General features: G+C 47.9%; 1 protein-coding gene across 1 annotated transcript; it reads right to left on the reverse strand.

Moving 5' to 3' along the window:
* Positions 1-26,170: 26,170 nt before the first annotated feature.
* Positions 26,171-60,441, reverse strand: MKNK2 (MAP kinase interacting serine/threonine kinase 2). Its single transcript, XM_027853092.1, has 14 exons — positions 60,357-60,441; positions 59,505-59,569; positions 51,367-51,454; positions 50,538-50,639; positions 50,215-50,312; positions 44,258-44,337; positions 43,812-43,885; positions 41,606-41,710; positions 41,249-41,304; positions 39,848-39,943; positions 34,904-35,098; positions 34,117-34,281; positions 30,193-30,236; positions 26,171-29,668 (listed from the first exon to the last, which is right to left on the reverse strand). The coding sequence occupies exons 2-14, from the start codon at positions 59,553-59,555 to the stop codon at positions 29,410-29,412; spliced, it is 1,413 nt and encodes a 470-aa protein (XP_027708893.1). The 5' UTR covers positions 59,556-59,569; positions 60,357-60,441; the 3' UTR covers positions 26,171-29,409.
* Between the last annotated feature and the right edge of the window lie 2,200 nt (positions 60,442-62,641).

Here is a 62,641-nt window from a genome sequence, read left to right on the forward strand (position 1 = left end):
CCACTGGAGACTTCTAACCACATCAACACTGAATCATTAACAACCACTCTCCATAGTTAACATTTACAACTACAGCCATCCAGCCAGTTCTGAATCCTTCTTTCTCTCTATCTTCTCCATTAGAAGAGAGTATGAGAGACTTTTTCAAACATTTGCTAAAATCTAGGTAAACTTACCTACAGCTTTCCCTTGATCTACCAGTCTAGTGATCCTGTTGAAAAAGAAAAAAAAATCAACCAAAATTAATTTGGCATAACCTGTTCTTGATGAAGCCATGCTAGCTTCTCATGATCATCACTTCTTTTTCTACATTTTCAATAACCATTCCTTTAATAAAAAGTTCTCGAATTTCTTCGGGCATCAAAGTCAAGTACACTGAGCTAGGTCAATTTTGGTAAAGTTTTTATGCATAGTTGAGAAATAGGCAGTTCCTTTCTATTCCATTAAATAATAATTAGAGATCTATCATATCTAACTTCTTAAAAATTCAATTCAGGTCCTCAACTTTTCTTTTTTTTTTTTTTAGATCTTTATGTCCTCGAAAAGGGTACATTTTTGTCCCCCACTATTACAATTTTACCGTCTATTCCTCCTTATAACTTGTTTAGCTTTTCCTTTAAGTGTTTAGATGCTACATCATTTGGTTCATGTATGTTAAGCATAGATATTAATTCATTGTCTATGGTACTTTTCCGCATAATGTAGTTTCCCTTTTTATCTTTTAATGGAATCCATTTTTACTGTTGTTTTGTATGAGATCATGACTGCTACTCCTGCCTTTTTTGATTTTGCTTCAACCCTATGTGAATCTTTTATGTTTCGAGTATGTTACTTGTAAAACAGCTGGATTTTGTTTTCTAATCTGTTCTGCTATCCTTTTCTGTTTTATGGTGAGTTTATCACATTCACAGTTATGCTTGTTAATTATGTATTTTCTTCCATCCTATTCTCTTATACTTTTTCCTCTCTTTGCTTCTCACCGTCTCTTTTTAAAGGAGTGTGCTCAGCACCAGAGCTCTATACTTGAGTTGTCTGCTTCTGCTTCTATACCCTTCTTCTCTTTCTTTTTTTTTGGGGGGGGGGGGGGGGCTAGGCAATGGGGTTAAGTGACTTGCCCAGAGTCACACAGCTAGTAAGTATCAAGTATCTGAGGTTGGATTTGAATTCAGGTCCTCCTGATTCCAAGGCCAGACCTCTATCCACTGTGCCACCTAGCTGCCCCCCTTCTTCTCTTTCTTTGTCTTTAGTCCAGAGCCCAGTCACAGGTTCTTACTTTCTCAGCCTATGTTCTTAACCCACACTCTGTGGTTAGAGTTTGTTTTGCTTATGACTGATCCCTCCCTAAGTTTACTTCCTCATTTATTCCCCTCATTCCCACCTCCTCATTCCCTATGTTTAGTGAAAATATATTTCTGTTGAATGAAATATATCTCTGCACCTAGCACGTTTTTGTGTGTGTGTGTGTGTGTGTGTGTGTGTGTGTGTGCGTTCTCCCCTCTTTTGAATGGTTCAGATGAAGGTGAGGTCTCAGTGTCCCCTTTCCACCCATACCTTCCTCCTTTTTTGGTAGTCTTCTACTTGTGTACCCCAGTTATGTGAAATAATGTCCCACATGCTACTTCTCCCTTTTTCCCTGATGTATTACTTTCCCCCACCTTTTCCTTTCTTCTTTTAAGATCTTCCAAATATAACGAAACCATTCCCAGACCTAGTCCCTCTATGACCCCTTGTTTCACCTCTCTCTATTAGATTGTAAACACTTCATCTTTGTTTACTTCCTTCTGATTACTTGCTTGTATATACCTTTTTATGTTTCTCCTGACTCCTGTGTTGGTATTTCTAAGTCTCTACTTAGCTGTGATCTTTTTTAAAATAAATTTTTATTGATTTTTTTTATATCACCATAGTTATCCCAAGTATCCTTCCCCCTCCCAGAGAACCATCCCCTGGGATGAATAGTATTTTTCTAGATAGTAAAGAAAAATTAGCAGAACTGATCGATACAATGAAAGAGTTGGAAAACACGTGTAGTGTGTACTGCCTGTGCCCTTCCTACCTCTTCGAAGGGGTAGGTTGGGGTGGGGGGTCCTCTGATATCTCTTCATTTGATCCCTACTTGATCTTTATAATTTTGCTACATTTACTTCAACATTTTTGGTGTGTTGTTGTTGTTTCCCTTTACATTGTTGTGGTTATTTCATTCTGCATCGGTTCATATAGATCTTTCTAAGCTTCTCTATATTTATCACACACATTATTTTTTTTAAATTTTTTTTATTTTTAACATGTGTTTTTAAAACTTTGGGTTACAGATTTTCTCCCTTCCTCCCTCCCCACCCACCCTCATTGAAAAGACAGGCAACTCAGTACAGGTTATAGATGTGTAGTCATGCAAAATACTTCCATAGTAGTCCTGTTGTGAAAAACTAAGTATATTTCCCTTCATCCTATCCTACCCCCTATTTATTCTATTCTCTCTTTTGACCCTGTCCCTCCTCAGAAGTGTTTGCTTTTGATTATCCCCTCCCCCAATCTGACCTCCCCTCTATCAACCCCCTGCTCTTTTGTCCCCTTCCCCCCTTATTTTCCTATAGGGTAAGATAGATTTCCATACCCCATTGTGCATGTTATTACCTCCTTAATCCAAATGCTATGAGAATAGGATTCACTCATTCCCTCTCACCTTCCCCCATTTCCCCTCCACTGTAAAAGCCTTTTCTTGTCTGTTTCATGTAAGATATTTTACCCCATTCTACTTCTCTCTTTCTCCTTCTCCCAGTATAATCCTCTCTCACCCCTTAATTTTATTTTCCAGATATCACCCCTTCATCTTCAACTCACCCTGTGCCCTCTATCTATCTATACATATATATAATTTTTTTCCCTCCCACTACCCTAATACTGACAAAGGTCTCATGAGTTATAAATATAATCTTTCCCTGCAGGAATGTAAACAGTTCAACGTTAATAAGTCTCTTATGATTTCTCTTTCCTGTTTACCTCTTCCATGTTTCACTTGAGTCTTGTATTGGAAGGTCAAATTTTATATTCAGCTCTGGTCTTTTCCACAGGAATGCATGAAAGTCCCCTATTTCATTGAATGACCATTTTTTACCCTGAAGAATTATACTTAGTTTTGCTGGGTAAGTGATTCTAGGTTGTAATCCTATTTCCTTTGCCCTCTGGAATATCATACTCCATATCCTCAGGTCCCTTAATGCAGAAGCTGCTAAATCTTGTGTTATCCTGATTGTGTTTCCACAATACTTGAATTGTTTCTTTTTGGCTGCCTGCAATATTTTCTCCTTGACCTGGGAATTCTGGAATTTGGCTACAACATTCCTAGGAGTTTTCCTTTGGGGATCTCTTTCAAGAGTTGATCGGTGGATTCTTTCAATTTCTATTTTGCCCTCTGGTTCTAAAATATCAGGGCAGTTTTCCTTGATAATTTCTTGAAAGATGATGTCTAGGCTCTTTTTTTGATCATGGCTTTCAGATAGTCCACTAATTTTTAAGTTCTCTCTCCTGGATCTATTTTCCAGGTCAGTTGTTTTTCCAATGAGATCTTTCACATTCTCTTCTATTTTTTCATTCCTTTGGATTAGTGTTACAGTGCCTTGATTTTCCAAATTGTCTGTAGTTTCCAATTTCTTCATTCTAATTTTTAAGGAAGTATTTTCTTCAGTAAGCTTTTGGATTTCTTTTTCCATTTGGCCAATTTTGCTTTTTAGGGCACTCTTCTCCTCATTGGCTTTTTGGACCTCTTTTGCCATTTGGGTTAGGCTATTTTTTAAGGTGTTATTTTCTTCAGTATTTTTTGGGGTCTCCTTTAGCATCTCTCTCAGTTTTTCCTCTACTTCTCTTACTTGCTTCTCAAAATCCTTTGTGAGCTCTTCCATGGCCTGGGACCAATTCATATTTTTCTTGGAGGCTTTGGATGTAGGAGCTTTGGCTTCGTTGTCTTCTTCTGGTTGTATGTTTTGATCTTCTTTGTAATCAAAGTAAGATAATATAGTCTGACACTTTTTGTACTGCTTGCTCATGATCTCATCCAATTACTTGAGTTATAAACTCTTTGTTAAGGTAGGAGTCTGTTTCCAGTGTGGAGAATGTACTGTCCCAAGCTTCAGGGGTTTTGTGCAGTTGTTTTCAGAGATACTTCTAGGGACCTGTAAATTTTCAGTTCTTCCAAGATGCTATGATCAAGGGTGAAGTGTTTTACTCCTTTCCTGGCCTGTGCTCTGGTCTATGAGTGATCACAAGCACTCTTTTCTGTCTTGGAACTGTGAGGAGGGTTTCCTCTCCACAGCCACTACAAGCTCCACCACACCAGTGTTCCTCCTCACCCCAGGACTGCCATCCAGAACTTGACTCAGATCCAAGCACAGGCAAAGCAAGAGAATCCTGCACCAGCAGATAGATCCCTGCAATCCCCTTCTGATCAGCCACTTGATTCTCCCTTAGTCTGTGGGCCAGAAGCTCAGGAAGCAGCCACAGCCCCAATGAATGGGCTCGGCGAGCTTCTCTCTCACCACTGTAGAAACAGACTTTTTCCACTGACCTTCTAAGTTGTCTTTGGTGTTCGTGGGTTGAGAAGTCTGGAAACCACCACAGCTGCCCGGGATTCAGTCCTCTGAGGCCTGCTCCAGGGTCGCTGCGGTCTGTGTGCCCTTGCTGCACTGCGCTCCTCTCTCAGCCCGGTGTGATATACCTTTCCGATCAACTATCCCGGCTGTCTTTGGCTGGAAATATGTTTCACTCTGTCTTTTTGTGGGTTCTACTGCTTTAGAATTTGTTTAGAGCCATTTTTTATAGGTGTTTGGGGGAGAGCTCAAGCAGGTCACTTGGCTCAGCCCCACACACATTATTTTTTATAACATAACAATATTGCATTACATTCATGTACCACAATTTGTTTAGCCATTCCCCAATTGATGAGCAACTACTTTGTTTCCATTTCTCAGCTATCATGAAAAGTTCTGCTGTAAATATTTTGGAGTATATGAAGACTTTCTTCTTATTGGTGGCTTCCTTGAGGCATAAGCTTAATAATGGAATCTCTGGTTCAAAGGGTATAGACATTTTAGTCACTTTATTTGCATAATTCCAAATTGTTTTTCAAAATGGTTGCACTATTTCACAAACAAAGTACTGGTGTGACTATCCTCCCACAATCACTCCAACTTTGACTTTTGCTATTTTTTCTCACATTTTCAGTTCTGGTCTTTTTGTAGTTTTTTGTTTTGTTTTTGCCTTTCTTTTTTTCTGGGTATGGTTTTTTGTTTTTTTTTGTTTTGGTTTTGGTTTTGGTTTTTGGCTAGGTAAGTGACTTGCCCAGGATCATACAGCTAGTGAGTGTCATGTGTCTGAGGTCACATTTGAACTCAGGTCCTCCTGACTCCAGGGCCAGTGCTCTATCCACTGTACCACCTAGCTGCCCAGTTCTGGTCTTTTTGGTCAGGACTCTCAGATACTGTAGTGATTCTTAAATTCTCTTTCCTCGATCTGTTTTCCAGGTCATTTGTTTTTGCTATGGATACCTTACATTTCTATCTGTTATTTTAGTCTCTTGATTTTGTTTTAATATTTCTCATCTCACTAAGTTATTAATTTGTTTGGTCTATTATAATTTTTAATGAATTTATTGCTTGGATTTGGAACCATGCCCACAGGGCTGTAAATCTGCGCATACCCTTTGATCCAGCAATATTATTACCAGATCTGTATTCCATACAGATTTTTTTTTTAAAGAAAGATAACAGGACCTATTTGCACAAAAATATTTGTAGCAGCTCTTTTTGTGGTGGCAAAAATTAGAAACTGAGAGGATGTTCTTCAATTGTGGCATGGCTGACCAAGTTGTGGTATGTGATTATAATGGAATACTATTGTGCTCTAAGGAATGATAAGCAGAAGGCTCTCAGAAAACCTGGACAGAGTTGCACGAACTGATGCAGAGTGAAATGAGTGAACAAGAACACTGAACATGGTAATAGCAATAATGTATGATGATCAACTGTGAATGACTCAGCTATTCTCAGCAATACAAGGATCCAAGACAATTCCAAAGGACTCATGATGAAAAATGTTATCCACCTCCAGAGAAAAAAACTGATGGAGTCTGATGCAGATTAAAGTGCACTGTTTTTCACATTTTTTGTGTGTGTGTTTTTTGATTTGCTCTGTGTTTTCTTTCACAACATGGCTTATATAGAAATATGTTTTGCATAATTGCACACATATATATGTCAAATTGCTTACCATCTGAGGGAGGGGGAAAGGGAGTGAGAGAGGGAGAGAATTTGGAACTCAAAATTGTTAAAAAAGAATGTTAAAATTGTTTTTACATTCAACTGGGAAATTTTAAAATCAATTGGGAAAAATAAAATATTATTAAAAATAAAAAATAAATCAATTTATTGCTTGGGTAAGGTTTTGTACCTCTTGAACTAAGCTATTAATTCTTCCTCCAAGTCTTACCTTCAAAAACTTTTATTTCCTTTCCAGTTACTTTGTCTAACACTCTCATTCCACATATAACATCATTTTTTAACTCCTAAAAACTTGCTTCATTTCTTTCAGAAATTTTAGTTGAACTTGTGTCAAAGTTATGTTTTTTTCTTTGAATGTTTGCTTGTAGATGTTTTAGAGTCATTCTTTTCTTTATGGTTTATGTCCAAGTCGCCATAACAGCTTTTTATGGCAAGAGGGATTTTTGTTGTTTTCTCTTTTTTTTTCTAGCCGTACTTCTAGAATTAGCAAAATATTAGAGTCAGGCTCCAGCTGACTCTAACATTTCAGGAGAGACTGTCTGGGACTTGCTCGGTCCTGTTTTTATTCTCTGAGGTCCTGCTGCCATTTTTCCCAAGTATTGAGTGCTGTATTCTTCAAGTATTTCAGGAGTGGCTCAGCCTAGGGATCCGGAAGCTTTCAGTACTCCCAAAGCGTCTGATCTAGAGTGAAATCTGATTGCTGCCCTTCTAGAATGAGTTGTTCAAATTCCTGATCCCTGTTTGAGTTAAGCCAACACGATTGTAGGCATCCCCTTGTTGGAGCTCCAGTAGACTGCTGCTGGTCCCAGCCCCTGTCAGCTAGCTGGAAGCTTTCAAGGTTCAGAGCAACAGAACTTCAGGCTCCCTCTTGGCTTGAACTCCTTGCTCTCGTTATGTAGCTGCAGGCCTTAGAACAGGCTAGGGGGCTGAATCCGATACTCGGCCAGGGTCAGAGCCACAAAGCTGCTTGCTTCTGCCCCAGCTCCTTGCCCAGTACTCAGGTCTGTGACGTGCACCTCCCCTTGATCCTCCAGGTCTCCTAAAGTTGCTTAACCTCATCCTCGTTGTCACTAGACCTGTGACACAGCTCTGGGATAAGAGTGACGGAGCTGCCGGCTGGCCCCTGTTCCTGTTCCCTGCTCAGCAACCCTGCTGGATCCAGGAATGCTTAGTACACAGCTGCAGACCACAGTCCAATCCTCAGGGTCGGAAGGCTTTGTGCATAGCACCTTCCTGGCTAGAACCAGTCCCCAGGGTTTGCAGACTCACTGTCTGTCTCCCTTTGCTGAACTGGAAAAATGACTCGCTGTGATTTTTCCTCGTATTTTCTGCCCACCATTCAGCCTATTGCTCTTTCTAGGTCTTTGTCGAAGTCATTGTCAGGGAGACCAAGGTTGTCCTACTTCTCCTCCTCCCCCATCTTTGACAGTCTCCCAAAGATCATTTTCCTTGGAAGAAAAGAACAAAAGCAAAATAAAAATAAACTCTCTCTTCTCCTTATGGTCCCATCCGGCATGAACGGTTAGAGGGCTGGCCTTGGAGAGGAAGATCTAGGTTCGAAATCTGCTTAGACACAATTAACCCGGAGGGGGAGGTCCTCAGGCAACTCCCTTAACTTCTGAGCCTTCATTCCTCAAATGTAAAATGAGAAAGATAATAACTTACCTGACAGGGCTGTTGTGAAGCTCAAATAAAATAACATATATAAGGTGCTTTGCAAACTTTAAAGTATTTTTTAAATGCTTTGTATTATTGATCAGAAATCATTCATTAAGCACAGCTATATTGATCAGCGGATAGAGTGCTGGGCCTGGAGTCAGGAAGCCCTGGTTCAAATCTGTCCTCAGACATTCACCAGCTGTGTGATCTCGGGCGAGTCATTTCACCCCTGCCTGCCTCAGTTTCCTCATCTGTAAAATTGTATAATAATAGCACTTAAATCCCAGGGTTATGGTAAGGATCATGTGTTAGGTACTTCATGAACCTTAAAGCACCATGTAAATGCTATCTATTATTACTAGGAGGCAAGTCCTACAACAAGTCCTGTCGATGATACGAAGAAGAAAAGCGAAACAATGCTTGCCCTCGAGAAGCTCACGTTCCATCAGGAAAAACGATGTGTACACAGATCAGCTGATATAAACTCCACATAAATACAAAGTGATGGGGGTAGGTAGAGGAGCGCTAGCCGCTGAGGGGACCCTGAAAACCTTCATGTAGGAAGGACACTGGGGATTCTAAGATCTAGGGGTGAGGAGGGAGGGAATCCCACAGATGGAGCATAATCGGTGCAAATGCATGGCTATGAGAGATAGGATGGAACATAACGTTTGTAAAAGGAAATAATGTATAATAAGTCTGGGAAGGTAGATTGGAAGCAGGCTGAGAAGGATCTCAGATGCCAAAGGAAGTTACGATTCTACTTCCTATTTCCTAGTAGAGCTAAAATAAATAAGAGGCAGCGTGGTGTAGTAGATAAAGGGATGGCCTCGGACCTGGGCTGATCCGGGTTCAAATCCTGCCTCCGACACACATTGACTGTGTGATCCTAGGCAAGTCACTTAATTTCTCAGTGTTCTGAGCTAGCGCTCGAAAACTGGGAGTTACTGAGAAGCTGCCAACCTGCGTCGGTAGAGTTTCCTCACTCAGGAGATCCTTCTACCAATGAAATCGCACATCTGGCCCCTGTTCCAATGTGATCCTGAGCTTTCTTGCTCATGTTACTCTGGATTTTACCTCCCCTATCACTATTTTTATGAAACCATGGCACAATTTTTTTATTCACCCCATTACTGGCCCTTGCCTCTGTCTTCCATACATGCCTGTGTAAGATCTTCATTGGTCAGTAAGTTCCCTGTGCATCCATACCTCGATACAACTCTTCATCCCCAGCAGAATTATTTTCTCTTGTGTCTTCTGAATTTCGTTCTTAAGAATTTCCCATCCTTCCTGCGCTAACCTCAATCAGTCAGACAATCAAGAAGCATTTATTAAGTTCCTATTGTGTACCAGGTAGTGTACTAAACCCTGAGGAGTAAAGAAAGCCCCCCCAAAAAAAGTCCTGCCCTCAAGAAGCTTACCTTGTAATGGGGCAGACAATTTGCAAACAACTATGTACAAACACGATATACCCAAGGTAAGTTGGAGGTCATCTTAGAAGGAAGGTACCAGCAGTGGAACAGAATGGAGGAGAGACCTCTGCGGATCTTTTATGTGATAGGATCCAACTGATCCTTCCTCCGAAGCCCCTGAAATATGCTCTCCCCAATCCAGGCTGCGTGTCAGACTAGGCCCCACTTGAACTGAGAGCCTGGGACCCTACAACCAAGTTTCCTTCTACCACTCCAGGCCCCCTCTCTTGTCATCATGGTAGAGGTGAAGGAACCATGAGCTTGGAGTCAGGAAACCTGGTTTAGGTCCAGGGATGTGCTCCTCCGTCATTAAATTTTCAATGTGAGCATTTCTACGTCAGAGATCAGCAAACACTACAAATCAAAGTTATTAGTTTATTGATTGTCTAGACTTAAGAAAGGGATGGAGAACACGTTAACAATAGAGATTAAACTTAAAAGTGTGTCCTGTGGAACTTTTTCTTGAAGAACCAGTTGTTAACCATTTAAAAGTACACCCCTGCTTAGGTCTCTGTCCTGATTCTGACACGGAACATTTTGCAGCTACAACAAACGAGTGATTTTCTGTCTCTGAGACTCAGTTTCTTTCTATTTACACTACTCATCCACATGGCTGTTGGGAGGAACGTCTTGCAAAGACTTTGCAAGTCTTCAGAAGTGGCAGATACTATTATTCTGTGATTCTGTTTTTTGGTTGTCCGTGACAGATGGCAAAGAGGCTACTGGGAATTACTGAAAGTAAAATTTAAAGAATTACCATTAGAGGGTGCTCATGTCCTACTCAGAACCTTGTCTTCCAACCACTCACAGGCTTGTGAAAAACCATAGCCTCATAGAAAACCAGAGCGACTCTTTTTCTTTTTTTGTCATTATTTTTTAAAATAGCCTCTCTTACATGGAATATCTCCCTGGGAGGGGAAGAGAGAGGGATACAGGGGGAAATTTGGGTGATGTAAAAAGGAAAGACAGCAATAAAAATTAAACAGGCCAAAAAAATCAGAGCTGGGAAAGGCTTTAGGAAATCTCCCAAAGCCATCCTTGGCTTTTTACGGATGGGGGTGCTCTGGCCCAGAGAAGGGACAGGATTTTCTGGGACTCACTCAGGGATCAGTCACAAAGCTGAGTTTGTGGGCTCTTGATTCCTAGACCAGGCCTCCTTCAACTATCCGGTGTGAATAATAGATGATATACAGAAAGACAGACAGGTAGGGAGTATATACATATGTATGTATGTGTATATGTATATGTATATGGTAGGTATTAGATATGTATATTAGATATGATATAGGTATGGATATATATTAGATATTAAGTTGACAGATAATAGGTAGGTAGATGAATAGATAGATGGGCAGATCAGATGGATAGATAGCTATATAGATAATAGGTAAATAGGTGTGTAGGCAGACAGGTAGGAAGTAGGTAGATATATATATATATATTACATAATAAATAGACATAAAGTAAATAAATGATAGATGATAGGTAGATAGATAGGTAGATAGACATACAGACAGGTTGAGAGACAGAGAGACAGGGGAAGGGGGGGAAGGGTAGGGGGAAGCAGTGTGCTAAGCACTGGGGGTATAGATATAAGAAAACAAGACACTTTCTACTCTCGGGAGCTTGCGTTCTGATAGAGGAAGACAAAACATAAGGGGGAGCTGGAAATCAGGAGGGGCAAGGGGAGAGGGTACCTGAACAAGGCAACTGGTGGGATGAGGAAGAGTCCAGAGAGTGAGCTAAGCTCAGAGTGATGTGAGCAGCATGGCGGAGGGTCCTCAAGAAATGTTGAACATGACCAGGAACATACACAGTGACTAAAACAAGGGAAATTAAAAGGTCACTAAAAGGAATCAGAATCCTGAGAAACGAAAAAACCAGCGAAGGTCTCAGAGAACACATAGGCAACCGCGGATAATGCATTGAGCTTAGAGTCAGGAAGACCAGAGTTCAAATCCTGCCTCAGACACCAACGCGCAATGTGAACCTAAATACATCACTTAGCCTCAGTTTCTTCATCTACAAAAGGGGGATAGAGTAGCATCTATGTTACAGTGTTGTTAGGAGGATAAAATGAGATGATATTTATAAAGTGCTTTCCAACACTTAAAACACTATACAAATGCTAGCTATCAGGAACATTTCTGCCATCCTCTCAGCAGAGGCATGGGAGACTTGGACGTCAGAATGTTATATACATTGTCCAAGGTAGTCGCTGTAGGGATTATTTTTACTTAAGTGTCTTCCTTTGCTATAGGGATGGGGAGAGGGGGGAAGTGAATGTTATAGGGGTGGGGGTAGGGAAATTACAGTGTTATCAAATGAGATAATATTTATAAAGTGCTTAGTACAGTGTCTGGCTCAGAGTAGGTACTATACAAATGCTTACTCCCTTCTCCTTTCTCCCCTGACATAACAACAAAAGTTATCAATAAAACTTTTATTTTCAAGGAATGTTAGTTATTCCTATTAAGATGAAAGGGCAAATTGCCAGGTGCTTCACCTGCCCGGGTGTATGAAAATAACGCCTATTTCTGCAGGATGTTAAAGTTCACAAGGGCTTCTCTCACAACACCAAAGAGTTGCTGAAGAGTACAAACCTCACTGTCCCCGTTTCAGAGGAAAATTGAGCATCAGAAGAGAAATGACTTGCTTAGGGTCACACAGCTCATATTACCAGAGGATTTAGAGCTGGGAGGGATCTAAGAGACAATCTAGAAAAGGGATCCTTAACCTTTTCTGTGCTGTGGATCCATTTTAGTCAGTCTAGCGAAGCCTGTGGACCTCTGCTCAGAGTCATGTTGTTAAATGTATAAAATAAAATACATAGGATTACAAAGGAAATCAGTTCCAGTGAAACACAGTTACTAAAATATGTTTCTTGTTTGTTTTTTGGTGAGGCAGTCGGGGTTAAGTGACTTCCTCAGGGTCACATGGCTTAGTAAGTGTCAAGTGTCTGAACAGTTTCCTGAAGTCAGTCAATAAGTGTTTATTCAGTACCTCCTATGTGCCAGGCACTATGCTAAGCACTGGGGATACAAAAAGAGGCAAAAGACAATTCCTGCCCTCAAGGAGCTCACGATCTAATGGGGGAGACAAGCAAGTAAATGTGTCCAAACAGGCTATTATGCAGAATAAATAGGAAATAAGAAGAGAAGGAAGGCACGAGCCTTCAGAGGGCTTGGGAAGGTCTTCCTGCAGAAAATGTGATTTTCATTGGGATTTAAAGGAAGTCAGGGAAGCCGGGAGGCAGAGATGATGAGGAAGAGCATTTCAGGGATGGGGACAGTGGGGAGAATGCCTGGAGCCAAGAAATGGAGTGCCTTGTTCAAGGAAGAGCTGGGAGGCGGGTTACCGGATGGAAGAGTAGGTGTTGGGGAGGAAGGTGTAAGAAGACTGGAAAAGTAGGAGGCCTTGGTTAGGAAGACCTTTGAATGCCAAACGGAGGTTTTGTATTTAATCCTGGAGGTAATAGGGAGCCACTAGCTTATTGAGTGAGGGAAGGGTTAGGGTAGGGGGTGGTAACATGGTCAGCTTTAGGAAAACCACTTTGGAGGCTGAATGGAGGATAGACTGGAGTGGGGAGAGACTTGGGGCAGGCAGATCCATCAGCAGACTATGAACGGTGAGTGCCAAGGGCTCCAGAGAGGGGAAGAAGAAAGAGGACTGAGAAGAGGCCATTGGATTTGACAATGAGGAGACCACTGGTAACGTTAGAGAGTGTAGTTTAGCGAGATGATGAGGTCAGGAGTCAGTCTGTGAGGTGTGAGGAGAGTGAGAGCAGAGAAGCTAGAGGTACCTGTGATAGACCGCCTTCTCAAGTTCAGCCACAAAGGGCAGAAGAGATATCAGACAACAGTTAGCAAGGATGGTAGAGTCAAGTGAGGACCTTTGAGGCTTTTTTGGGAGGAGACATGAGCATATTTGTAAGCAGTAGGGAAGGAACCAGGAAACCTGGAGAAGTTAAAGAGAAGTGACAGAGTGAGGATGACGGAGGGGTTAATCTGTTGGAGAAGACCGGATGGAATGGATTGCTTGGGCAGGTAGAGACCGCCTTGGTAAGGAGTAAGGCCACCTCATCATGTGAGACCAGAGTGAAGGGGGAAAGAGGGGCAGAAGCTACCTGGGTGACGGAAGATGAGAAGAGAGGAGAAGAGGGCGTTCACGGCGAAGGGCCCCATTTTCTTCTGTAAAGTAGGAGGTGAGGTTCTCAGCTGAGAGGGTAGGGGGAAGGGGAGCCGTGGGAGGTTTGAGGAGGGATGACAAGGTTTGGAAGAGCTTCTGTGGAGAGAGAATAGTGAGTTGATAAAGGAGACACAGAAGGATTTGCCCGGCAGGAGCAACGAGGGCCCAGTTAAGGTTGGGTAACAGAAATCTGAGGCGGACCCAGTCAGAACAGTTGTATGATTGTGTGATTTTCTCCACCTTCATTCAGAGGCTCATATGTAGGAGCAAAGCTGGCTGATGGTGGGAGTGATCCAAGGCTGAAGCTTAGCAGGGCATAACTGACAGTATGATAAGAGGGTCAAAGACTAGGGCAGGGGTAGGGAACCTGCGGCCTCGAGGTCACATGTGGCCTTCTAGGTCCTTGGGTGCTGCCTTTTGACTGAGTCCAAGTTTTACAGAACAAGTCCTTTCTTTAAGGGGATCTGTTTTGTGAAGTTTGGATTCAGTCAAAAGACCATACTTGAGGACCTAGAGGGCCACATGTGGCCTCGAGGCCGCAGGTTCTCCCCCCCCCCCACTAGAGAGAGGTAGAAAGCCTATAGATTATGGTCCTATAAAGGGATTTCAGAATTCTTGAACATAGTGGCAGCTAGGTGGTGCAGTAGATAGAGCACTGGCCCTGAAATCAGGAGGACCTGAGTTCAAATCTGCCCTCAAACCAAACACTTGACACACTGGCTGTGTGACCCTGGGCAAGTCACTTAACCCCAATTGCCTAAAAATAAAAATAATAAAAAAAATTCTTGAACATAAAGGTGATGCATTTTTAGGTGACGGCAACATCGAGGGTATGACCATTTTTGTATGTGTCTGGGGTGGAGTGGAGGGACAGGTCATGGGAAGAGAGTAGATTGAGGAACTGGGAGGTTAGGGTGTTTTTAAAAAACAACATATTCGTGTAGCCTGTGTTAAGAACCTCTGATCTAGAGCAATCCCTTCTGAGCGGGAGAGGGAGAGACTTGCCCAAGTTTGCACCGGGGTGCCAATTCAAAAAGGCTGACATTTATGTAGCATGTTACATCCATTATCTCACTAGGACCCACAATGTCCCTCTACAGCAGGGAGATCACCCTCCTTTAAAGATGGGGTAGGTTGAATGACTTGTTTGATCGAGGGTCACTCACTCAATAAGGGACAAAGCGGCGAATTGGACCGGGTCTTCTGATGTCAGGCCCAGCACTCTCTCCACTAGGCCGCAGCTCCCTTTGGAGGCGATGGGAAGAGAACAGGCAACATCAGAGCTGGGCTCCGATTCTATTCCTTTCTGCTCCCTACCTCAGTTTCGTGGAGTGTTTCTTTTCAGTCTCTGTTCTAACCGGCCTAAGGTCCATCAAACCCTTTACTCGCCACGTTCCAGGGAGGAAGGCAGGCGGTGAGCTCCCTTCAATTCACTAGTGGGGAAACTAAGGACTGGAGAAGGCAATTAGATGCAGCATGAAACTCAGAGGCCCCCATCCCTTGTCTGCCTTTGGTATTCCTCCCCCCCTTCCCCAGCTATAGCTGGGTTTAATCACAGAGCCCCAAATCTGGTGTTTCAGCTTCCTAGGCCTGTGTGGCTTCTCTGGCCTCCAGCGTCCCCATCTATAATATTGGAAGGTTGGTCTAGATAATCTCCAAGGTCTTCTCTGGTGTATCCCAAGACTATGGGTAGCCCCTTAAGCTTCTGGAGAGGCTTGGGTCTGTCTAGAAGTGCAGAGAGGAGAAATACACAGTCAGAGCAGCCAGGCCTGCCCCAAACTTACTTAGCCACCTCTAAGACTCATCCCTTTAACTGCTTCTGTACCTATGCCGAGTTCCCACCAATGAGCTCAGGGGATAATTACCCTCTCCTGACTCCCTGGGCTGGGGCCTGGGCTTAATTAATGTTTGTAAGGTGCTTTGAGTTCCTCAGATGAAAGGAATAAAATGTCATTATGTGAATGGTGAGATAATTACTATTATTATCCACTGAGGGAGATTCCTTCACTCCCATGGAACTTCCTGCTCTGGCCAGGCCCACAGGCTCACAGACACACCTGGTGGCTCTTTTGGCCTATAGGAAGCCTTAGCAAATAAGATGGCCCCTGGGAGGCAAACAATAGTCTCTATATCCATGACGCACCACCTTGGGTGAGTGTTATCTCTACTGTTCAGATGGGGAAACTGAGGCAGGAAGCAATGAGGTGGTTTGCCTCCAGTCATGCAACTGTGGCAAATGTCAGAGCTGGAATTTGAACTCTCAACTATTGACAAGAAGTCAGTTCAAGGAAGGAGCCGGTCAAGTCTGTGGCCTCAAATAAGGTAGACAGGTGGCAGAACCCTGGAGCAGATTGGGCCTGTGTTCAAATCCTACCTCAGCTGGGTGATGAGAGGCAAATCACTTTCCCTCTCTGGGCCTCAGTTTCTTCATCTGTAAAATGAGGATAATCATAACCCCAACCTTACAGGGTTTTTGTGAGGACCAAATGAGACCAATGAGACCAAATATGTAAAGTGCTTCATAAAAGCAAGCTATTCTTATTACATCGGTGCACAGAATACAGATAATAAGCAAGGTCAACTAGAGATCCTAATGGAAGGAAGTGAATTTGACATACTAGATATCACTGGCCTGGGATCCAGAACTGGAAGATGTCTCTAGAAGGGGTTACTCCAGGGGTGGACTAGAGCCACCTCTAACCTCTTGTGAGAGTCCATCATTAAATTTTTACTATGAGACTGTCGAATGCTTTATACCTCAGAAATTGGCAATCCCTACAAATCAGAGCTTGATTTACTGGTTTGTTGGTTGTCTAGGCTTAAGAAAGTATTAATAATGCAGATTAAGCTTAAAAGTATGTGCATGCATTTTTTCTCCCAGAGCCCAATTGTTAAACGTTTACTATATTTATATATATTTCATTAAATATTTCCCAGTTACATTTAAAAAATGTTGAACATTCATTTTTAAAAATTTTGAGTTCCAAATTCTCTCCCCTCCTTCCTATCCCCTCTCCCACCCCTTGAGAAGGCAAGCAATATGATATCAATTATACATGTGAAATTATGCAAAATATATTTCTATATTTGCCATGTTGCAAAAGAAAACACACACAAAAACCCCCAAGAAAAATAAAGTTTCAAAAGTATGCTTTAATCTACACTCAATTCATCAGCTCTCTCCCTGGAGGTCAATGGCATTTTTCATCATAGTTCCTTTGGAATAGTCTTGGATCATTGTCTTGATCAAAGCAGCTAAGTCTTTCACAGTTGGTTATCCTTACAATGTTGCTGTTACCTTGTACAATGTTCTCCTGGTTCTGCTCACTTCACTTTGCATCAGTTCATATAAGTCTTCCCAGGTTTATCTGAAACCATCCTGCTTGTCATTTCTTATAGCATTCCATCACAATCATGTACCACAGCTCGTTCAGCCGTTCCCCACTTGATAAGAATCCTCTCAATTTCCATGGCCACCACAAAAAGAGCTGCTATAAATATTTTTTGTACACCTAGGTCCTTTTGCCTTTTCTTTGATCTCTTTGGGATACAGACCTAGTAGTGGTATTGCTGGGTCACACTTTATAGCCCTTTGGGTATAATTCCAAATTATTCTCCAGAATGGTTGGACCAGTTTACAACTCTACCAACAGTGAATTCATTTCCCTATTTTTTCACATTCTATCTAGCACTTGTAATTTCTGTCATGTTAGCCAATTTGATGGGTATGAGGTTTCTCAGAGTTGTTTTAATTTGCATTTCTCTAATCAATAGTGATTTAGAGCATTTTTTCATGTGACTATTGATAGCTTTCTTCTAGAAAGCTTCCTTCTAGGTCAATTTCTTCTTCTTCTTCTTCTTCTTTTTTTTTGCTTAGGCAGTTGGGGTTAAGTGACTTGCCCAGGGTCACATAGCTAGTAAGTGTCAAGTGTTTGGTCTAAGGCTGGATTTGAACTCAGGTCCTCCTGACTTCAGGGCTGGTGCTCTATCCTCTGCACCACCTAGCTGCCCCTAGATGAATTTCTTCTAAAAACTGCCTGTTGATATCCTTTGCCCAATTATCAACGGGGAAATGGCTCTTCTTTTTTATAAATTTGGCTCGGTTCCCTATATGTTTGAGAAATGAGGCCTTTATGAAAGAAACTTGCTATAAACCTCCCCCCCCAGTTTCCTGCTTTCCTTATAGTTTTGCCTACATTAGTTTTGTTTGTGCAAAAGCTTTTTAATTTCAAGTAATTAATATTATCCATTTTATTTCCTATGATCCTCTCTAGCTTTTGTTTGGTCATAAACAATTTCCTTTTTCATAGATCTGACAGGTAAATTTTTCCATGTTCCCCTAATTTACTTATATCACCCTTTATGTCTAAATCATTTATTCACTTTGACTTTAGTTTGGTATAGTTTGGACAGCTGGGTGGTGCAGTAGAGAGAGCACTAAGCGTGATGTCAGGAAGATCTGAATTCTAATCTGGCCTCAGACATTTACTAGCTGTGTGACATCGGGCACGTCGCTTAATCCTGTTTGCCTCAGCTTCCTCAGATGTCCAATGAACTGGAAAAGGGAATGGCAAACCACTCCGGAATCTTTACCAAGAAAACCCCAAATGGGGCCATGAAGAGTTGAACATGACTGAAGGACAGAATTAGCATACAGGTGAGATGTTGGTCCATACCGAGTTTCCACCAAACTTCATCCCAGCTTTCCTAGGAATTTTTATCTGTTAAATGTTTACCAGCACACCCCTGTGTTGCTTTATAAACGTTGCTTGAGCACGGCAGGAATGTGGTAGAAGGCTCAGAGAGTAACAACAACAACGACAGGTATTTATGTAGGTACTTTCACGTTTGCAAAGTGCTTGCATCTGTCTTCTCGCTGGAGTCCCACAACACCCCTGGTCTACTCAAATACCCAATGGTTCTATGATCCCACGGATGTGGTCATTCTGGCCAATGAAGTGCCCATCCAGGCCGGTCCACTGTAAGAGGCTTGTGTCCATTTTTTTTCTTTTTGGTGAGGCAATTGGGGTGCAGTGACTTGCCCAAGGTCACACAGCTAGTAACTGTCAAGTGTCTGAAGCTGGATTTGAACTCAGGTTCAACTGACTCCAAGGCTGGAGCTCTATGCACTGTGCCACCTAGCTGCCCCTGTATCACAGCCAGTTCACCCAATGTGGAAAGGTTTTAACCTCCTGAGACTACCAAGAGATCACCTAAGCTAGTTATTTCTTGCTCTGGCCACATGACCAGCTCATCTTTTTTGCTCATACATTTCTTTGATAGCATCTTTTACCCCTCCCTCATAAAGTAATGTATCACATCCTGCTGATGTCTACCATGCACCTCTCCGTTGTCCTTCCGCCAATTTTCAATTTCACCTCTTGAGCATTCTGTGGCTTAGTCATACCACAAGGCTAGGAGGGTATTGGTGTTTAGATAGATAGATAAATAGATAATATGTGTATGTATGTATAAATATATATATGTATATACACACACACACACACACACATATATATATGCACATACACATACACATACACATACATATATGCCTTTGCTTTGGAGAGAGGTAATTAGAATAACTTTGCAATTTTCTGAAGACTATCCAGCCTGCTATCTTCCTGTTCAGTTCTGGGTTCAACTCATTGTACATTGGGAGTGTTTGTCCAGATAGAGTGCTTGGTACATAGTAAGTACCTAATAAATGCTCATTGACCCTTTTTTGGTTCCTGGCTTCCAAGATGACCAAGAAGAGGAAAAACAATGGATGCGCCAAGGAGGGCCACGGCCACGAGCAGCTCATCCACAGCACCAACTGTGCTTGCTGCACATGCCCAAGGACAAGGGCATCAAGACGTTCGTCATCCACAACATCATGGATGCCGCAGCCTTCAGGGACCTCTCCGAGGCCAGAGTCTTCGACTCCTATGTGCTGCCCAAACTGGACATGAAATGACAATACTGTGTGAGCTGCGTGATCCACAGCAGGGTAGTGAAGAATCGGACACCCTCGACCACTTCAGCCCTGCAGATGCTGCCCCCAGACCCCCTCCAAAGCCCATGTAAAGAGCTATCTGCCCATCAACATTCCTGAACGGATCAGAGGAAAATAAAATGGTTGGTCTACCAAAAAACAAAAACACAAAAAACCCAATAAATGCGTGTTGACTGATCGACTGATGGCGGAGCTCTATAACCCATCCATTCAGCTGTGCACCCCAGTCTGTACAACAGGCATTCCTTATTCACTTGGTTTGTCCTAAGTGGATGGTTAGACCAAACTCCTCTTTTATTTATTTGTTTGTTTATTTATTCATTTATCTATCTACCTATTTATTTATTTATTATGGATCTCATCTAAGAATCTCTGCCTTCGTTTCTAAGGGTATTCTTTACTTAAAAGAAACAGGATAGACAAAGGAATGTGTAGTGTGGGCCCAGAGTTGCTCTGTACTAAGAAGATATAATCATGTGAGGAAATTCAAGATGCCGGGGTGGAAAACTTCATGAAGAACATTTGAGTGAAGATAAACAAAAGCATAAATAGAAGGGATATTGTCATATTGTCATAACACAGACCACTTGCAAAGAAAGAGGAAATATATGAGGCGATGCGGGGGGAGGTCACAAGTCTGGCACAGAAACATGATGTATTAATAACGGGGGACTTCAATTATTCAAATATTGACTGGAGATCCCCCTCTGCCAAAAGAAGGGCATCTAATGAGTGTTTGACTTATCTTTGTGATAATGTCATCATTCAAACAATGGCTCCCCTAATGAAGGGAGTTTTTATTCTAGAGTTGATTCTTACAAACTAGGAGAAACTGGTTGATGGAGTGGAAATGGGGGAAATTTTGAGAAGTAGACAGTTCCATGTTAGAATTTACAATAGAGAATGAGAGGGAAGCATTGTGCAGCATTCACTTTTGATTTGGGGAGAGCAGATTTCAGAGGATTCCAGAAAAGAAAAGGTGGGACCCCATAAGCTAAAATTCTCCAGGGGAAGTCAGCCCAAGAAAGATAAGAAGCTGTCAAGAATGAAATTCCAATGACACAAAGAACAATTCCAATGAGAAGAAAAAGAGAGTTGTCTAAATAGGTCGATTAGATTTTAAAGATGCAGAGAGAAGCTAGGGGTAATGGCAGGTAACAGTGTGCCAATACAAAGCAACAAATGATATTCACATAAGGTTTTTAAGGTTTGCAAAGCACTTCACACACACTACCTAACCTGTATCTCCTCAAAACCCTGGAAGATAAATGCTGCTATTCTCCCAAACATGTGGAATGGTCCAATAACTTCTGGATCAGAAGTATTAAAACTCAGAATCAGTTGAGGCAGACAAGTAAAGACACTGGTGACAAAAAGCAGTGGTTTAAAAAAAGATGTTGGGGGGCAGCTAGGTGGAGAAGTGGAAAGAGCTCTGGCCTTAGAGTTAGAAGGATATCAAAATCTGATCTCAGATTCAAATCTGGCCTCAGACACTTCACACTTCCTAGCTGGGTGACCTTGGGTAAGTCACTTAACCCCGATTACCTCACCAAAAAAAAAAAATGCTGTTGGGAGAAGGAAGAGGATCAAGGAAGGGATAAAATGACTGCTAGAGGTGGGTGTGATCATAGTCATGGACAAGAGAGAGCAGAAGAAGCATTCCACTTGTCCATCTTGCATTCGTCTTTGAGTCAGGGAGAACACAACAGAAACGGCTAATAGGGAGGGTATACCCAACGTGAGTAGGGGGACTGTAGGAGAGCACCCCGCTGCCCTGGCTGAAGCCAGCCCACCAGGCCAGCTGAACTGCATCCCAGGGTGCTGAACTCATTGGCAGATGCATGGTCAGTGACTTCTAAAAGATGTGGAGAATGAAGTGCTGAAAGAATAATGAGGGAACGATCTTTTTTTTTTTTTTTTTTTTTTTTAGGAAGAGATGAGGCTGTAAATTAGAAGCCAATGAGCTTGACTTCAACTCCTGGGAGAATCCAGACTGTATTATTAAAAGGATGATTAGTGAACCTGTAGAAAAGGCTATAATAATCACAGAGTCAACACGGTTCCAACAAGGACAAGTCATACCAGATGAACCTCATTTCCTTTTGTTTTTTGATGGAGTTACTAGACTGGTAGGTCAGGAGAATGTTATAGGTGTAACTTACCTAGGTTTTAGGAAAGCAGTTTACAAAGGTTCTTATGCTTTGCTTGTGTAAAAGAATGAGAGATGTGAGCTATAAGACTGCACGATTAGGGAATCTCAAAATCATTTGTCGACAGTTGGATGGAATAAGTGATCAATGAATGGTTTGATGTTAACTTGGAACGAGATCTCTAATGGAATGCCCCCAGGATCATTAGGCTAGAGCAGGAAGGGACCCTAAAGATTCCTTCTCCAACCTCCTCCTTGTGCACACCAGAAAACTCAGAACCAAGGAAAGGGAAATGACTTGCCTGAGGTCACATAGGTGCGAAATATCAGAGCAGGGATTTGAACACAGGTCCCCTGACTCGAAATCCAGCATTCTTTCTGTTCTACATATGAATATATATATCCACACACTTATAAAATACATATAATATATACATACACATGTGTATACATAGAATACATATATAGAGAGAATACATATGTTTAGACCAGGGGTGGGGAGCCTGCAGCCTCAAAGCCACATGTGGTCTTCTAGGTCCTTGGGTGTGGCCTTTTGACTACTCCAAGTTTCATAGAACAAATCCTTCCCCCCCCCTTTTTTTATTAATTTATTTAGATTTATTAACAATCACTTCCATATGCTTTTGAGTTTAAAATTTTTCTCCCCCTCCCCCTCCCAAGACAGTGCACAATCTGATATAGGCTATACATATATATTCCTATTAAACATTTTCACATTAGTGATGTTGTAAGAATTAGAACCAATAGGAGGAACCACCAGAAAGAAGAAACAAAACTCAACAGAAGAAAAAAAAATAGCAAATAGTATGCTTTGATTGGCATTCAAATTCCATGGTTCTTTCTTGGGATGTGGATAGCATTTTCCATCACGAGGCCTTTGGAGATGTCTTAGATTCTTGTATTCCTGAGAAGGGCTAAGTTTATCAATATTAGTCATAGCACAATGTGACTGTTACTGTGTATAACACTCTCCTGGTTTTGCTCACTTCACTCAGCATCAGACCATACAAGTTTTTCCAGGTTTTTCTGAAGTCAGCCTGTTCATCATTTCTTATAGCACAACAGTATTCCATTACATTCATATACCACAACTTGTTCAGTCATTCCCCAATTGATGGGCGTCCCCTTACTTGCCAGTTCTTGGCCACCACAAAAAGAGGTGCTATAAATATTTTTGTACTTGTGGGTCCTTTTCCCATTTGTATAATCTCTTTGGGATATAGCCCTAGAAGTGCTATTGCTGGGTCAAAGGGTATGCACAATAGTTCTAAATTGCTCTCCAAAATGGTTGGAACAGTTCACAACTCCACCAACAATGCGTTAGTGTTCCAATTTTCCCACATCTTCTCCAACATTTATCATTTTCTTGTTTTGTCATCTTGGCCAATCTGATAGGTGTGATGTGGTACCTCAGAGTTGTTTTGATTTGCATTTCTTTAATCAATAGTGAATAAATCCTTTTATTAAGGGGATTTGTTTTGTGAAGTTTAGATTCAGTCAAAGGGCCGCACTTGAGGACCTAGAGGGCCACATGTGGTCTTGAGGTTGCAAGCTCCCCAATCCTGGTTTAGACGGTATGTAGGTATGTATATATGTATGTCAAGATATCACCCTAGGATGTCATTGGTCCTCTTCAAAAACAAAGGACAAACAACAACACATATATACCTATAGATCACTTTATCTATCTATATCTATCTATCTATCTATCTATCTATCTATCTATCTATCTATCTATCTCAGGAGCTCTGCCTAGCCATGGACTTTAACATTTCTACCAATGACTTTGAGAAAATATAGTCATATATTTATCAAATTTCCAGAAGAGAAAAACATCTGGAGAGATAGCTCATATACCAGGTGAAAGTTTGGATCCACAAAAATCTTGGCGAGGTAGAAGGCCGGGCAGAAGCTAAAAGGATACATTTTTAAAGGGACAAATGTAGTCTTATACTTGAGTTTAAATAAAATGGCCTCCCAAGTGCAATATGCAGGTGGTTTGCCCAGGCAGCAGTTTTTCTGAAAATTATCGGGGGGGGGGTGGGTTAATGGGCATAACAGACTAATATGAACCAACAATGTCACATGACAGCCAAAAAACTGATCCAATATTAGGTTACATTCAAAGGGGCAGGAGAGGCAGTGTTGCCTAATGAGTAGAGACCCAGAATCAGAGTCTGGATAACTTGGGTTTAAATCCCAATACGTTGGGCGATGTGACCCTGGGTCAGTCACTTAACATCTTAATTTCCCAGGCAACTCTCTAAGACGACATTGTAGAGTAGCTGTTGGCCTGTACTGATAGAGCAGGGTATCCACCAGTGAAATCATACGTCCAAAGCAGGAGAGGCATGATATCCAGGACTAGGAAGGTGATAGTCCCATGCCCATGTCTCCTCCATCCTCAGAAAACCCCCACTGGACTGGCCCGTTCCCACTAGCTGTCACCCACACCTCTCCTCCCTTTTGTGGCTAAACTCCTTGAGGAATCTGTCTGCAATAGATGCTTCCACTTTCTTGCCTCTCCCCCTCTTCTTGACGCCTTGTTTTCTGACCTCGACATTCATCTGAGACTGCCCTTTCCAGAGAACAGACCAGGCAAATATGAAGGGCTGCTAGACCATAGGAACTCAGCGAAGAGACATTACCACTGTGGGCTGAGGTGGTCAACAAAAGATGTCTGCAGGAGCAGAGATTTGAAGTGAAAGAATAATATGAAAGGAAGGGTCCCTTAAAACATCAGCTTAGGCTCCCCAGCCCAGAGGTAAAATGGTAGGAGCTACGGGAGGGGCAAGATTGAGAAGGTCTGTGTTATAATCCACAGGAGTGAGGGAAGGGGAAAAGAGAGGAATGAGGGACGAAAGAGCAGGAAGAGAGAATAAGGGAAGAGAGAGTGAAGGAAGAGCCAGAAAGGGAGCCATGGTGGAAAGGAGGAGGAATATTAAAAAGAGGCGGAGAGAAGTAGGGAAGAGAAAGAGGGAGTGAAGAGAAATAGGGAAGGACTGAAAGAAGAGTGGGAAGAAGGAGAGGAAAAGAGAAAAAGGAAGGGGAAAACGATGGTTTGATTTTTGTCTTTGTATTCCCAGAGCTTAGAATAGTGCCTGGCACAGATGTCTTCCACGGTTCCCTAGGACCACTCATTTTTATGTTTAGTCTTAACAGAGCAAAATGGGATGGGGGTAAACTCAAACCCTTGGGTTTGCTCAATTTACCCCATAATAGAGACTAGCTCTAAAACAGTCACTCAAGTCAGGAGAAATGTTAAGGCACAATTTTTTTGGGAGGGGGGTTTCCTCAAGATTTGTGAACGTCTCCATTTAGTTTTACCTACTGGATTTGGTGCATCGCTCTGTCTCCGCTAGATCATATTGGGTCCTGTGTCCTCCGATCTTAGCTCTCTCTCCTAGCTTTCTCCCCTACCCTTATGCACCGTGACCCTAAGCTTGTCACTTCTGTTCCCTATATAATGCAGATTGTGCACGCACCATCTGCCTCCTAGGGTAAGCCTTGAAGCCCTTTAAGGCTGAGGATCTCTTTCCCCATTTGTAAAATAATCTTGGATTTCATCTTCCTTCTAAGATCATTCTTCCCCTCCCCCCCTTACTAGCAAATACCTACTAAGTGTGAGGCACTGAGATATAAAAATAAAATATAACACTCCCTACTCCTACCAGAGCCTCTTCTACTGGCCGGGGTATGACAGCCAAGGAATACAACACGTAGACGGATGTGTCTATACAAGGCAGGGTGATTCAGATAGTATTGAAAAAGACTGAGGAGGAAGAGAATGATCTTGTGTTCAGCTTTGGGGATAACAGTCCACACGTATTTGTCAAATGCCTGCTTTGGGCCAAGCACTATTCTAAGTGCCCTCTCCAGGCACTTAGCTACTCTGCCTTGTATCACTAATGTCACCCCTTATGTACCTGCTCCCCTGGCCTGCCCCACCCCCAGCTCCATGAGGGCAAAAGCCAATGTGATACTCATCTGTCTTCCAACTAACACCCAAGGAGTGGGGTCCCAACCAACAACCCAGGTCCAGCACCCCGTGACGAAGACCACACGATCTTCTACAATCGATAGGTTGCAATGCTTTTATTAAATTCTTACAAAACAGAATACAAAATTCTGGCATTTGATAGTTGTTATAAAGGAAAACTCTTGAGCTGTATCAGTTTACCTGGTACCCCATAGTTAAAGTGCTTTTTTTTTTTCCCTCCTTTTCTTTCTACTGGGTTGGTGTATATTTTGTTTTTGTTGTTGTTGTTTTTTAGCAGTTTCTAAGCTGACATCCCCCTTCTCATGGGGGCCAGTCTTGGATACCAGCAGTGCAGTGTGTGACATCGTCTCGGCCACTTTCATGAATGGCCTACCCCGGGCGGGGGGGGGGGGGGGGGGGGGGGGGGTGGGCATCTCTTTATGAGCCTTGAAAAAGTCAGGTTCACAGTAACATTTCTAACCAGTTCCAAGTTGAATTAATTGGCTGAAAGGGGAGGAGGGGAAGAGTTGGGCAGGAAGGGGAAAGTGAACCTAAATTTAAAAATCAAAAATAAAAGTCAGTCATCAGTATCAGCTAAGTTCTGAGTAGGGGGGAAAATAGCAATTTGAGTCTCCAAGGCTTTTTTGGGGGGGAAAGGGGGGAGTTAAAAGAAAAAAAATCCCATAAAACTCCCAGCTGGAAAGAACCACTGATTTTCCATTTACACTCCCATCCTACTCAAGAAACTTCAGATACTGCAGACAGAGTCTTTGGAAGTGAGTCAGAAGTCTGACCCGTGAAGGGGGCCGGAGTGAGGGGCAGGAGATTGGAAGGCGGCCTCTCCATCTTCCTCCTCTGTCATGCCCCACCCCACAACACTCAGTAGGTCACTAGCAGAGGAAACTTCAATCCTCCAGGCCCTGCCCTGGCCTGCCAGGTATGTCCAAAGAAGATTTGGGGAGGATTGGAGGTCAAGGCATATGGAGGGGGGGAAACATCAGGAGAAGAGAGTTGCTTCTTTAAAAAAAATAAAACAAAAAACCTCTGCCCCCTCCTCCAGGTGTGACCAGGATTCCAGGTGTAGTGTGGGGATAGCCTGACCCCGACTTACACCATTCAAGTATTCTTAATATAAGACAAATACCCGTTGGGTGGGGGTGGGGGGCAGGATGAAATTGACAAGTCAGAGTAAAAACAAATTGCTCCAAAAATCCCTATAAAAACACAACGTACAATCCAAAGACCTTGGACTCTGAAGAAGCAAGCCTATCACTTCCTCAGAATCCCCAGCTCCCACCTGCGGTTGTCTGAGTGGTTTCGCGGCGTCCCCGGTGGGCATGGGACGAAACTCACGCGGCGTGACCCAGACTAGTCAAGGGAGTTCTGGCCGACGGCTGGAAGGGGTAGCAAGGGGACAAGAAAAATGCTATTGGAGGCTTAGGGGGGCTGACTATAAAGCAAACCTGAGCATTTCTCTCCAAACCTGTCCCACCATCTTCACCTCCCTGACTGGGAAAGAAAAAATTATATATATACACACACACACACACATATATATACATATATATATATATATGCATACATAAGACGGAGCTGGTATTGCATAGTTTATCCCTGCCCAGAATCCAAAGGTGGAGTGGGAAGTAAACACCCACCCAAGGAGGTGCCCTCTCCTGGCTTCGGGGAGGGTCTCTCAACGCGGGACGGCACTGGAGAGAAGATGGACCTGGAGGAGACACGAAGTCTCTCTACAGGATTTCCTGGTTGGAGCATTCCATCGGATGTCTAACTAGAGCCCCCATCCCCTCGGATCTGCTGAGCCCCAGGATCCAAGACCCCCAAAGTCCAAGCAGGAAACTAGAAGCTTTTGTTCCTGAAGGTTGGCAAATGAAATTACTCCCCTTGGAGGCTGGAGTTTGTTTAAGCTTCAGGCTTCAGTGTGGGGAAGGGAAAGACGAAGGACTTCTCCCCATTCTATCCCCACTCAATGAAATTGCCCATTCTGGGCTTAACTCCAAACTTAGGGGAAGGCAGTGGGCATGTCATTGCCCCACTCGTCCTGAGCCCTGAAAATGGGCACAGTAGGCCCAGGGGCCCATGCTCTAGGCACCTGAGCAGCCTGGTCCAGCTAACACAGGTGAATAAGCTTCCCCCTTGTTCCTGACCACCCCCCCCCACCCCCCACCCCCGTTCTCTGCTGTCCTACCAAAGGTTGGCACAAGTTTGACCAGGGTGTGGGGGATAGGGGTGGGGCTGCCCCACCCAGGTACCATAGTAGCACACACCCCCACCTCAGGAGCTGCCAACAAGAACCCCAGGGAACATGGGGAAGCCAGCTCTCCTCCTTCCTCCCTGCCTGGGACATGGGAATCACCCGTATTTTTATGGCCAGACCAAAGCCCAGGATCCCAGCACCTGCCAGCAGGGTCTCATCCCCATCACCAGCAGTCAGGTACACTTGCTTCCCCCAGGGAGACCAATATGTAACAGGGTCCCAGGGAAAAAAAAAATAAAAGGGAATTTGCAGAGGACCCAGATTGTCTGCCCCAGGAGATGGGGGAAGAGGAGGGAGAGGAGTTTTGCCTGTTGGGGATGAAAAAGGGAGAAAGCCAGCCACTACCCTGCTCTTAGACTACATTCTGGCCAGTCAGTGATGGGGTGGGATGGAGAAGGGAGGAGGGAGGGAGGGAGGGAGCCGGGGGAAAGGAAAGCCCCATAGGAGCGGCCCAGCTTGGGCATGCAGGACGTCATTCTCCCGGATCCTACTGCTCCAAGGCCAATGTGTCCAGATGGGCTAAACTCATCCTCCAAGCAGGACCCCAAAAGGAGAGCTTGGGGCTGGGGGAGGGAAGGACACGAGAGGGGAGGAAGGCTATTCTATCTGGAGTGGGTCAACATTTCACCTGGAGCTTAGGCATGGACACACTCCTTTCTCAACAGTGTACCCAGGCCAGGTGGGGAAAACTTCCTTAGAATACTGAGAATTTCCCATGGGGCTGGATAAATGCAAAATAAATTTTTATATATCATATATACATATGTATAAAATGCATATGTATACACATATATAGAAAAAATGCATATATGCAGTGGCAGGGGGTGGTGGGGAAGGGAGAACATTCCTCCCTTCTCCCCCCACCACCAGGGGCCCATCACCTGCTCTGGAAGGCTTAGAGGCTTCTGGCGTTGGGAAAACAGGCCTTCCAACTCCTGAGCTGATTCTTTATACTCCATCTGGAAGGCGGGCAAGGGAAAGGTAAGGGTGGGGGACGGGGCAGGGGATGGAGAACCACGCACCTCTTCACACAACTGACTGACCGTCTTTCACAGTATGGGGTGAGCTGAGCTTACAGCGCATCCTTTGGCGTAGGAAGGGAGGGGACCCCCAACAACAAAAAAGGACCCACAAACGTCAGTGTGCTACACGCCCTTTAAGCGTGCCTGGGGTGTGTGCCGCATTCTTGCTTTGTTGGTAAATACCATTAGATCATTTAAAAAATGTTTATAAAAAAAAAAAAAACTACTCCCAAGGTCAGCTGAACTCCCTGGAAACCAGCCAGAGGAGGGAGTGATCGCCGGCTGGCAACAGCTTAAAAAACCAAACCCAACCCCAGCGAACCCCGACAGGATGAACGCACAGCAGGGGCTGGAGGGGGACCTGGCTGGGGCCGTTACATGTGGTCGCTGACCAGGACCAAGGGGCTGACCAGGTGCTGGGGGGCTGGCGGGGCCTTGGACAGGCTGGCCTTCTGCCGCCGCTGGGCCAGCTTTGACTTGGATGGTGGCGACAGCTGCATGGAACATGAGGTAGCTTTGATGACGATTGGTCGATTCTCTTCCTCCTCCTCGTCTTCTTCACGCTGGGCCAGCTGGCGGTTCACGGCGATCGCCTCTGCCGCGAAGGAGGTGAGTTCTTTGGCACTGCTGTTTCTTGGGGATGAAAGGAAGGGAGAAAAGAGTCAAGGTCAACTCAACAACCCCTGCTGCCTCCCATTACCAGCCCTCTACTACTAGAATTGTGGGGTTTTACTGGGGGGAGGGAAGGATGCAATTCTAGGAGGAATGATGGCAGGGAGTAATTCCCGCCTACATTTCCTCAAAACCCAGATGACATATCAAAAAAGGAGCTGGGACAGGGGTCCAGATATGAGGCCAGAAAACAAAGTGAAAGTCACAATCCCACGCACTCAAGACCGTTGCTTCAGGGCGATAACCACCGGGCTAAGCTGGCCGACAGGAATATTGAACTGCTGCCTCACCAATTTAGGTCTCAATTCTAACCAGGACAAAGCCTTTTTAAGATCTGCATCGGACGAGCCAGCATCTTCTGTCCCCAAACCTCTGGGGTTAGTCCAACTAAGGATGGCCTCGTTCCCTTGCCAGGCCTAGAACCATAAGCTCCTCTCTAGAGGAAGACTGAAAGCTGGGGGTGGGGTGGAGGGGGGATGCCTCACCTCTGCAGGATTATCGGAGTGGGAAAGGTGTTATCCGGAGCACACTGCAATGAGAACACAGCACCTTCATTAGTCACGGGCCAGGCTGGTGGCGAGCTGAGGGCCTCGGTCACTCCTGTTACGGTTACAGGGTGGTTCTGCATCCTCAGCCACGAGAAGGCGGCTGGGACCCTATGCCCAACTTGGATGTGTAGTCCCAAGACCCAGAGGTCCTTCACTGCTGAGCTAGGGAAGGGGTATTTTCCTTAGGAAGGAACGGAGGGCCCCTAGGAGCTTCAGTGAGAAGAACGTAACCCAATTTATGCCTGAGAAAATTCTAATCCTGACCCTGCCATTTAGTAGTTCTGTCACCTTGGACAGACAGATTCCTTCCCTTTGCTCTCTCGTTTTCCTCATCTGTAGAGTTGGGCTAAGAGAAGCAGATAGCTACAAAGCACTCTGTGAATCACAAAGGAGTGTGCGTATAAAGGTTATGATGATGACCTTTGCCGCCAACACTCCTGTGGCCTTGGGCCAGGCCCTCCGCTTCTCTGGGTGTCAGTCCCTTCTCACCTGGGAAGCGAAGACCCTGGACATCACCACCCACCTCTCTTACAAGGGCAATGGAAATCCAATGAGAAAATGCATTGGAGAGCAATTTAGAAAGAAGCCGAGTTAACGTGCACGCGTAAAGGATGAACGCCATCATCATTAGCGTAGGGAAACAAAGGCATTTTCCCTGATGGCAGCACTTCCTAACATTTCTGAAGCCAGGAATGCTTTAGATTCATAGAATGCTAGACCCAGGAGGGATCCTAAGAGATCATCTAGTTCAATCTTCTCATTAAAGAAAAGAACAAACAGATGAGGAAACTGAGGCAACCTGTACAAAGTCACCAGGAATAAATTACATCTGTTCCTAGACTTAAATTAATACATATTAAATGTAAATAATATATGCAATAAATGTAAACAATGTATTATAAATATTGTAAATGTAAAGAATAAATTTACATGACAGATGTCGACACTGAGGCACAAAGCGGTCATGCCACTTGTTCTAGGTCAGACAAGGAAGTCAGACTCCACCAGCTTGCAATGGACAAAGAGATGGACGGAGTGGGGACTGGAAGTAAGCTTCCCAAGGTATAACGAGGTCCCAAAAACCAACTAAAATCACCATGAGGATGTATAATGGGGTGAAGAATAACTTCATTTCCAGGACATCTCAATGTTGTTTGGACCTGCTCCCAAATTTGGGTGGGGGTTATGTGTAATAGATTTTTCCACATATACATTCATTTTTCTTCTTTTTTTAAGGTCTCCTATTAGGAAGGCAGCCTCCATTTTGACCAATAATTATAAAACTTATTCTATACCTCTGTGACTTTAGGCAAATCAGCTGAGCCTCTGTTTCCTTCTTTGAACTCCTAAGGTACTTTCTAGCTTGATGTAGGGCGGATACACTTGAATTCAGGAAGATCTAAATTTGAATACTACCTCAGACACTCAGTTGTCTGACCCAGGGGACATCATTTAACCACTCTGGACCTCAGCTTCCTCACATGTAAAATGAAGGAGGTGGATTTGATGACCACTGAGGAAATTTCCAGCTCTGAATCTCTGATGTATGGATCGTTCTCATTCAAACCTTTTGACAGCTTTGGGGCCTTCTCTATTCCCACCTCACCTATCCAATCTCTCCTTCAACAAGTAGTTTTTAAAGAGACATGCAAGCTTTGTGCACCACCACCATTCTAGACCAGCCTGGCACTTGGTCGTCATGGAAAGCCACAAAATCTGAGGGAGATCGCTAGCTTCTCCCTTTCTCCTTTCCACGCTGTGCTCAGACCCCAAGGACAGCCCGAGTCCAACAGACCGTCCCGGATCACCTCGGCCAACCCTCACCACTCCCCAGTTTCCCAACCCCATGAATTTCTCTAGAGCTATCTATGCACCCCACTCATTCAGCCCTGAGCAAATATGACCGAGGATTATTAGTTCTTTTCCTATGTTTATTTGCCTTATCTCCTCCAAACAGACGTTTATCTGCAGGGACTGAGCCTTCTCCTTCTTCATGGCCCCTGGCACAGGAATGGAGGAGCCTCTTGTTCACAGGCAGCCTAGGACAGTGGGCCTCTCTGGCCTGTGGAAGCCAGGAGACCTTCCTTATGTTCTCTCTCTCCCTCCTTCTGGACAGGTCTCTCTACTTCAGAGACGTTACTGTTAACTGTTTCTCTCCTCTGATGTCTCTTAACTACTCAGCATGGTGAAGTAGGCCGAATATCGGTCTAGGCTTGGACCCAAATCCTAACTCTGACACTTAATTATCTGTGCGATCCCGGGCAAGTCATTTGACCGAAGTCTCTGTTTCTTCCTCTGTAACATGGCGGGACTGGACTAGCGCTATGTCAAGATCTAAAGAGGCCGTACAGGCAAGGAGTCAAACACACCTGAATGGAAAAACAAATGATAATCTTTGTGTCAATATAATTGGGTTCCTTCATAATCCTTTGTATTTCATTTTACGTATTGAAAAGGGGTCCGCAGGCTTTTCCAGACTGCTAAAAGAGTCCAGGACAAACACAAGGTTAAGAACCCCAGGATTCCAAGGGTGCCCGGTAGTTGATACCAGGTCTGACGGTCTGACTGTCTGTCACGTCCCTGTGCAGTTGGGGAATGCACTAGCTTTTGGGGCTGCCTTTCTTCCAGCGTCCAGAGGACAGTGAGGAGGAGGAGGGGGTAGAAAACGCCAAGAGGCAGATCTAAGCTTAACTGCAGCTACCCCAAAGTGGGAGGGAGTCCTTGGGCAGTCTCCTCTCATGAGAGGTCATCAAGCAAGGTCTGGAGGATTACTCATTACAGGGGAAATTCTTGACCAGGTATGAGCTAGACTAGATATCCTGAGGTTCCTTCCCTCTCAGATGCTCACTTACATCTGTGAAAAACCTTCCAAGAAATCTTCCTCACACCCCGCCCACACCCCAGGCTCCAGCAGCTGGTGGTGACCTCCACCCCATCTTTCTCTGCGGCACTTCGTGTGCGTCTCAGTCTTAAAGATCTAACTTCCAACACACAATAATCTGCTTCACGGCACCATTGTCTCTCCGCCTCCTGTAGCCCCAACAGAGGTCAAATTCATGTCCACTAGCTAGCATCTATTAAGAGCATCCTCTGTGCCAAGCACCGTGCTAAGCACCCGGCAAAACAAGCTTCCCTGCTCCCAAGGAGCTCACCATCTAATGGAAGAGACTCTGGTAGAACCTCCCCTCCCCCCACCAAGCCAATCACTGTCTGTTGAATTAAACTGAGCGATGGCCATCTATCTACTCCCTGAAAGGCTCCAGCCAGGTGGCTTCAATGGACCTCAGTTTCCTAATCTGTAAAGTAAGAGGGATATGAGATGACCTTTCTAAGGTCCCTTCCTCCTGTAAAGTTTAAGAGTTGGCACAGAATTGTGGGAAGAGCACCGGGTTTGGAGGCAGGCGACACGTGTGGAAGTCTCATCCTGACTTCTCGATAGCTTTAGGACCACAGAATGTGAGTCACAATTTTCCTCATCTGTAAAATGGGGACACTCATACTACCTACTTCACAGGGCTACTGTAAACCTGAGAATACTGTAGAAACACGAGGACTTATTATTACCCATTACTACGTCAGACCAGCTCACGGTGTCCCATTATTCTGATTTTCCCAGTTTTATCATCAGTCACGAGCTCTCAGGGGCTCAGTTCCCTTCATCTGAAAAGGTGTCTTCCTGGTCTCACATTCTGTAATTTTTTGACGCCTCGAGTAAAACCCAGGGTTGAGAAACCCCCACCTTTGTCCCCTTAAGGACTCAGAGGGTAGTGACCCTTCCCCCTCCTTCTTCAAGTTCAAACACATCACCACGGAGACCCCAAGGAGCAGACTTGGATACTCCCCAGCCCCAGTGACACTTACCCCCTGCACCCAGGGGTGCTGCAGGACCTGGGCCGCACTTAGCCGCTTCTTGGCATCCCGGACGAGCAGCTTGGAGATGAGGTCTTTGGCTCCAAAGGAGATATGGGCCCAATCCTTGTCGGGGAATTCGTACTTGCCTGCCTGGATGCTCTCAAAAAGCATGTTCTGGGGGGAGGGCCAGACCAGGTTAGTTGAGGAATGATTGACTTTAAGAACCCTAGTCCCCGACCCGCACCCCTGCTGCGGACGCCACGAGAGGTCTGGACACCGTACGTGTCACTGGGGATAGTTGAGGGAGCTGGGGAAGAAGTAGGGGACGTGATCCCTCTCTCTCTCGCCCCGAGTGTGCATGTATGTAAGTGTGTGTCTCTGTCTCTGTCTCTGATCCCCGCAGTGGTGGGAGGCATCCTGTGGGTGAAGGAGGCTGGGATTTCAATCCCAGCTCGGGAGCCGTGTGTGAATGGCCAGCTCTCTTGGTCCCAGGGTCCTTCTGTGTCACATGAAAGGTGGGATGAGAATAGCTGCACAGGACCGTTCTAGTACGGGCATTCTGTGAAATAGCATTTACAGGGCCAAGAGAACAGATCTCTGCTCGGTCCCAGAGGACGAAACTTGGAAAATGTGAGAGGGATGAGAAAAGTCATAGAGGGTCAATTCTGGCTCCCCCGAACTTCTTAACCATCGAAATCCATGATGATCAGAGGGAGAAGCAGGGGGTAAGCAGTTCAGAAACCCAGCGAGCACCAAAGAGATGCCAGGGCGGGCCGGGCCGCCCCAGGACCCCTACCTGGCAGGTGTGGCAAGCTTCACCCCGGTCCCAGCCGCAGTCGCTGCCGCAGTGGCCCACGAATGGCGGGTAGCCACTGAGCAGGATGTAGAGGATGACCCCAAGGCTCCAGAGGTCACACCGTTTGTCATAGATGGTGGCCTCCTCGTTGAAAGCTTCCACCACCTCGGGGGCCATGTACTCTGCAGAGCCACACTAGGAGGGAGCAGGGAGGGGGCAGGGTTAGAACCGGCCGCTGGGAGAGCAGCAAACACGGGACGAAGACCCGTGGAGTGCGCGGCACAGGGGACGTGGAGGGTGCTCAGAATTTGGTGCCGGGCGGGCTGTGGCGGCAATCAGATTCAGCCCCTTCATTTTCAGAGGACGGGCTAACACCGACGGCAGGCAGCCAACGTGGGGTTTGAGCTCTCCTGAATGTGCTCACTTTGGGTTCCCTAGACTACCCTGCAGGGACAAGCCCCAGACAGCTCGTCCTACACAGGTCCAGAGAAAGGACGCACAGAGAAAGAGGGGACCCACGATCTCAGGCCGGGGGTGCCAAGGGCCCAGGGCCTGGCACAGCCTGTGCTTCAGGAGGGCATCAGGAGCTATGGGGTAGTCAGGGAGGACTTCTCAGAGGGGACAGCAATTAAAAATAATTAAGATAAACAGAGAGAAAAAGGGAGGAGGAGCAGGTCGAGAATAGGCAGCCCATGTACCCAGAAGACAATCCACTGGAAGGTTGATCAGCTACATTGGACAGTCAAGTCCAGACTGGTCAAAGCCTCAAATGCCGGGCCAAGGAGCTGTGGGGTGAGAAGGCCCAAGGGTCCCACGGAGAGAGTGCTGGTGTGGAAGCAAGAGGACCTGGGTCTGAATTCTCCTGGGTGGCTGTTGGGCATATCATGTTTCCTCTCTGGACCTCAGTTTCCTCATCTGGGAAGACCTTGGAAATAATCTCTGATCCAACCTCCTCAATTTTATGATCACAATTATGACAACAGAAGCTGGCGTGTACACAGTACTTTGTCTACACAACAACTTTATGCACATTATCTTTTTTTATGATGATGACAATCCTAGGAGGGAGGGGTTGTTATGATCCCCATTTTACAGATGAGGAAACTAAGGCAGAGGTTAAGTGGTTTGCCCAGGGTCACACAGCTACTAAGAGGCATGGTTTGAAACCAAGGTCTCTGAACTGAGTGAATGTTTGTAGATTGACTCATTGATTGAGCCTCAGTTTCCTCAATCTATGAAATGAGGTTAACACTTGTAACTATTTCAGAGGACGGCTGTGAGGCTCAAATAGATGAGTTAACAATGCATGTGGACCACTTTGCATGCTTTAAAGTACTACAGCAAAGCCTGTTTTCTTCCTCTGTCAAACAGAGGGGATCAGACGTCACGGCCTTCAAGGTCCCTTCCAACTCTATCCTGTGATCTTCTGTCTCTCATATCCACTTTCATCTGAGCCCCACCCACGCCAGCCACCCAGCCAGGTCTGCCCAGAGTCAGGACTCTTGCCTGGGGGCGTGAGCCTCCCTTCCAAAATGGAAAAAGAGGCTGTGGTTCCACAGGAATGTGGCTGTAGTTCTCTCTCTCTCTCTCTCTCTCTCCAATGAGAAGGTAAACGGGCTGCCCGCCAAGGATTTGCCTAACCCCATTCCATGTAGTTAGGGTGACTCCCCCAGCCAAGATGCCCCATCCCTGGGGCACTAAACCGACATATGACCTCGCATAGGGCCCCACGTCCTCCTGTGGGGCCACAGGAGGCAGGAGGCCTGGACTTGGGAATACAAGGACCTGGGTTTGAATCTCGCTTCTATTCCTTGTTACCCCTGGCCCTTGGGTATGCCCCTTCACAGCTTGGGAGGACAACAGTACAGGCATCTCTTAACTGCCTCCTGTGTGCCAGGCACCGTCTCAAGCACTGGGGATCCAAAGGAAGGCAAAAGCCCTGCCCTGGGGTGCTCACAGACCGTCTAATCATGGGGTGCTCCGGCCTCCCTTTGAATGCTGCTCAAGACCGTTCCCAGACTGTGCTTGGAATCACAGGAACCAAAAAGAACATCAGAGAGGGAGGCCTAGCCCAGCCTCCTTTCCTCTTCCCCAGGACCAGCCAAAGACACAGAAGTCTTTTTCTCTGCCTCTTTCTTCCTTACCCTTCTAGTCTCCCCCTACCACCAATCCCCCGGTTCCCTTTTACCCACTAGCTCACAAACTGGCCAGGGCATCAAGAGCCTGCAGGCTGGCACACGCCTTTTGCCTTGCCCTTACCATAATGCAGGAGAACTGGGGGAGCAGGAAGCCCGGGAGAAGTGGGGAAAGAAGAGGTCAGTCCCTACGACTTTTCTAAGGCCCAGCAGAAGCCAATAGAGATGAAGGCCAGGGACAGGGCAAGGGTCCAGACACCCTTCCAACAGGTCCTGGAGGGGCAGCTAGGTGGCGCAGTAGATAAGAGTGCCGGACCTAGAGTGAAGAGGACCTGAGTTCAAATGTGACCTCAGACACTTACTAGCTGTGTGACCCTGGGCAAGTCACTTAACCCCAATTGCCTCCAAAACAAAACAAACAGGTCCTGGCTTTTGGTATGCCATTCACAGGAGTCTGTCATGGGGAACTCAAAGACGGGGGACCGCACCACAAAGATCACTGACTTGGGAGTCAGGAGATTAAATTAGATACCACCTGTAGAGGTCTTTGCTGGCCTTAAAATGCTATGTCAATGCTAGCTACTACAACTGTGATCATCTGTGTTTCTCTTCCATTCTAGCATCACCAGTTGTTTTCAGCGTGAGCCTGGCTGGCTTTGCCATATAACCTCCTGGGGTTTAAGAGTCTTCACTAAAGCGATCCTGACTCCCAGGCATTTTCTCCGTGTCCCCCATTCCCTCGTCATCTCGGCCTCCTGGCTTCCTTCGAGGCCCAGCGACGCCCCCCCCACCAAGGAAGCCTCTCCAGCCTCGTCTGCGTGCCGGTGCCTTCCCTCTGTGGATGATCTCCCATTTCTCCTGCTTGTGGCTTACTGTACTGGTACATAGAATGGGAGCTTCCTGAAAGCAGAGGGATGATTTTTTGCCTTTCTTTGTACCCCCAGCACTTTGCAAGGTGCCTGGTGTATACCAGGGGCTTAATCAACTGCCTGACTAAGGAAGGAATTATTCTGGAGAGCACCGAATCAAAGGCAGAGCTGCAAGGGACCTCAGACACCATCAAATCTAACTGCCCACCCCCTCATTTTACAGACAAGGAAACTGGAGCCCAGAGAGGCGAGTGACGTGCTTGACACACAGCCAGAAGGGTCTGATATTGAAAGTCCCTTTCACTGGCAGCCACCGGGTGCAGAAGGGGTTAAGGCACAGAGCACTAGCTAGCTAGCCAGCCACGGGGACTTTCCAGCCTCCCCAGAGCTGTGGGGGAGGGGAAGAGGGAGGCCCTCTGTGCACCAGAGACAGGAAGCTTGATGGGGAGAAGAGGGGGGCTGGGCAGCTCTCCCCGACTTCTACACCCAGACAGCCCCCGCTCTGCGAGACAAAGCACAACTTTGTGCCGGAGAGGGGAAGGTTGTCTGAGAAGCCAGGCCCAGCCGCATGGGGGATGGAGGGTGGCCCCAGCTGGGAGCCTCACCTTCCCCACCCAGCAGGACAGGGTTGCATCAGCTCCTTCTCCGCCCAGACTGGGCTTCTAGCCAAGGATTCCGCCTTGGGGAGGGGCAGGAAGGGCCAGGCAGGAGGGGCTAGATATGGGAAGGTTAGCTCCCTCCTTGGCCCCTGCACACCCTGCACGAGTGAGGCTGTCCCCTTCTCAAGAAAGGACTCTGTCCAGTGACTACCTTGGCCTGAGAATTAGCACCAGAAGGCGCACCCAGTAAATCTTTTGTGAAACCATGTGCCTGCTGTGCCCCAAATGGGTGCCATAGCTTGGTAAGGCACAGCCAGGGAGCTCTCTGGGGGCTACTCTCCTGCTTCTGTTGTCCCCAGGAAGGCCAGGGTAAGAGGTCAGGTCAGAGGCTACTGGCGCTGGGGGGCAAGCAGGGACAACCCCCAAAATCTGACTTTAACCAAAGAGTGGGGCAGAATGGGACTGACAGGGTGCCAAGTGGCTGGTGGGCAGGGATTTCACAGGACCGAAGGGTTAGGAGACACACAGCCAACCACAGCCTGCGTCCTCCCTCCGAAGTCCCACCCATCTCTGGTTCTCAACACCACAACACACATATGTGCACGGGGGGGGGGGGGGGGGGGGGGGGGGGGCCCCCGCCCCCGCGCCTCGAAGCCCCTCCTCTCTTCCTTTGCCCAAGCCTCGTCTGACCCATTTCTGGGTGCCCTGAGCGTAGGGCCCCACCCTCTCACCCAATCAGAGCGGCTGTTGCTAAGGCGAGCCCTAAGCTCTCTCCCTCTGGCTCCTCCCAGTGCTGCTGGGCTCCACTCCAGACCAACCAGGAATGGGGGTGTTATGTAACTCTGGGGCCCGTGGGGGCAGGGCGAGTTACAGCCCCAGAGAAAAAAGGAAAAGGGTAGTGCTCAGCCCAGCATTCCACCGGGACAGCCCAGGAGGAGCAGCTCCCCGGGGAGCCCGGGACAAAGCACCCCCAGTGAATCCTGATCCACCCAGTCCCTTAAAACTCAGCGGTCATCGCTTCCAGGCACAGATAGCCAGCCAGCTTAGAGCTACAGTCACCTCGACCTCAGGGTACTGGCCTGCTCACCTCAAATCCACATCATCCCTGGCTCCCTCTCTCTCCAGAAGCACACCGCAGGCTGCCAGGGCAATGGAGGGAAAGAGAGGCACAGTAGAGGGTTTCCTAACCCCTCAGCCCAGGGTGGGCACTTGCCTCCCAACCTCACCGCTGCATAGGCCAGCAGAGGGCACTCCTCAAGGGCAGGCCTGGGGCCAAGAGGCAATGAACTCTCACCTCCACCTCTGGGAACCTGAGCAGGGTCAGTGGTGAGCAAGACTTACCGGTGTGAGCAGCTCTGGGGTGGAGATGGGAGAGCAGTCACCATTGAGCTTAATGCCACTGCCAAGGTCAAAGTCGCAGATCTTGACTGGAGAAACCTGGCGGGAGGAGCGGGAAGTGGGAGACAGGCAGGTGCCCAGCCCACCGTGAATACCCCCCCCTTCTAAGCACACTCATCAGACCTTCAAGGACTTTCCCCACATCCACCCTGGGAAGGGAGGGCATGCAGATATGGTCGTTCCTATGTTACAAGTGGGGAAACCAAGGCAGAAAGCTCAAGGGATTTGCCCAGGGCTACCCAGCTAGTGAGTGTCAGAGGTGGGATCTGACCCCAGATCTCAGGACTCCCAAGTCTGTCATTTTTTCCTTCTAAATCACTGCCCCTCCCTATCCCAGACCCTGTCCGGTTATAGCCGGCTGACCTCTGGCACCTAGTGAGAAGCCAGGCCCAGGGAGCCAAGAAATAGAGGAGGTGGTGTCCTGCTGGCCAGGGCAGCCTCACAAAGGCTCAACTCCCCAAGCAAAGTGAGGGCAGGCCCCCAAGGCCACAGGCAGGCTTGCTACACAGCCCTGACACCATGACTGGGGATACTTATTTCCTGTTAGTTCCTGCCTGCCTGCACCTCTCTGCCTCACTCTCCTTTCCTTGAGCACCTCGACCTGGCCCAGAACCCCTCAGAGTAGGAGAGTACTTTTAGACAGTGTCCTCAGAGGGCTCTGACAGAGGGCATCACACACACCCCCATTTTACAGATGGAGAAACAAAGACCTGATGGAAAGTAGCACCCGAGCACTCACACTGTGAGCTAGCTACAGGAACAGAATGTTAGAATGGAAAGAGCACGCAACGGGGAGTCCTAAAACCTACTACGTTCAAGCCTCCTCACTGCTCTGAGCTCTAGCTTTCGCCTGTGTAAAATAAGGGGGGGCTGGACTGTATCAGGGACACTTACACAATGGTCCCCAGATCCCCCAAGGGGTCCATCATGAGATTCCACGGGGTCTGTGAACTTGTATTTTAAATATATTTATTTTGAATATCTTTTAAAAATTTATTAAATTCATTTTCAGTATCTTTATAAGTGCATTTCGATATCACTTGTAATCGTTTGTTTTTTATTTTATGCATAAAAAAAAGGGGATTCTGAGAAGGGGCAGGCCTCCCCAGGTGTGCTGCCAAAGGGTTCCCGGACCCAAAGGAGGCCCTTGGACCAGGTGATTGTTAAGGGCCTTCCCACCTCTGAGGGTGTGTGCTTCTGAGTCAGCAGCAGAGCTGGGGACTTGGGTCTCTGAACTTACCCCCAAATGCCCCTGCTCTAAAGTCTGCATCCCAAGGGGCCCACTGCTCCCCTCCCCCCAGGTACCAAGCTTCTTGGCCGCTCCTCTCAGGAGCCTCTCCTCACCTGGTCAGGATTTTCACAGAGGATGTTTTCAGGTTTAAGATCCCTGTGTGCAATCCCTGGGGGAAAGCCAGACAGCAGAGGCAATGTCAAGAGGGCGGGGGAGGGCACTGGAGTCAGGGGAGGGAGGATGGGGCCAGCAGAACCCAGGTTTTCTCAGAAGGCCCAAGGTGTTGAGGCTCCCTCGTTTTAGGGGGTGGGAAGGGGGTCCCCAGCAGGAAGCAGAGAGCCATGTAGCTGGTGCGGGGAGGGGGTAGGGTGGGAGAAAGGGGAGGAGAGAGAGGGAGGGGGCCCAGGCTTCTGGCCCAATCCTCCGCTTCTCTCCCAAGTCCCTTCCCCTTATACCCCGACATTGCCCACCTTTATTGTGCAAGAAGTCAAGGGCGCTGGCAATGTCCTGGACCACCATGCTGGCCTCAAGCTCGTTGAAATGACGTCGTTGATGGATATGAGAGAGGATGGAGCCTGCCGGGGGAGGGGCAGAGGGGAAGAGGTGGGTAAGGCACAGGTCATGGGGGAGGGCCAGCCTCATCCCCACCCCACACAGAACCCTGGAAAGGGAGGACCCCGGCGCTGCCACCTTTATAAGGCTCTGTTGGTATGCTTCCAACATGTTTCTATTGGCTTTCCTCACAACCACCCAAGGAGGCAGACAGTGCAAGGGTGACCATCCCTGTTTTCAGAGGAGAGAACCAAGGCTCAGAGCGCCGGCTTGCATAGAAGTTACCCAGTTAACGAGGAGCCAGGCTCCCTCTGACACCGAGTTTAGTGCTCTTTCCACTAAAACACACTGCATCAAGGGATGCTGCCGAGAAGGGTGACCGAGCCTGCCTCCTGCATCTCCTGGCTCTGGGGCAGGGGGCTTTTACCATCATGGGGACCATGCCTCATACCCACAGCACTTCACAGTTCACCGCCCCCCACACCTGCCTCCCAACCACACCGGCATGGAGGCGAGGGGGCACCCCTGCCCTTCCTCTTTTATAAGACAAGCAGTGACTTGTCCGGGGTCACAGAGACCATCAGCAGCTCTGAGACTCAAAACCGGGTGTGTAATCCCAACTACAGACACCCTTCTCCCACTCCTGGCTTGCCTCTCTTCCAACATGCACCAGGAAAAAGGGGCAAAGAGATCAATTTAGGCTTGACCTCAGTGAGAACTTCTCAACCAGAGAACTCTGTGAGTGCAGCCTGCTGCTGCAACAGGTAGCAAGATCCTCCCCTCCCTGGAAGTCTCCAGGTAAAGGTTAGGTAACCACCCTTGGGTATACCGAAAAAGGGACCTTCAGGCAATCCAGGGACTGGTTGGTCTATTTCCTTCCAGACTCAGCTCAAATCTCCCCCACCCATACACACATGAACACATACAGAACTCTTCAAGAAGCCTTTCCTGACCCATTGCCCCCTCTGGAGAAGATACAATCATTTATATGTCATTTCTTCCATTAGTATACAAGCTCCCTAAGGCCAGAGACTGATTTTTTTTTTTTTATCCCCATCACTAAGCCCTATGCCTGGCACACAGAAAACACTTCACAAATGTCTGTTGGTTTGACTTTGTCTAGATGCCCATAGAGTTCCCTTTAAATCAAAGATCCTGTACCTCTGAATCTGGAATCCCTCAAAAAACAAACAAACAAACAAAAAAAAAACCCAACACCCTTAGAGACTTTTTTATGGGTCTATCATGGGAATTTCTCTGAACTCTGCCAGAACTAGTTCCTATTTCCAGCCAGTCCCACCTCTTAGGACACCCGACCGCTTGCCAAGGCAAAACCACTTTGCTCAATCGGACAATTCCCTAAGACGCCAAGAAGGTGCTGCTACCTGCGTCATTCTGCGGAATTCCCTCATTCAGGAGTTCCTTAGGCCAGAGCAACAACCTCAAATAGGAGGAGGGGCCACCAAGCCACTAAGTAGAGAAGGATCCCTGAAGTCCACATGTCATCTCACCACCTCTATTTTACTGTATTCCTATTGATTTTGGTAACTATTTCCAAATGGTATTTTACCCTAGTTTGGGCCTCATTCCAGAGTATTGGGGGCTGAGTGTTTGACACTCCTGCCCCAGAACAGCTGTTCTCAATATGGGAGACGAGTTCAAATTTAATTGATTTAAATGATTTTCATAATAATACTAAGATAAAATGCACCAAAACAAAAGCTCTTGGGGGGAGGGGGTCCTTGATCATCTTCAAGAGAATAAAGGGCTCCTGAGACCAAAAAGCTTGAGAACCACTGTACCAGACTAATGAAATCCCAGGTCCAGCCCCAATCTCTTTCTTAATATCCCTTCTGAGTATCTAAGGGGATCCATTCCTAATCTGATGCTAAAGAGAGCCCTCTCAAGAATCTCCATTCTCCTTTAATTTCATGGATTTTTTTGGATTTCATTAAAATCCATAATTTCACGGATTTTCATCGTCTTTTTTTAACTTGTCTTTTGTGTCAGGAGTTAGGGAGTGGGGGAGACAAGAGAGAAGAACGGTGTGCTAATGCCCTATGGGAGTCAGGGGAAAACCTAGACATGTACCCGCAGCCTCCCATAGAATCCCCTCATACTTACCACCCCGCATCTTCTCAAACACCAAGTAGAATCTCTCTTCTTCTTCAAAGAACTCTATCAGTTCAAGGACATTTCTGGGGGAAAAGAGGAAGGGGGGGCAGGAGAAGGTGCTTCAGGATCAATCCCCCCATTCCAATCTTTTATGGGCAGCCCTGGGCCCTGAAGGAGGATCTGAATTCCCTCCCACTTTAGAGGAAGGGGCTATGCAGCAGAGGCCAGCCTCACCGGGTTGGGGCCGGGGACAGGGGAGGGAGGAGGAGTGGACCTTACTAGACTTATTTGCCTGTCAAAATGACCTCCATCAGAGAACTGAAGGCCTTTATCCATAGGCAAGCTCAGAAACGCAGTATGGACATGGGACAGGACGGCAGGAAGAAGCCAAGAGCCGAGACTCCCAAGGCAGAGAGATGGGGGCGAGGGTGCAGAGGGAAGGAAGGATTCATTACCGATGTCCCTGGCACTGGTACAACATCTCTACCTCCCGAAACACGCGACTTCGTATGTGGCCCAGGCGCTTCTCAATGATCTGCAAAAGAGCAAGGCTGGTGGAGTTACTAACAAGAGAGGAGCTACCCACTGGGCCCAGAGGACTCCAGAACAGCCTGGCAGGAAGAGGGCTAGGGGAGCTGGGAGGTTCAGAGGCAGAAGGGCCCTCAGACCTGGCGCTCAACACCAGGCAGGAAATGCAAATATTCTTTATCACTTTGTAGCTAAATGTTTAGAGTTCTCTATTAAAATGTAAATCTCCAGGGAAAGTGGACTGGAGGTCTCAGTTCCTAGCCCTTTAAGATAAGCTGGGCCTCTGGACACCCGGATAAGGGGGAAGGGGACAAAGACAGGCCTAAACAGGGGAGGGCAAACACCAAACTGTACGCTTTTGCCCAGAGCCAACCCTGCTCCATATGCTGGCTTCCTCTCATCCTTTCCAAACCTGGGGATAGAACGTGATCTGTAAATGCTAGCTATTATTATTACTGTCATTGTGACTGTGATTATTCCTGCTGGCTAGTGGAAGGACGAAGAAGGCCCAGATGTCACTCGTTTCACTATGGGACCCACATCAAGTTCCTGGATAGGCGGCTGGGGCATAAATGCAAACAGCACTTAGGACTTGGGAGGCAGAAGGCCCAGGCAGCTGGAGGTGGGGGGAAAATTTAGCCCTGATCCGGCCATCAGCAAGTCCTGAGCTCAAATCCAGTGTCAGACACTAGCTATGTGACCTTGGCCAAGTTACTTAACTTCTCTTGGCCTCTTCATCTGTAAAATGGGGATGATATAAGCACCTACCTCCAGGGGTAGTTCCCAGGACCCAAAGAGATAATATTTGTAAAGTGCTTAGCTCACTGTCTGGCACACAGTAGGTACTTTATCAATGTCAGCTATTGTTATTAAGCTTGAATCCTGGCTCTGGGCATTATTTAAGTGGACTATATAAGCTCCTTGAGGGGAAGGACTGTTTTGTTTTGGTCTTCCTCTCTCCAAAGCCTAGAACAGTGCTGGACTCAACAGTAAACACTTGTTGAATTGAATTCCACCTGGGAAGTTCAGTTTTCTCTTTGGTAAAATAAGCTGATACATACTCCCTGCTTTACTGGGCTGCTATGAAGAAACTGCTTCAGAGATGGGAGTTTTTACTATGACCAAATAACTGGACATTTATCTCACGTAATCAGTTTAAGGTTTACAAAGCATTTCCATCAAAACAATCGCAGGAATTAAAGACCACATGATTACACCCTCTGTTTCTGAGGTCTTTTCAGATTCTAACTGCCATGACCCCATGTTACTGATGATGAAACTGAGGCCATAAGAGACAAACAGCCATGAAGAGACCAGGGGAGAGTTCTGGCAGGGTCTCAGAATTAAGTGTGGACTCCAAGCTCGTTACCAGGCAGAAAACATCCACTTTAGCCCTGTTTCTGTTGCTGTCTGTGCGACCTTGAACAATCACGGATCTCAGGACCTCCAAGTTCTCCACCCCCCTGACATAAACCTAGCAATGCCATAAGGATGCCTGGTTAAGTATAAAGTATCAGACAGAAGTGCGCGGCAGAACAAAAATCCTAAGGGTTTTCCAAAGCAATACACAGAGAAAAACAGCAGGACACTTTTCTCCCCTAACCTCTACAGGAGTTAATCAGTCCCAGGACCTGTGCTGACCTCTCCTCCCCCATCTCCAGAAGACTACAGGCAGATACTTATCGCTCCCCACCACCCTATCCTTCCACCTCCCGGAACAAAGTGCAAACCAGCACAGCAGGGACAGAGCCATTCACTAGTCAGTGGCTGGTCCTTGACAGATCCTCACCCTTCCCATGGAGATTCCCCACAGGGAAACGTGAGAATGTGTGCATGTATTTGACTGGGTGGGGTGGGGGAGAAACGTGTGCAGTGTTTCTGTCTAGCCTCTCTAATAGTGGGCCGCTCTAGGCCTCTCATCAAGGGGAGGGGAAGCCTTGTATTCCCCATGCTCCCCTTTTCCCTGAAAGAACTCTGCACCACCCTCCCCATCACTGGGCCATCCATCTTGAAACAGATTGGGGGGGGGGTGTTGGGGAAAAAGAGAGAGAGAGAAATCTCGCCATGATGGGGACTTGGCAAAAGGAAGCTTTGTTCCTTTCATAGCAGAGCCTGCCGGGTAAAGAAAGCTCCCCCGGGAGCGCTAACCCCGCAGCTGCCATCCTCCAGCTGTCCCGTCCCCCCTCCCCACCATAAGTCAAGCTCTTCGACCAATAGAGGAGAGGAGGTGGGGGTGGGCAGCCCGGCCTCTACCCCTAGGCCAGCTCCTATGACAGAGAAAGCCACTTAAAGGGACAGAGTCTCCACAGAACATCCTCATCTCTGCTCAGCACCCACCCTCCAGCCCACTGCTTCTGGAAAGGAAGCCAGGAGCTAGGCTGAGCAGTAGGAGTAACCTTGTGCTAGAGACTTAGGTGTGGGTCCAATCCTGGTTATAAAAAGGTGGGCAAGCTGCTTGATGACCTCAGCAAAAAAAAAAAGAAAAGAAAAGAAAAGAAAAAGTGTGTGTGGGGGGTACTAACATCTCTCCTCTCTCCCTTCAGGGACATACATCATGAGAATAGAGGGCAAGATGTTTTCCTATACCTGGCTTAAAAAGACCCAACAGCTGTAGGGCTTCTGTATCATTCTCCTCCCTCTGTGTGTGTTTGTGAAGGAGGGGCACAGAACCACACATGCTCCCCCACCCATGAAGAGGGACAAGTGATGGAGGCTTCATGCCCGGGCGTGGTAAAAAGGGACAGGAGGGAGGGAGAGCGGGACAGACACTGGCTCAAGCTGAAGTGAAGAGTTCAAATAACGCAAGCCTCTTTAAGGGACGGCTGCTTTGGTCACTGTTTCCCATTCTGCCCAGTACAATTTCACAGCCAGAGACCAAGGGCCCTGTGGCTCATTTTAAAACACAGCAAGTCCAGGTAGGCATCAGAAGAGGCCTCAGTGCTGGCTAAGAATGGAAGGAGGAGGGCAAGGCAGGGTCCCAGCCAGGGATGGGAACCTACAGCCTCGGGGCCACAGGTTGACCTCTAGGTCCTCAAGTGCAGACCTCTGACTGAATCCAAACTTAACAGAACATTTACCCTTAATAAAATGACTTGTTCTGTAAAACTTGGACTCAAACAAAAAGCTGCACCCAAGGACCTAGAAGGCCACATGTGGTCTCAAAGGCCCCAGGTTCCCCACCCCTGGTCTGGGTAGACTGTGGGAGGGACGGGGACGGGACACTCTGATCTTTCCCATTTCTGTCTCTGGGAATCCTCCCTTCCCCCTCCCTACAGGAGCCCAGCCAATCAATAAGCATTCATTAGGTGCTTGCCATGTGCTGGGCACCATCCCTTCCAGCTGACCCTCCTGGGCCCCAGTCAGGAGGGGACAGGACAGAGACAGGCTGGGTCCTTCTACAGGGAGGTCCATTCCCAAAGCATCGGGACCTTAGCAGTCCAGAAGGTTCCCCAGAGGTTCTCACTCAGAGCCCTTTCTTGGCAATCACAACCCATCCAATGTTAGTGTTTAGCCAGCCAATTGCTGCACATACAGATTCAAAACAAATTCCCTATTACCTCAGGGGGTTGAGGAAGGTACGGTACAGATTTGGGGACCAGCCAAATTGGCAAGCCTCTAAGCATTAGGCTTTTGTCTTCCTCAGTTTACCCACTCTGCCTGCATCACTGTCCAAGCAAGATTCAAACTAGTCAATCTGCAGCTACTTGGCTGCTCTAGGGAGAGGTGTGCCTATTTTAGACTCAGAGAAAACCTATTCTTCAGACTGGGTATTCCCCAGATCTGAATAGAGGACCTGACCTTCAATGCCCCCACTTTCTGTTGCTATGGAGAGATAAAGGAAACTCAAGTCTGAAGAGCTGGGCTCAGTGAATGACTTTGCTGCTCACTTCCTCTCTGATATCTGGGTAAAGTCCTATCCTCTCCAGGCCTCAGTTTTCCTATCTGTACAACAAGGAGGCTGGAACCCAAGAAGCCTGTACAATGCCTTTGCATTTGGCTCTCAGAAAATGTTGCCTCCCCTTTTCTGGGACCCATGGATCCTAGATTTATTATATTATCTAAGAATAATGACAACTAACATTATATAGTGCTTACTATGTGCCAGGTACTGTGTTAAGTACTTTACAATTATAATCTCATTTGAGCTTCACAACAAACTTGGGAGGTGGGTGCTATAATTATCCCCATTTTATAGTCAAAGAAACTGAGGCTGAGGGGTTAAGTGACTTGACCAGGGTCACACCGCTATTAAGTGAGGCAGGATTTGAAGTCAGGTCTTCCTGAGTCCAGGCCTAGTATTCTAACCACTATACCACCTAGCTGCCCCTTATGGTCAATGGATGGGGGACCCTTCAGGCTATTTGCCCACTGCAGACCATGGTTCCTTACTCTAGCCAGAGGCCTCACAATCGACTCCTCTTGTTCATGAGATGGGAGATGGGAAGAGAGAGGAGATGTAGAAAGAAAAAAAAAAGTCAGGGGGGAGGGAAAAGGAGGTATCAAAACAGAAAAGAGAGAAGTGGAGAGAAAGAGAAAGAAAGGAAAGAGAGAGAGAGAGGAGACAGAAAGGAGGGGAGAGAGGGAGAGAGAGACAGAGAGAGAGAAAGAGGGGGGGAAGGGAGAGAGAAGAAAAAAGAGGGAGAGAGAAAGAAAAAGAGAGAGGGAGAGAGAGAAGAGGGCAGAGAGAAAGAAAAAGGGAGACAGAGAGATAGGAGGAGAGAGAGAGACAGAGAGAAAGGAGGGGGAGGGGAGAGAGAAAGAAAAAGAGAGGGAGAGACAGACAGAAAAGAGGGGAGAGAGGGAGAGAGGAGGGGAGAGAGAAAGAAAAAGAGGGAGAGAGACAGAGAGGGGTGAGAAAGAAAAAGAGAGAGAGGGAGAGGAAGGAGGGGAAACAGAGACAGAGAAAGGAAGGGAGACAGAGAGAAAGGAAGGGAGACAGAGAAAAGGAAGAAAGAGGTAGAGAAAGAAGGAAGAGAGGGAGCTGGGTGAGGATGAGTGAGGAGATGAAGAGAGGGAGAGTGAAGAGGTAAAGAAAGGAGATGGGGAGAGCTCAAAGGAACAGAGAAAAGGAAGGGCAAGCTGGACAGTGGAGGGCTCCCCCAGGGCTGCCCATGCCCATCCCCATCTGAGCTGCTGAGCCCAAGCCTGTGGAGAGAGCCTCGGGGCTCCAATCAGAAGCTGGTCAGTTATTATTAGTTCAGGGCTTGAGCAGTTCAGTGAATAGCCCTCAGTAATGAAGGTCTGTGCAGTGACCTGGATTCCCAGAAGAGGGGTCTCAGCCAAGGAGGCCCAGTCACCGGACGGTTGGGAGAGGACAGCTCAGAGAGCAGGCCCCTGCCGTTTCCTGACCAAGCATCACACGGAGCGGCGGAGCAGTGGTAGTGGCTCTCAGACACAGGGCTTCCCTTCCTCTCACTCCAGGATTTTACTTCTACTTTTTCCTGTTTGGACCAAACCCAGGCCTCTCCCCAACCACTCCTCTCCAAATCCTCAATGGGTCTAAGAAACTGCCTCTGCGGTGCACACCTGTAACTAAGAAGGCTCATTCCACCAAAGACGCTGGCCACAGAGCGCGGCCGTGTCTGGTCTCCAAAGAGAGACCCTGTCTCAAACACACCAAATCTAAAAGGGTCCCTCAATACATAGTCCAACCTCACTTTAAAAACGGGAAACTGAGGCCCAGGGAGAAGACATTACCCACCCAAGGTCATCCTACAGGGTCTCAAGACTGAGACTGCTCCTCCCAAGGGCCAACTCTGCTGGTTTTTGAACCAGGGCTATCCTGGAGTGACCTCCAGGGTGGACCTCAGGCTTCCTCCCCCAGCCTCCCTCCTGTCCGGACTCTGACCGCGTCTCCCCCTCTCAGCGGCAGCAGCTGGCTCACCTTCACAGCATACTCTTTGTTCGTAATGAGGTTGATGCACGTCTGGACTCGGGCATGGGCTCCTTCCCCCAGCACTTCATCCTGCAACTGGTAAACATCTGGGAGAGAGAGAGAAAGGACGTTGGTACCGGCTGCCCCGGAGGCCTGGTACTGCCGACGCTGCTGGCGAGGCCTCCTTAAAATTCTCCTCTCTTCCTTTCTCAGGGAGCCCCTCCCCTCCCCTCCCCTCCCCTCCCCTCCCCTCTCACCACCGGCTCAGAATTCTTGGCCCCAACAGACATCCATCCACCCTGCCCTGCCCTGCCGGGACTGGCTCGCCCCACCTTCAAACCTCCCCGAGAAGCTGTCTGTGGCCCGGCAGCGTTTCTTCTTCTTGTTCCTCTTCTTAGCATCAGGGATGTCGATGGGCTGGCTTGAGGGCATGTCTGGGGCACAGAACACCCCCAACCGCGGGGGGGGGGGGGGCACAGAGGTAAACAGGCCGGCTCTTCTCGGTCAGGACTCACCCTCCCCACCCCAGACCTCCCCCTCTAGCCTTGGGGTAAGGGAAATGGGGGCTCCAGGCCCTATTTAAAGGACTCCATCTCAGGCATCTCCCCGTATCTGGAGATTTCCCCAGCTTGCCCTAGGGACCTGGCATCAGCAAGGGCCACCACAGCTCAGGACCCTAGGACTCACCAGCTATTTTTAGGAGGGGGTGGGGCAAGGCGGGGACTGAGTCAAAGGAAGGCCCTCCCCAAGAGGTCAGGAAAGGTAGGAAAAGAGGCTACCACCCACTGTCATAACTAAGCTTCAGAGCTAAGAATCCTTTCCTCCAGGACTCTCCCCTCCAACTCCCCAGTCAGAACTACATATACATATATATATATATATATATATAGATATAGATATAGATATATATAGATATATAAATCAATGGGGAACATGGGACAGGTGCTTCTCCAGCCATACTGACCTTCAGCTTCTCCCCCTCCATCCCCATCGGTGCTCTTAGCACCAAAATTCCCTGGCCCTGATGCTATACGTCCCTGGCTGTGCCTAACACCTCCCTGGGCCCTGGTACTCCCCTCCCAGTTCCCACATCCCTCTAATTGTCTCTGTTCTCCCTGGTCACGTGCCCATTGGACAGAAGGCCGGTATGTTAGGGCTTACCAGGGCGGGTCGGGCACTCAAAATTGAAGACAGATTCCAGGTGGTTGGACTGGTTGACGGCGAAGGCCAGCTCGAAAGGATTCTGTCCCTGTAAGGTGAGGAAGGGGGAGGAGTCCAGGTCACGAGAAGAGCCTCCTAGAATTTCCCCTTCCCCCTCAAACATTGTTTTTGGAAAGAAGACCCCATACCGCATGCCCCTTATAGCCTGGGGGTTTTCTGATCTCTATCTATACTCAATAGTGGTAAAACCACGCCTCCCACACAGTTCTAGGCGGCTCAAAGCACTTGCACGCTCCATGACTCTCACAGTGATGGGGCAGGCCCCAGCCTGACAGGACCTGACCCCAGAGCCCACGCCCTTCCATCTCCATATATCCCCAAAGGGCAGAATTAAGGCCCAAAGAAATTCAAGAAGGTGAATTAGGCTAAAATCTGGACTTTCGGAGGTACTACAGAACCTCTCTCCTCCCAGCCAAAGGGCCTCCAGGCCTGAAGATGGGGGGATCAAGTGGAGGTTCAAGGTATGGAGTTGAGTCAAAGCCTGGGGTGCAGCTCTCTGAATGGGGCGCTGAGCTCCTGGAAAAGGGGATAGGGAGGAGGGTGGACTGAAGAGCCTGAGACCAGAGGATACAGCACCTCACACCGCCCCCACCAGTTTACCCCAGCTGATAGGCACAGAGACATTAACAATCGCAGGAATGTTGTTATCTTTACACAAACAAAGGGGATGTCTCAGCCTTACAGTCTATAGGCCACGTGCCATGCGTAGTGGGGGACGGGCTGCACCCAGCCTGCACCCAGCCCTCCCCACGCTTTTGCCAGGTCTCCTGGGTAACCAACACGGCCTAGATTAGGGGTGCCGTCTACAGCACCTGTGGAGAAGCAAACTAACATGTCCGAGGCTGCCAGATACCAGAAAAAGAGCCCGGGGCTGGATGAAGAGGAGCTGAGTTCAAATTCCAGCTTCGCTACTCACTAGAGCTAGAACCCAAGTAAGTTATTTCCCCTTTCTGGATTATACTCAATGACTTCCACAGCACCTTCCAGTTCCAGCTCCTAAGACCCATTCTGGGCCCTGGTCTGGAAAGAAGTCCAGAGCCCTGAGTTCTTTTTTCCAGCAATGCCAAGGACTTTTATGTAACACGGACATTCTTGCACCCTCCCTGGGCCTCAGTTTCCCCATCTGCAAAAGGAGGGGGCTGGACTAGATCTGTAAAGTCCCAAAATTCTATGATCCACTGGAGATACTATTTATCCCTTTCTTCTTAAAACTATCCTTCCTTCCCTCTAAAAGCAAAATAGAGGGAAAAGCAGACTATTCCAAGCCCACCTTGACAACCTGGCCTGGTCTCACGGCGGTGCCCGAGGGATCTGCAGCCTGATCCCCTTACCTGGCACCCTAGTGGTCACTGTTTCTTACTACTTCCTGTGTCAGAAGTAAGGACTTCCCCTCTCTGGCCTCAAATCGCTCATCTGTTATAACAATAATAGTAGCTAGTATTTATGTAGCACTTTAAGTTTTGCAAACCACTGTACAAATATTATCTCAACTGACCCTCATAACAACCCTGGGAGGTAGGTGCTATTGTCATACCCATTTTACAGATGAGGAAACTGAGGCAGACAAAGGTTAAGTGACTTGTCCGGGGTGACAGAACTAAATGCCTAGAGCCAAATCTGAACTCAGGTCTCTGGGCCCAGTGCTCTATCCACTGTGCTATCTTGCCTATGCAGGTATCACACTAGATGACCCCTGAGGTCCTTGGTTAGTTCTCAATCCTATAAAAGGGCAGCCTGGTTTGTATTTCCCCATCCCCCAAATATCTCCAAAGGAAAATCCCTTGAGTCCTCCCCCCTCACTAGGTATCATCAACCTGAGGGCACGGCCAGGGGAGGGGGAAGAGGGGGAAGCTGTGCAGTGACCTCATGAACTAAATACTCATTTTTTATTTTTGCCTTTTTTTTTTTTGGTGAGGCAATCGGGGCTAAGTGACTTGCCCAGGGTCACACAGCTAGCAAGTGTCATGTGTCTGAGGTCGGATTTGAACTCAGGTCCTCCTGATGCCAAGGCCAGAGCTCTATCCACTGCATCACCTAGCTGCCCCTCAAAAACTCTTAATAAGAACTGAGTAAACGGCAAGCCTGGCCTGGCCTTAACCATCTCTCCCGATAACAGGAATTTTATATCAAGTCTGTCAAGTTCAGAGATCTGGAAAAAAAACGGTTCCTATTTCTTCAGCCCTTTACCATCTATCTGTAAAGCCCCTTCCTCACAACACCCTTTGAAGACAATAATATTCAAGTATTACAATCCCATTTTGCACATCTACATTTGTGCAAATGATTCTCAGGTTTCTATTTCCAGGTCGAGCCTATCTCCTGGCCTCCAGCCTTTCACGCCTGCCTATTGGACATCTCGAATCTTAAGCCCAAAGCATCCAAAATTAAACTCACCATCTTTCTCTCCCAAGCCCTCCTCTTTGCTTCCCTATTTCTGTCAAAGGTACCACCATCCTCCCAGTCATCCAGGCTCAAAAACTAGGAATCATCCTGACTCATCCTACTCTCAGCCCCCACACCCAATCAGAGGCCTTGGTCCTGTGATTTCCATCTTTATAACATCTCTTCTGTCTACCCCCTTCTCTCCTCTGACACTGCCACCCCCTCCCTGTGTTACCCCCCCCCCATCAGTTCATGCCCAGATTCTCCCAATAGCCTGCTGGTTTTTCTCTCTGCCTCAAGTCTCTCCCCACTCCAATGCAAGCTCCATTCGGCCGATCCTCCTAAATCACAGCTCTGACCATGCCACTCCTCTCCACTGCACCCCTCTTAATCAACTTCAGTAACTCTCCAAATAGAACATCACCTGGCAGTCAAAGCCCTCCATATCCTGGCCCTTTCCTAGCTGCACAGCCTTCCTCTGCCTTCCTCTTGTCCAGGTCCCTCTTCTATCCAGTGACACGGGTCTCTTTTCTACTCCCTGAACAAGATACTCCTGATTCTAAGCATTTGCACCGGCTGTCTCCCATGTCTGGAACACGGAACGGTCTACCTCCTCCTCTCTGCCTTCTGGCTTTCTTCAAGTCTCAGCCCAAATCCCACCTTTTACAGGAAGCCTCTTCCAAATCCCCCTTAACGCCAAAGCCTTGGCTCCAATTTACCTTTGTAAATATCTTGGTTGCATGTTTTCTCCCCTATCAAACTGTAAGCTCCCAGAGGGCAGGGACTAGCAATCTTTTGCCTTTCTTTGTATCCCTGACATTTAGCACACAGTAGGCACTGAATAAATGTTAGCTGACTGACTGATAAGGATCCCCAATTTAGAACTGGAAGTCTAGTCCAACCATCTCTTTAACAGATGGAGAAACTGAGGCCCACAGATAAAGTGACTTGCCCACACAAAGAGCAAACACAAGGTCTGGGATTCAAACTGAGGTACTCACTGAATCTAGCATCCTCTTGTTGTAGTCAAGAAAACAGAAGCTCAGTGTCAAATGACTGGCCTATGGTCATGCAAGCTAATAGCTAAAAAAAGTCTGACCTCCAACCCAGACCCTCCTGATTCCCAGGAAGGATGAATTGTTCTGTGGTGACAGGCTTAAGTTTACTTTCTCCTCGTTGACCTCTTGGCAAATAAGAACACCGCAGAGTTCCTGCAAGGCATGACCCGCAGGAATTCCACAGCAGGGCTGGAGACAACACAGGGAAGCAGGCTAACCTCAGCAGAGACATGGGCCAAGGCCTGGCCTGGCCCCTCTGCTAAGTATAGGGACACAGCGAAGTCTTCTCAAGCTTCGGCGAGCCAGTTTTTCAACTGCAAAATGGATTACTGATAATGCAGGCGGAAAGAATCTTCAACTTCCTCCTTTTACAGACGGGGAAACTGAGGCCCAGGGAGAAGAAATTTGCCCAAGATCTTTACCAAAAGCAGCCAAACCCAAGTACTCTTTTTACAGCCCCAGACTCTTATTTATTTGCCTCTCCCACCCTGGCACGGTTTGTGGTGGAGTGTAAAGGAATAAGATGCTGATTACAGAAATCAGCATCATTCTTCAGGATCATTCTCAGACTCAGCCAGTCTTCTATTACCCCATCACTTGGTACACAAGAGTAGAAAAGCCTGAGGGTCCAGGGAGTTCCCTGGGAGCCAGGCCTGGTCCAGTCTTTCTAAGCCTCCCTGGACCTATCTTCCCTTCTATAAAATGAGAACACCGTCCTTCACCCACCCAATTTTAAAGAAGGGGATGAGGAGAGATTTGGGGAGAATCTATAGAATGCAAATATAAAAGTTTTAAACTCTTTAAAAATTCAAAGTACTTTTTTTTTCTTTCTATTTGTAATCTGACCACCAAGAGAGAAAGTTCTGGGAGATGTGAGGCTCACACTACTATCCCCTTTCGAACCTAATTCAGCATCTCTCTCTCTTTCTCTCTCTCTCCTCTCTCCTTCTCCCTCCTTCCAAGGAAGGGACCTAGCCAGATGTTGACAGCTGCCCATCACAGACTTCTCAGCCCAGGAATCAGGCAGAGGTCAAACCCTGGGGCTGGGAGGGAGGGGTGGAAAACAAATGTTGCTTAAGAGCCTCCTCCCCTCCCCCACCCCCCAAGGGGCAGAGATTGTTGCTAGGAGCCAGGCCTGGGAGCAGCGGGGGAAGAAGAGAAAGAGAGGAGGTTCCAGACTAAACCAGCTTGGGGCGGGTGGGGTCAAAACCTGGAATCATCCTACCCCCAACCCAACAACACCCCCTTTTTAGCCTTTCTCTTCCATGGAGGGAGTGGGCAGGTCCCTGAAAGGAGCCAAGGCAGAACAGGCCCAAGCAAAGGGGTAAACGTACTGTCTATTCTTTCCTGGACAGGGACACACACAGACACAAACACAGACACACACACACACACACAACTTCTCAGTTTCTAATGGGATCACACCATTCTCACAGGCTTCTTGTGAGGAAAGCAGGGGGTCAGGCGTCAAGCATTTATTCTGTGCTTACCATGCCAGGGCACTGTGCTGGGGATACAGAGAAAGGCAAAATGAAAATCGGGGTACTACTTGATGATTTCCAATGGGGGCCATTATTGCTAGCTTCTCGGGCTCAGTTCCCTCATTTATTAACTAAGGACCATTCTATCTTGAAGTTTTCTTCTAAAAAGCAACTAAGACACTCAGTGGAACTAGAACAAGGTCTCCCAATTCCAAACCAGTGTGCTACACCAGTCCCACCGATCAGACTGGCCTCTCTGAAAAAGGCCAAGCAGGCCCACAATGGGGCCGCTCCCCCAAACCCCAAGTTATCCCAGAGACCTACCATTCATTTCAACACTTATTAACCCTTCTGTGTCACAACCCTGAGCTTCTTAGAATTTAAAAAAACAAACAAGCATATTAAATGTCTCAGAAAAACAGGATGAGGAGGAGCAGTCTCTCCCCTCCCCCTCTCCCTCCCCCAATTCTAATACTCGAGAAGGGGGCAAAGAGTCGCCTTCCCTGCTCTGGTCTGGCCCCAAAGGCCAACACCCCTCAGACTTCAGCTTGGTAGGGAAGCAGGGTCAGCAGGCCTTGGCAAGAGGCTGGAACCATGGAGAAATTTGTGTTTACTCTGGCTTAGGACTGATGCGGGGCTTATTCTGCTGAGCTGGCCCAGGCAAGCCTCCCCCCACCACAGGGGGAGCTGCAGAACTGGGGGGTACAACACCTACCCCCCCTAAAAAAGTCTAAAGCTGAAAGACTGTTTGGAAAGATCAGGCAAGTCTCTAGTGTTCAAAGGGGAAAATGGGCTCCGACTGAAGCAGGAGAAAAAAGGTTAGGCAGGAGAAAGAGCATACCTGTCTACCATGAGTTCCACCAACCCACTTCACAGGAACCCATGGTGAAGAGTGAGGATAAATTACAAAGGGAGGGTCCCCAGGGGGACAACCATCTCTACCAGAGGAGGAAACTAGCAGAGGTAGTGGGCCTTGCTCCGGGTCACAAAGCTAGGAAGTGGCGAAGGCCAGGATCTCCCAAGGCTCTTTTTGCTAGATGCCACCGATAGCAGTAGCAGCAGAGTCAGGTTTTTCATAGAGAAACACAGGAGGGAATGGATTCTGACTTTGCAGCGCACGCCTCAGATCCACTCATCTGCTCAAGCAGCATCTCTCAACGCCTTCAAGAGCTGAGACTCTAGGCCTCCACCTCCCCGTCCTCTGGAGGAATTCGAGGAGAGCCCCCAGAACCTCTTAAGGGCCTGATCGGATCCCAACCGGAAGATGGCAAGAAAGCAGGCACCCAGCTACCCAGAGGCCGGCCAGGCACTCTGGGATGAATCTAAAGGAAATTAATGTTTGTGTGCGAGAGAGACCAAGGAAGAGACAAAGAGGTACAGGCTCCGTAGGAACTCTCTCTGTAACTCTCTTCATTTACCCCTCCCACCCAGATTAACCAGTCACCCAACCTACAGGTTTGCAGCAGCACCTCCAATGCCTCAAACAGGGTGCATGCATGCATGCACACACACACACACACACACACACACACACAGTGCATCCCTGCCTATCTTACTCAGCAACAGGTTATTTCCAAATGAGGCCATTACATAAGCCCAAATGCTGACATCATTCTGTCCTGGGAAAAAGGAGGTGGAGAGGAACGGGGACAGGAGCCTGCCTCCTCTTCCCACAACAGACCTTTCTCACTCTCCAGCCTCTTTCTTCCTTCCCCCCACCCCTCACCCCCCCCCAAAAAAATCCAACATTAATTTGAGATATTGTATCAGAGCCCCAAAGCTTCCCGGCAAGACAGGAAATGGTTTTTAAGCTGAGGATTCAAAATGAATGCCAGGCAGATAATGACTACAGCTGGCATTTATACTGTGCCTTAAGGTTTGCAATGCATTCTGGACATAGTCACTTAATCTGATCCTCCCAGAAGACAGCTCTTAGGTTATGCCCATTTTACAAATGAAGAACCTGAAGCACAGAGAGGTTGAGTGACTTGCCCAGGGTAACACAGCTGTAAGTGTCTGAGCTCAGGTCTTCCTGATACCTAAACTCTCTTGGAAGCTGTAAGGATGGTAAGGTCCTCTTGTCAGGCTCAGAACTCAGAGCTTCTCAATAGCACTCCTCCAAAACACATGGAAGAAGGAGGTCAGCAGAGTCCGGATTCTACAGCTATGGCTGCCAGTGTGATTCTGGCCAGGCCCTTTCCCCCAGGGGTCTCGGTTTCCTCATTTTATAGTTTCCTCATCTATAGAATGAGGGAGGGGGCTGGAGTAACATCTCTAAGGTCTCTCTCCAACTTTCTGATTTTATGATCTCCCTGAAGGAAGAAACTGAGGCTATGAATTCTAAGTCTTGCACTCTATAAGTCAAGGCAGGGAGGGTCAGCCTGTCCAGAACAGGTTCCAATTCTACACTGACCCTTCCTTATCCCTCTCAACCACCCTGCTGCTATAGATCAGTGCTTCCCCAGCAGTAGAAAGGGCTCTTTCAATCAGCCCCCAGAAAACACAGTATCCCAGAGCAGGAAATCCCTGAAAGGGGGTGGGGGACCAGGGAGAGAAGGAATGTCGGGAGGGAAGACAGAAAGGGAATCAGGAAAGCAGTTACCCAGATACACACCCTCTCTTACTAGCAAAGACCAGGGTTCCCCGGGGCAAGGCAAGGAGACAGTGACCAGGGGCTTACTCTTTCTAGGGAAGAGCTCTCTTCTCCAGGCAATTGGGGAAGAAACCTCATTGGGATACAGAGGTGAGAGAAACTGGGGGTGCTTAGTCAGCACAACTGATGGGGGGCAGGCCCAGCCTGGATCACTGTTAGTCAATCCCCCCTCCCTGCCAGACCGAACTCCTCTAGTTGAGCTTGACCAAGCTTCTAAGTTTATCCCCAGGTCTTCCCGACATTCCCCCCTCCCCAAAGAAAAATCAACCCTCGAGAAGAACCTGAAAACTCAGTTGATGGAAGACATTGAGCAAGCCCCTACCTCTCTCTGAGGATGTTTCTGTCTTCTACAAAAAGAGAAGACGATCTCTTAGAAGCCTTCCAGGAAAACTTCACCTCCCAATGCAACTAGAGCCATCCCAACATCGAAGACGGCCCAAGAGCCAGGAGCCAAAGTCTGCCCCTCCCCACCGGCCCAGGATCAGGGCAAGCAGCCCCAGGTACCTTGAACGAACGATGGAAACCCTCAAGTTCAGCTGCTTTCTTCTGCACCATTTTTTGTCCGGGATCTTGCCAGGAGCGAGAAAATCCAAGTAGAGAAAAGAGGATTTGTGTAAGGGGAAGGAGGAGAAGCAGAGGAAGGGGCAAAGGGAACCCAATCGCTAAGTCCTACCCCGCCGGATGGAGACAGGGGAGGGACAAAGGAAAGGGATGCCAAGTGAGACCTGCAGCTATCGGGTGTTTCTCTCCCCACCTCCAGTGTGTAGGTGTGGGTATCTCCCTCCCTCCCGGGTCCTCAGTCCCTCCTCCTCTCCTGGAGTCCCGACCTCCACGCCCCGCCCCCTGTCTCTCTCCGCCAGTGTCACACGGAACATCTGGGACCCCACCCCCTCTCACTCACACACAGTCCCAGGGTTAAAGCAGAAGCAACTTCTTCCCTCCCCCTCCGCCAGCTGGGCCCCAAACAAAAGCTGCCGCCGCCGCCGCCACCGCCTCCACCGCCCCTGCCGAAGGACTGGGGCTCAGGGCTCAGGGCTCCGGGCAGCACGGGAGGGCATTCGAGGGTCTGCCTGCCGCCTGGTCTCCCCACAAGCTGGGTCCCCCCGTCCCCTCCGGGCGGAGCTGCGGAACCCGGGAGGTGGAGGTGGTCACTAGTGCGCGGACACACGCACACACACACCCCTCCTCCCCAAATGAGCAGCAGCGGCCACGGTGCAGACCATCCGCAGGGGTGGTAGCAGCAGCAGGTTCACTCGCTCAGCCCCGCTTTGGGCACAGGGAAGAAGGCGAGCGGAAGGCAGGAAACGGGACTGGAGTGGGGAGCCCGGCCGGACCGGCCAGCCCTCGGGCACTCACCAGGACCGAGGCCGGGGGCTCCCCAGTGAAGCTGCAGCTGCTGCCGATGGTATCACAGCCCGGACCTGAAGGCGCAGCGCCGCCGCCGCCGCCGAGAGGAGCCTGGCAGTCCCCGCGGCCCCAGCCTTTATAGGCTCCCTGGCCCCGCCCCGGGCCACCCCCTTCCCTGGCCCCGCCCCCGAGCTCAGCAACTGACCGCTGGAGGTGGGGGGAAGAGGTGGTGGTGCGCGTGTGTGTGTGCGTGTGTGTGTGTGTGTGTGTGTGTTTGGGGAGAGGGAGAAGGGGTGCGCTGGCCTGTAAACGAGCGGTGTTGGTGACAGGCAGAGGAGAGTGTCTGTGCAGTGAGTGTGTCTGCAGTGTGGGTCTGCACTTTTTTTGTAAAGAGAAAGAAATGTGTGTGTCCGTCGTGTGTGAAAGAGGAGTGTGTCTGTCTTCTGGGTGAGGAAGGGAAGGAGTGTGCGTGCGTGCGTGGGAGCATGTTTTGTATAGGGGAAGTGTGGGTCTAGGCGCAGTGTCGGGGGTGGGAGGAGAGGGGCTGCGGGCAGCGCATGTGCCCAGGGGTGCTGGGAGGGTGCGCGAGCTAGCTAGCGAGCAAGTGATCGAGCCCCCTCCCGGCCGCAGTGTGCCGAGGGGAGGAGTGAGCTGTGCCTGCAGTGTGAGAATGTGCGTGTGTGTGTGTGTGTGTGTGCGCGTGTGCTGCTAGCTTGAGCAAGGATCCTTGAGTTGGTGTTTGGAGGAGGGAGAGCTGAGTGCGAGAGGGAAAGGGCGGTGCGAGTGTGTGTGTATGTGGGAGGGTGTATGTGCTTGGGCAGGCGGGGTTCCAAGGCCCAACCAGTTTGTACCACCCCGAGCTGCAGCAGCTGGAGGTCCCCTCCAGTCTGACCTCGGTTGCAGGGAAAGCCCCGCCCCGTCCCCCGGGAGGCTACTTCAACCCCTGAGCCAGATGCCTCGGGTGGGCCCCACAGAGCCCCGCCCTCTTGGCCTGGCCAGACAGCTGGCCCTGTGTGTGGGGGGGAGGGGGCCCTACAGTCTAGACTGACCCCTTCCCAGGACTGAAAGGCCAGGGGTTTTCCTGCAGGTCTAGGAGCAGATGCGCTCCCCACGGCTCCTATCCTCCGCACCCTCCCATTCTCCACAAAAAGATCTCATACATGATATACTGCAACTCCCCCACCAAACGATCCCCCTTATGTACACAGACCCACGCAACAGTATGGCAGTGTGGCAGAATGGAGAGAGTCCCGGCTCACATTCCGCCTCCGGTGTTTACTTCCTTCGTACCCTCAGGCAAGCTTCTTCACTTTTCTGCGCCTCAGTTTCCCCTTCTGTAAAATGAAGGTTTGAGCTAAATGGCTTCGCGGAGCCCTTCCAGCTCTGTGACCTATAATAATAGCTCCTCATTTGTAAAAGGAGGAGGTTGGCTTGAACGATCTCTGGGATCTCTTTCAGCTTCAAATGCCATACTCCCCACTTTACCCATAATGAGACCTAGGCAGCTTTAGAGAGGCTATGTAGCTCATTCATGGCCCCAGGGCTAGTACACAGGACGGCAATCCTTACACAGCGTACACACACACACACCACTTCATAGATGCACAATACACATGCACATATATACAACATTCTGCATACACAGTCACAAATGTTATAAGGGACGTCAGAGGTCAGCTAGCCAGCTACCCCTTCATTGTACAGAAACGGAAACAGGGGCCTGGGGAAGTGAACTGTCTTTGTCTAAGGTGCACTACTTGTAAATAGCTGTGCTGGAATTTGAACCTAAGCATTCATTCCCAAGTCCAATGATCTCTCTCTCTCTCTCTCTCTCTCTCTCTCTCTCTCTCTCTCTCTCTCCCTCCCTCCCTCCCTCTCCATCTCTTCCCTCCCTCCCTCTCTCCCTTCTCTCTCCCTCTCCCTTCTCTCTCTCTCCCTCCCTCCCCATCTCTCCTCTCCCCCCCTTCCTCCCCTTCTCTCTCTCTCTCTCCCTTCCTGCCTCCACTCTGCCTCTTCCTCTTACAGACGTAGAGGATACTGCAAATATATAGACACCGCAACAGATATGCAAAAGACAGGACATAGAGTCTCCTTCTAATAATAATGCTAGCACTTACCTCGTGATTGTGGTGAGGATCAAATGAGATAATATTTGTAAAGTGCTTTCCAAACCCTAAAGTGCTTTCTAAATGCTAGCTAGTAGTAGTAGACGACAAAGTCTGTGAACATAAACCCATTTGTGGAACACACACACACACACACACACACACACACACACACACACACACACACAC

This window comes from Vombatus ursinus, unplaced genomic scaffold (assembly GCF_900497805.2).
Source record: "Vombatus ursinus unplaced genomic scaffold, bare-nosed wombat genome assembly UNPS02009918.1, whole genome shotgun sequence".
Classification (NCBI taxonomy): domain Eukaryota; kingdom Metazoa; phylum Chordata; class Mammalia; order Diprotodontia; family Vombatidae; genus Vombatus; species Vombatus ursinus.

Coding starts and splice junctions, on each gene's coding strand:
- MKNK2 (XM_027853092.1), bottom strand. CDS start 59,555: ATGGTGCAGAAGAAAGCAGCTGAACTTGAGGGTTTCCATCGTTCGTTC. Junction 41,711..43,811: donor GTTTGAGAAGATGCGGGGTG/GTAAGTATGAGG, acceptor CTCCCCCGGCAG/GCTCCATCCTCTCTCATATC. Junction 34,282..34,903: donor AAGCTTGCCACACCTGCCAG/GTAGGGGTCCTG, acceptor CCCTCCCCCCAG/AACATGCTTTTTGAGAGCAT.